Raw genomic sequence first — 69,474 nt, 5'->3', positions numbered from 1 at the left:
CGGAAAGGTTAGTTCGAGGTGAAGCAGGTGGGTTATCTCCTGCGGAGTGTTCGGAAGTTGGTGCGATCTTATGTTGTTTGTTGGAAGATCTCATTTGCAAGTGCAAGATATGTGTTGTAATTTAAATTGGGTCACTTAAGAGAGTGAGTGTAACTGTTGCGAGAGTGAATGCGAGACTTGCAGGAGATTTAAAGTACTAGATGATCTGTGTTTTCACAAGCTTACAGAGGATTTGAGTTTAATCTCACTATGGTATTATAGCGGCAATAGAGTATATGTGTTATGAGTTATGAGTGTGTTTTGATCTTTGGCTTCGAGCCAAGTGGGGGAGTCTGCTTTTGATTAGTTGATTGCATGATTATGTGCTATGTTGGTTCCAATTTGAGACATTCGGGTGAATTGGTTATGGCCTACGGAGGTTGAGACCAATGATGGCTCGAGTAGAGGAGAATTTTGACGAAGGTTATATTATGTTTCATAGGTGTGTGAGAATCACGGGATGTCTTGAATTGTTGTTGGCAAGAATGCTTGGTATATAGAGCACGAAGTTGCTTGGTTGTACTAGAATGAGTGTACAGTTTGCGGTGTGAGAGTGCAAATGAGGCACGGGTTATTTGGTTCGTTTGGTCAAGTTAATTTCAGTTTGCATAGAGTGAATAGCTCTCGAGAATGGTTCTAATGGGTTCAAGATTTTACATGTATCAGTTGGGTATCTTCAAGTGGTATAGGTGGCTAGAAACTGAGTTTTCATTGGAAGATGTCAAGACTTGTGGTATTTTCTATATTAATTATGGGATTCTATGTATCAGTATCAGGAAGGTAAAGGTAACGGATTTAGATTCGCAGGAAGTCTCTTCAGAGTAAAGCGTTTGAATGTGGTGCTCCCGGGAATAATTGGGAAAGTATTTAGCGGCTTATGAGCTTGAGATGATGTGGCTTTACACTTGGGTCCCGTGTGGTAAGTCTGGGTTAAGGAATTGTGATGTTATAGAAAGAATGAGTATCAAGTTGAAGGTAAATTAGAAAGGAATTCGGATATGGGATAGCTTGGTAGTAGGCCGAGTTGGTATGGTAAGGATATGATTAGTTATTTGGATGCTTACGAGATAATGGGTTTCTACAGTTGTTTCGCGGCAATCCTCTAGGGTTTTAGTGACCTGCGCAGCTCGGTCGAGTTAGAAGGATCCAGTCCTGATGATTTAGATTTGTGCAAATGGGATTTGGAGAATTCTAGATGTTTTGCACCACAAATAGAGAGGTATATTTTTCCTATTTGTGTGAGGAGCATGGGAGGTATAGTGGTTTTCTTCTAGATGGGATCAATGGAAGGTTCTTGGTTAGTTGAGTGCATAGTTGATTGGGGCTCAGAAGGGATATGAAGTTCTCGCGGTTATCCTAGAGTGGTACGATTGTTGCGGTATGTTGTGTAGGATTGAGATTGGCATGTGTGAGGTCACGGTTCAGATTTGAATGGAGGGTCATAAATTCTTAGGCAGCACGGGCAGTTTCAGATAATTAGAGAAATGAGCTTTAGATGATTTGAGAAATGATCTTTAGATGATTAAGGAAATGGTAATGCTAATTGAGGTGATTGGACAAGGGTATATGTTTCAGAGAGAGGCAATGTAATTAAGTTGATGGTACTTTGGTAGTATTGCAGCACTTCTTGTCAGATCGGCTACTGATATCGAGTTTGCTTGGCAGCACAGAAGAATCTTAGAGTATCTCTCGTGGAATGATCGAGTACTAGAGGTGAGTTATATATGCGAGTGGCAGAATTGGGATCAAATATGGTAATTCGTGTGTTTTATGGACTTGGAGACTGGAAGTTCTCATATACAGGTTAGCTCGTGGTTGTGGATGGCAAAATGTGGGTAAGTTAGTCAAATGTTATTATGTGCTATGACTTAGTCATTGTGAACCTTCGAAGGATTATTTATCTGTTGTGGGTAACTAGACTTGATGTGTGGTCCATTGGTAGACCTATATGGATATGTGTCCGACATCGAGACGGCTTTGTTGACTTTGAGTTGTTGTAGGCGAGGGATGTGTTGATTCAGTTGTTATTGAGCTTATTAGTAATCTGGGGAGATCTATGAGTTACCTTTCTATGTTGCGAGACGTTATGATCTTTTGGTTATAGGCACCTATGGTGCGGTTCTATCGGAGTTTTATAGTGAAAGTCGAGCGGGAAGAGTAATTGGGTGTTGTTCGGTGAATGGCATATCAGTTATGTCCTATCGGGTTTGCGTGGTGTATGTTATTTGTTTCATCGTGGGTGTAATGATTTGTGTTGGTTCCAGACATCAAATTGTGCGTGGTTGTCAATTTCGAGCATAGTGACTTGAGGAGTGTCATGTGGAGCAGTGTTTGGATAGGATCGCGCGTTGCAGCAAAGCTGTGTGGAGATATGACCTTGCAGGTTAGATTCATGTATTCTATTTCTATGATGTGAGACGGTTTCTCAGCCTTGTGTTGTGATGGCACTGGTGAGCTTGAGGGATAGCTCTTTCGTTAGAGTCATTTTCATGATTTGAGTATGTTCGGACCGTTACTTATTGGTGCGCGTATTATGCAAGTTGTGGCTTAGGCCTGTATTGATGTGTCATGTCACCAGAGTAGTGTGTTGGATCAGAAGAGATCGTTGGGATCATTAATGAATACGAACAGATTCGATTTCAACATGTTGGAAGGATAATATCGAGGGTTGGCTCGGAAATTTGCTATGGTAATTGCTAAGGAAAAGTGACTTCATGAATAGTTGATCTGAGAAATGGTTATGGCTTACTGCGTGTTTTAATTATCATTGGCAGTATATAAAAGTGTTGGAACGAAACTTTAGTTGATAAGAGGCTTTCTACCGATATTCGGGTGTTGTGTGAAGCTGTTGTGAATGGAAGTTATCGCTACATGCGTTTGAGTTATATTGTATATCATATAATTGCACCTGAGGTTGCAGGTATGGGTTATTACAGCTGATTCGGACTTATTCAGAGTATAGATGTGAGATTCTGATATTGTGGATGATTTCAGAAGTGGAAATATGGTTCCAAGGTTAATGGGCTAGGTTGGACTGTGAAATTTCAGTTACATTGTGTCATCGGACTTAACGAGATAGGGTGATGTGGGATCACCCCCGGGTATATGTTCATGGTAAGGTTATTCAGCGATTGGTTGGCTATTTGAAAGGTTTGACCAATAATTGACTTCCTTGTATATGATCTCGGATTGGAATTTTTATGATTTAGTTAGCTCCGTTAGGTGATTTGGGACTTAGGAGCGTCATCGGAATGCATTTTGAAAGTCCGTGGAAGGTTTAGGCTTGAATTGGTGAAATTGAGATTTTGGCGTTTTCCTGGTTAATAGATAAGATTTTGATATAGAGATCGGAATGAAATTCTGGAAGTTGCAGTAGTTCCGTTATGTCATTAGGGGTGTGTGTGTGCGCAAAATTTTAGGCCATTCGTATGTAGTTTGGTTGGGTTTTTGATCAAAAGCGTATTTCGGAAATTTTTAGAAACTTAGGCTTGAATCCGAGGTGTGTTGGTTGATTTGATGTGATTTGAAGTGTTTTGATGATTGGAACAAGTTCGAATAAGGTATTAGGATATGTTTGTGCTTTTGGTTGAGGTCCCGGGGGCCTCGGGGTAATTTCGGATGGTTATCGGAGAGGTTGGAATTTTATTGCAACAGCTGATATTGCTGCTTCTGATATTTTTGCAACTGCGGATTGGATACGCACATGCGGCGCCGCAGATGCGGGTGGTTTATCGCAGAAGCGAAAAAGGTCAGATGTGCGGCGACCTCAGAAGCGGTATGGTGACCGCATCGGCGATGTCGCAGATGCGGAAGTTTTGCCGCAGAAGCGGTGTGAGCTGAGTAAGTGAATTACACAGAAGCTGAGGTTTAGACCGCAAATGCGGTACTCCAGAAGTGGATCTTTGACCGCAGATGCGGAAAGTCCTGGGCAGACCATATATGTTATTTCATTTCGCGAGTTTGAGTTATTCTACCATTGTTGACTTCGACCTTGGAGCTTTTTGGGCGATTTTGAAGAGAGAAATCAAGAGACTTCGTTAAGGTAAGAATTTTTGGACCTAAAAACACATTTCTATGGTAGTATTTCATGGATTAAGACTGAAATTAAAGGAATTAAATGGCTAAAAACAGAGGATTAAGGCTTGAGTTTAAGAGGCCTTAAATTGACAATTTGAGGGGTCATTTGAACTCCGATTTTGGTATTCTTGATATGCATGGACTCGTGGGTAGATGAGGAATCTATTGATGTAAAAGTTTCTGAGTTTCGAGAAGTGGGACCGGGGCCCGAGTTTTGCTAATTTTGGGATTTGTGCCCTTTATTGATCGTTTTTGCTTAGGCTTTGTTTCTTTAGCATATTTTGATGTTCTTGTTCTGATTTGTATAGATTCGATGCGCGTGGAGGCCGATTTGAGGAGCAAAGGAGTCATGGGCCAGAGTTTGAACCGGATCAAGGTAAGTAATGATTGTAAATACTGTCCTGAGGGTTTGAAACTCCGGATTATACATTATTGTGTTATTTTGAGGTGACGCACACGCTAGATGACGAGCGTGGAGTTGTGAACCGTTGGGGATTGTGACTTGGTCCGTCCCATACTATTGTTAAGTCGTGTATTTGATTTGAAACCTTATGATATTCCATGTTCTAGAGATTGATATTATATTTCGGGTTGTATGCCATGTTTAGGGCCTTATGCCGACCTGTTGAGACCCTTAAGGGCATTTTTACTATTTGTTTTCCTCACTCTATTTGTTTTGAAAACATATGCTCAGTCATGTTTTTACCTAATTATTGTTTAAATCTTGTTTTATCACTACATTTCTTAAAAAATGTGAAAACTGTTTGGGCGGGGTTCCCTGTAAAAAAGCAAAGCAAGTTCCAGGGATGCGGGCAGAGGGGGGTTTCTCGATAGTCCAAAACTAGTGATCTAGGCTTCTCCAACAAAGAATCGACGCATGCCGAGTAGACTACAATTTGTGGCACCATATCCTACCTATCCCGAAGGGAAGTCTCCAAAGTGGGATTGTATATTAACTCAGTCTCCGACGAAGAAGGTTCAGGCATGCTTCGACTTAGCCCTATGATCCGCTAATTCATCTCTTTTTCTGGTATTCCGCAAAGGAGGTGGATAGGGTCAGCGAAAGAAGTGGCGAGGGCAGAAGAAAGGGTTTTCAATTCAAGGTTCCCGCTCCTGAAAATGGGTATTAAACAAAGGACATAGTGGGTTAGGTAAAACCTCTTTTGAGAGGAAAGATCTATCAAAGCAGAAAGTCCAAAGCCAAAGGTTTTTTTCAATGCGTATGCTTTTCTTCGGGTAAAGAGGGGCAGCTGTAAGCACGTGATTTTTGCCCTATATGAGAATTACTCCCAAAAAATTCAAAAATAAAATAATTTTTCTTGGTGTGCAATTTTTGTGATATTTTGTGATATTTTGTGTAACTATTTGTATGTTTGTCTATGCATGTTTATTTGTTAAATTAATAAAAAATACAAAATATGTCGCATTTTGCATGTAGGATTTAATTCTACAATTGTTAGTAATTAAATTTGTTTACAAAAATTAAAAATTACAAAAATAGGCATCTTTTGCATTTTTAGCATTTAATGTCCAAATGAACAATTTTATGCTTAATTATTACTTAATTGTGCGTTAATTATTATTGGAAGTTAATTTGCGCTTTTATAACTTAATTTAGTTCTTAATAATAATTTAAGTACTTTTATAATTTAGTTTTAGAAAAATAAAAGAACAAAAAAGAACAAAAATACAAAGAAAAATCGGATTGGGCCACTTCTTCAATTTCAAACCACAGGCCCAAATAATTGCCCAACTTTCCCCATGACCCGGTCCACTTCAAAACGGGTCGACCCGGTCCGCTCCATTAACCCAACACCCCTTCTTCATTTTTGTCCAACACAAAACAAAACCAAAAAAAATAAAAAAAATAAAAGGTGAATTATCACTATTAATAGTTTTATTTTTTGTTTTTTTATATATAAAAAATCCGAAAATATTTTATTTTATTTTTATTTTTATTTTTTGTTTATTTTTTTAAAAAAAAAACAAAAACAAGATATATAATAATTTCGGGAATGATTTAAAAAAAATAAGAAAAGGGAAGTATTGAATAAAAAAAATATAAAAGTAAAAATAGGTGAAATTTTCTTTTTTTTTTTTAAAAAAAAAGTAAAAGAATGTAGAAAAATTTAAAAAATAAAAAGTTTTTGGAAATTTTTAAAAAATTTAAAAGTAAAAGAAGGTTGGAATTAAAAAATAAATATAAAGGTATCTGAAAATTTAAAAAATTTAAAGTAATTGAAAGTAGCATTTTTGAAAGAAAAAGAAAAGATAGTGGTTTGTTTTTTAAAGAAAAGTTAAATAAAGTGAGATTCTCTTTTAAAAAAAATAAAAAGTGGGATTTTAAATAATATAAAGTAATTAAAGTTGTAATTTTAAAAATAAAAGTAAATAAAGGTGGGATTTCTTTTTCTAAAAAAATAAAAGCAATTTGTAAGTGGGATTTCTTTTAATTAAAAAAATAAGTTCGCAACTTGTTCTTGTTGCCTTGCTTTCTTGTCGGCTTGTGTTTCCTCCGGTGCTTTTCTTTCGTGAATTTGGGGATGACACTGGCCCTTTGCTTTTCTGAATACCAGTTTTCATCATTTTGTTCGGTCCGCTGGGGACATGGCTTCCTTCATTAAGCTTTTTGGCGGTTCCTCTGGGGATACGGCTCTCTTCATCAGATCTGTTATGCTGGGCATAATTTAATGTTCACATGCCGCTTCTTTCAAGACGCGTCTTTTCTTCCTTTTGACTCATGCGCTTGAACTTGTGCTGGGACCTCTTGTTGCAACCTTCTGCTTTCCGGTGCTGGGGATTTTTATTGTTTCCTGCTGGGGATTCCTGTTGTAACCTTCTACCTTCCAGTGGGTTACTGATTTCAAGATCTGCAGTATAAGACTCAAAAGTATTCCTCTCGTTATACAGGTGGGTGCCTGAATGCAAAAATATGAAATGTATGCCCGCATTATACTGGTGGGCGACCTAGAACAGAAATGAAAAGACAGAAATGTATTCCCGCATTATACTGGTGGGCGACCTAGAACAGAAATGAAAAGACAGAAAATGTAATTATACTGGTGGGCGACCTAGAACATGAATGTATTCCCGCATTTTACTGGTGGGCGACCTAGAACAGAATGTATTCCCGCATTTTACTGGTGGGCGACCTAGAACAGAAAGTATTCCCGCATTTTACTGGTGGGCGACCTAGAACATAAATGTATTCCCGCATTTTACTGGTGGGCGACCTAGAACAGAAAGTATTCCCGCATTATACTGGTGAGCGACCTAGAACAGAAATGTATTCCCGCGTTATACTGGTGGGCGACCTAGAACATGAAATGTATTCTCGCATTATACTGGTGGGCGACCTAGAACATGAATGTATTCCCGCATTATACTAGTGGGCGACCTAGAACATGAAATGTATTCCCGCATTATACTGGTGGGCGACCTAGAACATGAAATGTATTCCCGCATTATACTGGTGGGCGACCTAGAACAGAAATGTATTCCCGCATTATACTGGTGGGCGACCTAGAACATGAAATGTATTCCCGCATTATACTGGTGGGCGACCTAGAACATGAATGTATTCCCGCATTATACTGGTGGGCGACCTAGAACATGAAATGTATTCCCGCATTATACTGGTGGGCGACCTAGAACAGAAATGTATTCCCGCATTATGCTGGTGGGCGACCTAGAACATGAAATGTATTCCCGCATTATACTGGTGGGCGACCTAGAACATGAAAATATTCCCGCATTTTACTGGTGGGCGACCTAGAACAGAAAGTATTTCCGCATTATACTGGTGGGCGACCTAGAACAGAAAGTATTCCCACATTTTACTGGTGGGCGACCTAGAACAGAAAGTATTCCCGCATTTTACTGGTGGGCGACCTAGAACAGAAAGTATTCCCGCATTTTACTGGTGGGCGACCTAGAACAGAAAGTATTCCCGCATTTTACTGGTGGGCGACCTAGAACAGAAAGTATTCCCGCATTTTACTGGTGGGCGACCTAGAACATGAATGTATTCCCGCATTTTACTGGTGGGCGACCTAGAACAGAAAGTATTCCCGCATTTTACTGGTGGGCGACCTAGAACATAAATGTATTCCCGCATTTTACTGGTGGGCGACCTAGAACAGAAAGTATTCCCGCATTATACTGGTGGGCGACCTAGAACATGAATGTATTCCCGCATTTTACTGGTGGGCGTCCTAGAACAGAAAGTATTCCCGCATTATACTGGTGGGCGACCTAGAACATGAATGTATTCCCGCATTTTACTGGTGGGCGACCTAGAACAGAAATGTAAAGACTGAAAAGTATGCCTCTGTTATATGGGCGGGCTCCCAACTTCAACTCTTGAAATGTAAACGCCATTCCTCTCTTCAGGCGGGCTCCTGATTTCAACAACTTTGAAAATAAATGCCATTCCTTTCTTGGCGAGATTTCAACAACTTTTAAAATAAAATGCCATTCCTTTCTTTAGGTTGGCGAGATTTAAACAACTTTAAAAATAAACGCCATTCCTCTCTTCGGGCGGGATCCTGATTTCAACAACTTTTAAAACAAACGCCATTCCTCTCTTCAGGCGGGCTCCTGATTTCAACAACTTTGAAAATAAAATGTCATTCCTTTCTTTAGGTTGGCGAGATTTCAACAACTTTTAAAACAAACGCCATTCATCTCTTCAGGCGGGCTCCTGATTTCAACAACTTTGAAAATAAAATGTCATTCCTTTCTTTAGGTTGACGAGATTTCAACAATTTTTAAAAATAAAACGCCTTTCTTCTCTTCAGGCGGACTCCTGATTTCAACAACAACTTAGGAGAAAATGTCTCTCCTATGGGTAAAAGTAAACTTAGGAGGAAATGCGTCTCCCATGGGTAAAAGTAAACTTAGGAGGAAATGCATCTCCTATGGGTAAAATGAACTTAGGAAGTGCTTCTCCTATCGGTAAAACTAAACTTAGGAAGTGCGTCTCCTATTAATGAAATCTTTAACTTAGGAAGTGCATCTCCTATGGGTAAAATAAACTTAGGAAATGCGTCTCCTATGGGTAAAACTTAGGAAGTGCGTCTCCTATTGGCAAAACTTAGGAAGTGCGTCTCCTATTGGCAAAACTAGACCTAGGAAGTGCGTCTCCTATTGGTAAAGGAGTGGAATGTATTCCCTTGTTATACAGGTGGGCGCTTAAAATATGAAATGGACAGACAAAAAAGTATTCCTCTCGTTATTCAGGTGGGCGCCTGTTTTCAACCACAACTTTGAGAATAAAATCCTATTTGAGGGCGGATGAACCCAACGTATCCTATTTGAGGGCGGATGAACCCAACGTATCCTATTTGAGGGCGGATGAACCCGAACTATCCTATTCGAGGGAGGATGAACCCGAACTATCCTATTCGAGGGCGGATGAACCCGACATATCCTGTTCGAGGGCGGATGAACCCGACATATCCTGTTCGAGGGCGGATGAACCCGACATATCCTGTTCGAGGGCGGATGAACCCGACATATCCTGTTCGAGGGCGGATGAACCCGACATATCCTGTTCGAGGGCGGATGAACCCGACATATCCTGTTCGAGGGCGGATGAACCCGACATATCCTATTCGAGGGCGGATGAACCCGACATATCCTATTCGGCGGCGGATGAACCCGACATATCCTGTTCGAGGGCGGATGAACCCGACATATCCTGTTCGAGGGCGGATGAACCCGACATATCCTGTTCGAGGGCGGATGAACCCGACATATCCTGTTCGAGGGCGGATGAACCCGACATATCCTGTTCGAGGGCGGATGAACCCGACATATCCTATTCGAGGGCGGATGAACCCGAAATATCCTATTCGAGGGCGGATGAACCCGACATATCCTATTCGAGGGCGGATGAACCCGACATATCCTATTCGAGGGCGGATGAACCAGACATATCCTGTTCGAGGGCGGATGAACCAGACATATCCTGTTCGAGGGCGGATGAACCCGACATATCCTGTTCGAGGGCGGATGAACCCGACATATCCTGTTCGAGGGCGGATGAACCCGACATATCCTGTTTGAGGGCGGATGAACCCGACATATCCTATTCGAGGGCGGATGAACCCGACATATCCTATTCGAGGGCGGATGAACCCGAACATATCCTATTCGAGGGCGGATGAACCCGACATATCCTGTTCGAGGGCGGATGAACCCGACATATCTTGTTCGAGGGCGGATGAACCCGACATATCCTGTTCGAGGGCGGATGAACCCAACATATCCTGTTTGAGGGCGGATGAACCCGACATATCCTGTTCGAGGGCTGATGAACCTGACATATCCTGTTCGAGGGCGGATGAACCCGACATATCCTGTTTAAGGGCGGACGAACCCGACATATCCTGTTCGAGGGCGGATGAACCCGACATATCCTATTCAAGGGCGGATGAACCCGACATATCCTATTCGAGGGCGGATGAACCCGACATATCCTATTCGAGGGCGGATGAACCCGACATATCCTATTCGAGGGCGGATGAACCCGACATATCCTGTTCGAGGGCGGATGAACCCGACATATCCTGTTCGAGGGCGGATGAACCCGACATATCCTGTTCGAGGGCGGATGAACCCGACATATCCTGTTCGAGGGCGGATGAACCCGACATATCCTGTTCGAGGGCGGATGAACCCGACATATCCTGTTCGAGGGCGGATGAACCCGACATATCCTGTTCGAGGGCGGATGAACCCGACATATCCTGTTCGAGGGCGGATGAACCCGACATATCCTGTTCGAGGGCGGATGAACCCGACATATCCTATTCGAGGGCGGATGAACCCGAAATATCCTATTCGAGGGCGGATGAACCCAACATATCCTATTCGAGGGCGGATGAATCCGACATATCCTATACGAGGGAGGATGAACCCGAAATATCCTTAAAACTTGAAAATGTCTTCCCTCGAAAACTTGCTGGGAATTATTTTGCTGGGGATGAATTTTCCCATTCTTCCTTCCCCATTATGGGTTGTCCGACCCCACTCTGGGTTGCCCGAAAATCTGTCGAGGATGCTTCTACATCTCGATGATCCGCTGGGGATAACACTGCTGAAGATAACTCTGCTGAGTAAATATGTTATCTTACTTCTTCTAGAACTACTTCCTTTTGAGTAGGATGTTTCATTCCCCTGCAAACTACTTCCCTTTTTTTTCTTTCTTTCTTTTTTTTTTTTTTAGCTTCTTCCTTCGAAGACTAACTCCCTTAAGACTCGTTTTGCCTTTCCCCGAAAAGAACCGCTGAGGATACCGATTTTCACCAAACTTGTGTTGGACTCCTCGAAACTGCTAGGGATAACAATGTTGGGGAATTATTTACTTACCTGTTGGGGGGATAAAATGTTATCCACTGGGGATAACGCTGTCGAGGATAACACTGCTGGGGGATTCTAATTCCTTCAGAACTAGTGTTTCACTCTTCGGAAGGCTGTTGGGAATGATACTGGCCTTCTGCTTTTTCTGAGCTCAAGTTTCATCCCTTTGTTCTGTCTGCTGGGGAACGACTTCCTCTATTGAAACTTATTATGTTGGGGGCAACATTGGTTCTAAGACCATTTCCCTTGAGATTGGTGTTATCTTTATCCTTCCCCGAATGGGTACCTGACTTCCAGAAAATTTTCTAAATGGAAGGAAAATTTTCTACCCCAGTTTGATAATATCCCTTGTGCATGCATTTCTGGCATCAATGCCATTTCATTTACCTGTTTCAAATCAAACAAAATTTGTTAGTTTAAAACGCGGTGGTTGGTTGTGATACTCCTACTGGGATGGCTTTTCCCTTTCTCCTTCCTTGCTCTGCGTTCAACAACTTGTTGGGGATGATATTATTTGTTGGGGATAATCCCTTCCTGCTGGGGATATCCCTCTTTTTTTGTGGCAAAGCTCGGAAACTGGCATTTCCCCGACCTTTTAGTCTAGTATGAATTTCCCGAATCCTGCTCACTGCTTTCCTTGCTTTGTTCACGGGCCTTTTGCTGGGGATATATATTTTTGACACTGGCCTTGCGCTTGTTCCTTGCTGACTATACCACTTGGATGTACTAGTCAGATCTCATCTTGCATGATTGGAAAGTTGATGGCATATTTTGAAGTCAATTCACACTTGTTCTGACCAAATAGACTCTATTGGGGATTTTTCTATAAAAGGAAAAAGATAAAAGGGAACAGAATAAAAAGACAAAGGAAAAAATGACTCTTTAACAAAAGAAACTATAAATAAAAACCTATCAATTGTAGATACCGACTCTAATGGTCATGACATGCGCATGTGGCCTATCCTCTACCACCAATCATCTTTCAAGATCTTCAATTGGCAATTCCCCATATGATTCTCAATCTTATTCGACTTGTAGTGCCCAAAAGGGTTTTCACTATCAAGTCTCTCTCATTTTGGTTTTTCTCTCAGCTTTCATCGCCTTATGGTGTCCGTGAAGATTTTCACCGATAAGACTCTCTCATTTGTATCACTCTCCAGCTGGGGATTTGGAGTGTTGTCGGTATGACTCTTTCTGTTGGAGATTAGAGTCATTTCTGCTGTGGAACAGAATGTTGTGTTCGTCGGTGAGACTCTTCATTTGTCTGACTTGGCATCTTTTGAAGACTGATCAGAAGGTCTTTCTTTGGACCGTAATGTGGGTTTTGGATAGGGTTAGAAAGAAAGGGTATTAAAGGCTCAAAAATGCATCGATTTTGGGTTATTAATTACAACCTTCGGAACTAGATTTATTTACAACAAACGCAACATCTGCCCCAGTTTCTTGCTTGGGGATATTTTAATTGATTTTTTTTTCATTTTTCAAAACTATGACCGAGCCGTGAAGCGCCTACGTATCCTCTTTGAGGAAATCAGGTCAAACGTAGTTCCCAATTCCTCTTTTTTCTTGTGACTTTCTTTTCACTCATTTCTTATCTTTCTTTTCTTTTTTCTTTTGCTCTTTTTTTTTCTTGCTTTTTTTTTGTTTTTTGTTGTTTTGCTATTCTCTTTTTTTTATCTTCCATGTTCGCATCTTCTAGTCGTTGCTACTGATTCCGAATGAGGGGTATGAAAGAAAATAAACAAGGCTCAAAAGGGGTAACGAAGGATAAAGTGTTTAGGTAGCAGAACAAAATGCCTTCGTCATTCCAGTCTTCAAAACATGCCAAGTGCAAACAACACAATTGAACATAGATTTATAGTCTCTTCCGATGGTGCTGGACTTTGACAATTATGTTAAACATTTTATTTTTCCTTTGTCATTTCTAAAGCACCGTTGGGCGACACTCTCATTATCATGCCAATTTGGCGAATCTTGCTTTTAACGGTTTTCTTTATATTTTACTTGCCCCAATTCCATATGACTCAAGCTCTGAATAATCTCAACCGTCCTTATTTCCTTTAAATGGTCCGATCGTCTTTCCAGGGTTTTATTATTAACTTTTAAGGTTAGGCCCAAACTGTGTGCGCATGTCATGTCACTAGAATCGGCACTGAACAGAAATGATAAAAGGACTAGACAAAGAGATGACTGGAAATAATCAAAGACCGGATTTTGCATTGGACTACCGGTGAAATGGTTAAAAAAATAAACCGGAATAAAATCCTAGACAACCTGGACAAAATTTAAACAAACCGCTATGACAAAACGGAAAGATAAGCAGAAAGATATTGACACAAAACAATATCCGAATTACAATCCTAATAATCCGAACAACAGAAATGACAACAAAATAAACCACCACAAGCTTCTCTCTTTCTAACCAAGGAACGGAGCGTCCTCCCACTTTATCAAAACTAGCATCTTAGCCACCAGCTTCAATATCATCAACCTCCGTCAACAAGTTCCCAATAGGATTCGAGTGCTTCTGTTATCAGGCCTGATCCCCGCAGAGTGTGTATCGTGAGGTGCAAGTAAAGGATTCTGGGTGTCATTGTCCGACTTACCACAAACCAACCACCTTAACTTTATTTGCGAAACAAACAGGTTAGTAAAGAAAAATACTTTTTGGATTATATATATATATATATATATATATATATATATATATATATATATATATATATATATATATTTTGGAACAAATAATAAAACCACGTTCAACGCACGACTCGTTTTATTTTTATTTTTTGGAATTTTTATAAACAAATAAAAATCTATTTTAAAAATAAGACTCTTTTTCATTTTCATTTTCATGACAAACTATTTTTTTTCTATATGTTTTTTTGAAAAACAAACAGAACAACAACTTTTTTTTTCTTCTATTTTTCTTTTGCTTTTAATAAAACAGACTAATAAGACATTTTTCATTTTCTCAAAATTTCGGCAGAGTTTTGACAGTATTTGGGTATTGGGTTTTTTTTCAAAAATAAACAATCAATTCCCTAACCGCTATTTCTTTTTTTTTCCTTTTTTTTTTCAATTTCACAATATTCCTGATATTCAAAAATCGGTCAACACACAAGTCCGAATCGAATAAATGCGCAAGTAGCAGCAAGTAAGATGCATCAGGATAGTCATTTTCATTTTTGGTGCACCTGTCCTAGACAGACCCAACCCCTGTGTTGAGCCTCCAAAGTCAAATGCACGTGATGCAAACAAACGTTCCTACTAGGGATCCGGCATGAAGCTGAGTTATTCTAAGTTCATAACCTGGGTATTTGTTCTAGACTGTGTACCCGAGCGGAAAACTCGAGTCGAGGAGGGGGCTACGTACCGGGGACCCGCGGGGTCGTCCGGCTTTGTAACTTGTCCGGCCTCTTTCTTATTTCAAGGTATGACACTAACAGAATAGGGAGTCTCGACCAGCGAGCTTCTCCCCGGAGGTAAGAAGAGAAGGGTTTCGGCACAGTTTATATACAGTTCAAATAATATCAAAGCGGTAAAAGCATCATTTAGCACATTAGGCATGTATCATGTAACAAAATCAGATAAAACCAAATATAACAATTCATCTAAGCTCGAATTTCTAACCCAGAACCAGTGGTTCTGGGAAAAATTCCCCAGCAGAGTCGCCAGAGCTGTCACACCTCCTTTTTCCGTACCCGCGAGGGTACAAGGGAGTTTTTTCCAATTAAAGGACAATCGAAACGGGATTTGTTTATTTATTTCAGAGTCGTCACTTGGGAGATTTAGGGTGTCCCAAGTCACCAATTTTAATCCCGAATTGAGGAAAAGATCTCCATATTACAGTCTGCGCACCAGAAATTCGGATAAGGAATTCTGTTAACCCGGGAGAAGGTGTTAGGCATTCCCGAGTTCTGTGGTTCTAGCACGGTCGCTCAACTGTCATATTTGGCTTGATTATCTGATTTAATACAAATATGAACTTATGTGCAAATTTTAACTTTTTACCGCTTTCATAATTATTATTATTATTTTTTACAAGGAATTGCAACGTTGTGAAAATGTATCTCGAACCACGTTACAATTAATGTACCCGTGGTCGTCGACACACTTTGACTCCGTTGAGATTTGGATTTGGGTCACATCAATGTGCACCCGAGTTTAAGAAAATTAAATTATTAAAGGCGCGCCTAAAGCGACTAGCGTATCATCTACTTTGGGTAGGGCCGTGGAATTTTGCTAAACGGTCCATCCCGAAGTCTAAGCAATATAAAGCAAATATTTACTGAGGGCCCCGCAATTTTGTATTTTTATTTGGCGAGGCTCATCTCATTCTTATTTTTAAAGATAAACCTATAGTGACTACATTTCTTCTATTAAGTTTGTCTCTAAAAATAAAAGAAAATTTCTCAATTAATTACATGCTGAAAAAAAAATAACTTCTTAGTTATTAGTTTACGGCTAATGTGAATGGAAATGACATTAGCCTGATTAATATTTCATTTCGCTTCAAGCTGAGAGTGTACAAATGTGTACCTGGAAATGACAGTACAAGAAGAAGAAGATCAGCATAGTAGTATGTAACACATCAACATACAGCAGCAGAAAGCCCAACACAGTAGCTTCAACACCTCAGTCCAGAAATCCCAGCAACACGGAGAAAACTAGTAAAAATGGAGAAGACAAATAGTGCGGAAATCTCTCTTTATTTTTTTCTTTCTAGATTTGAACTCTCTATGGTGTTCTTCCGCTCTCAATATTTCAGAAAATTTGTTTCTATCTGTTTTACTCTCTCAAAAATGAATTATGTCCTTGTATATTTTGTGTATCCAGAGTGTATATCGAGTGTATACTGCTCTCTCCGCCCCTCTCTTTTCTTCTTCTCTCTATCTAGTTTTTCCTCTTTTTTCAACTCCCTTATTCATAAATTTTCTCTTCTATTTATAGCAAAATTTTCGAAATTTTCAGATTTGTTTTTTATTATTTTATTATTTTTTTAATTAAAAGAAATCCCACTTACAAATTGCTTTTATTTTTTTAGAAAAAGAAATCCTACCTTTATTTACTTTTATTTTTAAAATTACAACTTTAATTACTTTATCTTATTTAAAATCTCACTTTTTTATTTTTTTTTAAAAGAGAATCTCACTTTATTTAGGTTTTGTTCCTGTTGAATCCCTCCTGTTTAGATTTGTGTTTGAATATAATTTTCCTTTCTTTGTATAAAAATGTAGTCGATTAATTAATGAGTAATGGGCTTGCATATGTATAACTTCTTCATCTAATAATTTTAGTTTAAATTAATCAAATACTAGTTAATTTGTTTTTGATATTATGGTGTGTCAATCTCATGTTCCAGTATTATTGAATAATAGAATATAGAATGAAAGCAATTTTTCTTTGTACAAACTCGATCGTAATTTTCCATTCACATTAGCCGTAAACTAATAACTAAGAAGTTATTTTGTTTTTCAGCATGTAATTAATTGAGAAATTTTTTTTTATTTTTAGAGACAAACTTAATAGAAGAAATGTAGTCACTATAGGTTTATCTTTAAAAAGAAGAATGAGATGAGTCTCGCCAAATAAAAATACAAAATTGCAGGGCCCTCAGTAAATATTTGCTTTATATTGCTTAGACTTCGGGATGGACTGTTTAGCAAAATTCCACGGCCCTACCCAAAGTAGATGATACGCTAGTCGCTTTAGGCGCGCCTTTAATAATTTAATTTTCTTAAACTCAGGTGCACATTGATGTGACCCAAATCCAAATCTCAACGGATTCAAAGTGTGTCGACGACCACGGGTACATTGATTGTAACGCGGTTTGAGATACATTTTCACAACGTTGCAATTCCTTGTAAAAAATAATAATAATAATTATGAAAGCGGTAAAAAGTTAAAATTTGCACATAAGTTCATATTTGTATTAAATCAGATAATCAAGCCAAATATGACAGTTGAGCGACCGTGCTAGAACCACGGAACTCGGGAATGCCTAACACCTTCTCCCGGGTTAACAGAATTCCTTATCCGGATTTCTGGTGCGCAGACTGTAATATGGAGTCATTCTTTTCCTCGATTCGGGATTAAAATTGGTGACTTGTGACACCCTAAATCTCCCAAGTGGCGACTCTAAAATAAATAAACAAATCTCGTTTCGATTGTCCTTTAATTGGAAAAAACTCCCTTGTACCCTCGCGGGTACAGAAAAAGGAGGTGTGACAGTACCTATTGAGCATGAGTGCTGAGTGTAAGTACTGATTGGTAAGAGTTGAGTCACGAGTGACTGAGAGGCTAGCCCGAGGGGCGATAGATATATATACATGCACCTGAGTGATGCTTTGCCTGAGAGGCCTGTTTATGAACTTATTGATTTTTACTCCTCTTTAAATGAGTTTCTATCGAATATGTTGATTTATTGACTGCTTTCACTCATCTTTATACCGAGCCTCTGTCAAAAACGTTGAATAAATATTTTTAAACAACTTTCATTTAAGCTGGGGTTTATGAGATGTTCAGAACTTAATCACTTATTTGGCTTTTTGTTATTTCTACTGAGGTTTTCTTGTTATGAGGTATTTATGACTCCTATTTTGCCCGAGGAGCCGATTATGGTTTTCATCTCCTTTATTAAAAATGGTATTGAACCCCTACCGAAACCGTTGGAAGGTATTTTAAATAATTTTTACCAAAAGTTGGATTTTAAACGAAACGATTGACTCGTACTCTGATTTGAAAGCCTGTTGTACTTATTGAGTTTAACATAAATGTGGATTCATTGTTTCCTATTGGTCAGTCTTTATTTACTCTTATTACTTATTGGGTTGGAGTACTCACATTACTCCCTGCACCTCGTGTGCAGATTCAGGTATTCCGGAATCCGGTAGCGGGTATTGGTTGCTCAGATGCGGAGTCATCAAGGATAGCAAGGTGGTTGCACGACGTTTGCAGCACTGCTTCCTTCCTCTCATTTCATTTCTGTACTTAGTACATTTTGACTATTTTTTTATAGTATTCAGACCTTGGTAGATGCTCATGGCTAGTGACACCCCGATGTCGGGCTTGCATGTTATTTCCGCACTATTCATTCAGACTTATGTTATGAGATATTGTTTAATTAAAGGCTTAAAAATGACTCTTAATGATTAAAGGGTTAATATGGGTGTTGTGTCGGCTGGCCTTGTCTTTACGAGAGGCGCCATCACGACCGGGCCGGTTTGGGGTCGTGACAATTATATATGGTAACTTTCTTGCTTTAATATATATATATATATATATATATATATATATATATATATATATATATATATATATATACTTTTGTTACACATGAAAATTGCTATAGAAACTATCAATTAGAAACCGATGTCCCTCTTGTTGAATGTGTATAGCCAAATTTTGTTATTTGTTTGACGTCCATCTATACAAATTGACTCTTCAAACAAACGTTTTTCAAAAAGGAAAAAATAATTTTTTTGAATATTGACTGATTTTTGAGTGATGCTTCTTTCTCTGGCATGTAGGTTTAGTTCATTATATAAGTAAGAAAACTTTTATTCGATTTCTAAACTCTTTTTTGTTATCTGGATAACCATAGACGTGTACCCTATATGTTACATTTATTTTAAAAGAAATTCGATTCATTCAAATCTAGCTATATTGTTTTAAAGAACTATAATTATAGGGTTTTAAATGTGAAAGAGTTTTATATTTATATGGAATAGTTTATTTTTTCACAGGCGCAGTAGTATTTATCAGAAAAGATAACAAAAATTCCTAGCATGATTGCATATGATCATTAACCGAATTAAGTATGATAACTTGACCAAAAAAAAGATAATTTCTTTTTTATTTTAATTCAAATCTAAAAACTTTATCTATAAATTCAATATATATATATATATATATATATATATATATATATATATATATATATATATATAACAAGGTAAAATAGTATGAAATGTGATAGTATAATTAAAATAAAAGTAATCATTTGTCAGGAAAGGATTAAGGAGTCACTTTAAAGTTTTAAATTGTTTAATATCAACCACCGAAATACTTTTATTCTTTTCCTTTTTAACTCTTAAATTAATTGTATTTGGTGTATTTATATAATAATAGGAATCAATCAAATAAACTTCAAAACTACCCGACTGCCCCACCTTATATATATATATATATATATATAGCAAACCGAGCCAATTTTTTTCCAACATTTTTTACCTTTTAACCATGGCGAAAATCTCCGTCGCCGTACTTTTCCTCTTATTTACGCTTTCCTTTGCTCGTATTCCTGTAAGTCAACCGGAAAATGACGTCATGCACCTCAAACTCCCTTCAGAAAATGACGTCATCCGCCCCGAACATCTTAATACTCTACAGGAATTCGAGGATTCGGCGCCTATTCTTAGCCTTCCTAAAAACGCCGATAACGAAGAGACTCACTCCGTCCATACGTTGCCGTTGACCTTAGTCAAATTCCGGCTCCGATCTAACCTACCGTTCCGCCTATGTCGCCACCATTTCCACCACCGGGATCCGGTATCACGGCGTCAGATCCCTTACGGTAATGACAAAATACTCTCTTCCGGCAAAAACATTGACTTTGATAAGTTTGCATACCGTGTCGGCGTGCGTGAACTTCCATCGGATCGGGTCAATTTTCACCACTACCATCACGATAACGAAGACGATGATCACAAAGAGGAGAAGATCTCGAAGTTTCTCGACAAGCGCGAGAAGCTTGGTAAGATCTCGAAGTTTCTAGACGATGATCGCGTGAAGTTTGGTAAAAAGAAATTGAAACGTCAAAATCAATTCCAGGCTCATCGATTTGATAAAGATGATGATATTGAGGATGACAAAAGATCAAAGCTTGATGCTAAGTATTATGGTGAAGACCAATTTAGCTTTGATAGAATGAAATTGAGGAAGCATTTTCATTATCGCGATGCTGCTGAAGAAGAAGAAGAAGAAAAAGCTAAGTGGCATAAGAGGGGAAAAAAGAAAGGTGGATTCATGAGAAGTATTCGCAAGTTTTTGCATCACTACTTCGATTGAAGGTAGAAAGAAAGGATAGCCGGTTTATAAAGTATCTCGTATTTATGCAGCGTCAAAGAAAATGTCGTATCTCGTATTTATGTAGGGTTAGAGAAAATGCTGCATGATATATACATTACCGCCTAATACAAGTATTAGTAACTACTTTGATTGAAGCCTTTGTAAAATAACTTTGCTTTTATGTTGTATGATAGAATGTTTTTATGAGTTATATATGTATTTCTTGTGTTTTTTGTTTTGTTTTGGATGATGTTGTTCCTTTGTTGTTTGTAAATAACTTTGCATCCATGTGAGATGTAGTAGGAAGTGTTCTAATTATTACTATTATTATATGAATACGTTTTGGAATATGTTGTCATGTGATTGACAGCGAGGTATGTGATTGACAGCAAGGTGCACAAAGTATTCTGTATTCATACATGGTCTGGGGAAGTATCGTACTTCTTGGGGTGTAATGTAGACAGCTTATTCTAATACAAACGTTAGTGGTTGTTACCTATAAATAAGACAACTTTACCATTGCTCTAAAACTCCTTTCAATATGTTGTCATGTGATTGTAGTACATAATTGAGGTCTTGGCATACAGAGAATAATTTTGTTAAGCATACTAGAATAAGATTCCTAATTTTGTTGTTAATAAAGGTAATCATAAGCTTGAGTCGACCTTCAAATAGAATATCCGTTGTCTCTTTACTAGCTATTTGTTGTTGTCTCTTTACTAGCTATCGTACCTCTAGGGGTGTAACGTAGATAGCTTACCCTAATGCAAGCATTAGTGGTTCCTTCCGTAGCTTGAACTTGTAACCTATAGATTACACGGAGACAATTTTATCGGTGCTCCAAGACTCCCCTTCAATATGTTGGCATGTGATTGTAATACAGGTCTTGGCTTATACAGAACAATTTTGTTTAATATACTTGAATAAGATTCCGAATTTTGTTGTTAATAAATGTAATCATAAGCTTGAGTCGGCATTCAAATAGAATAACGGTTGTTGTCTCTTTACTAGCTATCTGTTGCTGTCTCTTTACTAGCTATCCTCTGCTACATAATTCGGTGTCAGTTGAATAGTTGTTGTGATGCTCTGTAGGAAGGTAATGACATTGTTGATGCATCGAACGCCATGTCCTGGTTGGCTCTTTGGGAAGGAAAGGGAGTGATTGGTATGAAGTAGAGCAAAAGAGGGGATTCAGGTTCTATCGCAGGGTTTTGATCTAGTGGTAAGAGCGCAACTTTTGATCTATGGATTAGGCGCACGTCACATGTTTGAACCATGTTACCAAAGCAAAACATGTCATGTACAAAAGCATGATATGTAAGTTGAGAAGGGTAGAGGGGCGGCCACCAAGGCTTATTATCCACCGAATTTGGCACTTTGTATGAGGAGATTTAGGTTCTATTAAAAGGATTAGATTTGCTTCTTGTTTTCGCTCCTTTGTTCTATATGAGCTTTTTGCAAACAAAACCACTAGAAGGTTGACGAATTCATTGAATCCTGAATCGGATGGTTATGCCATGGCTAGGGCCACCACAAGTAATGGCATATTCATCCCACCACTCTGAGTACGCCTTATCCTCCCCAGACCCCACTTGGTGGGATTTTACCGGGAGAAATTTAAAAATAGCCAGATTTATAACTGGTCGTTCAAAAATAGCCCGATTTCAAAATAATCGAAATTTAGCCACTTTTCATGTAAAGATAAATCTGAGCGAAAACATTGTTCAAAACCCAGAAAATACGCCAGTATATTATGCTGGAGTTCCAGCATAAGTATACTTGAACTCCAGCATATTATACTGGAGTTCCAGGATAAGTATGTTGGAACTCCAGCATAATATGATGGAGTTCCAGCATAAGTACACTAGAACTCCAGCATAATATATTGGAGTTCCAGCAAGTATACCGGTCCAGCATAATATATTGGAGTTTGGAGCACCCGGTGCTCCAGTCTCCAGTATATTATACTGGAGCCATCAAAGTACACCGGTCCAGCATATACACAGGTGCACCGAACTCCAGTATATTATGTTGGACCGGTCTCTGTTGCAGCAAAATAGTGGCTATTTTTCATTGATTTGGTAAATGCTGACTATTTTTGAATGACTAGTTCGAAAACTGGCTATAGCGTGCTATTTTTACGATTTTACCGGATTGTTGTTGATAAAGTCCATTACAAGGTCCAACAGACCGGCCCAGAAAAGGTTAGATAATTAACTGTCCAATCCATTAACTCCTTTTTCTAGCAGTCTTGAAATGTCTTTGAGAGCAAACTGCATTTGTGTCAAAATTTGTTCTTGAATGAGGAGAGATTTGAGAGATACAGAAAATGATGCCTTATGAGTATATATACAAGCTTATCTTCAATTATTTACTCTAATCATTTTCATTTCACCAAGTTTTTAGTGAAGTAAAGGTGATACTTTTGCACTGAATTGTTAATTGCTCAATTCCGGTAAAAATTGTAGTTTTGAACTTTTCTGTACACATTTCTTTTTTATTTTATAGCTCAATCAAACAAATTCTAGAATATGTATACGATTAGCTATTTATTACTTTTAGATACAAGTTTATGATAACTTATACAGGCTACACGTGCAACCCATGTACCTACTGGTGAGTGTGTGCGTGCATATATATCGTGGATAGTCCTCTACCAAAATGAGTTAATTAACCATTTATTAAATTCAGAAACAAGTTAGTGATAACTTATACGGGGTATACGTGTAATGCACATATCTAGTGATCAGTGTGTTCTTGCATATATATCGTGGATCGACCTCCACCAAAAAGAGCTAATTAATTATTCATTGCATTTATATACAAGTTTGTGCTAACTTGCACGGTTTACACATGCAACGCACATACCTAGTAACATACCTAGTAACTAGTGTGTTAGCGCATATATATCGTGGATCACCCTCTACCAAAAAAGAACTAATTAACTATTTATTACATTTATATACAAGTTTGTGATAATTTACACGGGCTACATGTGCAACACATGTACCTAGTAACTAGTGTGTGAGCGCATATATATCATGGATCGCCCTCTACCCAAAAAAACTAATTAACTATTTATTACATTTATATACAAGTTTGTGATAATTTACACGGGCTACATGTGCAACACATGTACCTAGTAACTAGTGTGTGAGCGCATATATATCATGGATCATATATATCATGGATCGCCCTCTACCCAAAAAAACTAATTAACTATTTATTACATTTATATACAAGTTTGTGATAATTTACACGGGCTACACGTGCAACACACGTACCTAGTAACTAGTGTGTGAGCGCATATATATCATGGATCATATATATCATGGATCGCCCTCTACCCAAAAAAACTAATTAACTATTTATTACATTTATATACAAGTTTGTGATAATTTACACGGGCTACACGTGCAACACACGTACCTAGTAACTAGTGTGTGAGCGCATATATATCATGGATCATATATATCATGGATCGCCCTCTACCCAAAAAAACTAATTAACTATTTATTACATTTATATACAAGTTTGTGATAATTTACACGAGCTACATGTGCAACACATATACCTAGTGACTAGTGTGTCAGCGCACATATATCGTGGATCTTCCTCTACCAAAAAAAAAAAAGCAAGATAAGCTAATAGGTTTTGTGCACTTTAGGGAAGATGATGAATAGCTAGACAAATAATTGAAGTAACATTATCAAACAGTGACAAGTCTAAGAAATGAGGGATGCCCCAAAAATTCTTTAAGCTGCTGTTATATTATAAGTCAGACAAGCTATACTGTGGCATCACCATCACCTATTTTGCAATTGGTGGATAACATTTATTCACAACAAAACTTGGGACCATTTCTTCTTCTTCTTCTTCTTTTTTCTTTGGATTTATTAGACTACTATTCAGAGATATATACATCAACAAAAGGAAAAGGAGAACAAAATATATGTATGTTAGAAGATAATTCTTATATCTCAATGATAAAAATATAACATATTCATTATCATTTACTACTCATGATTAATAGATATTATTATAATATTATAACTGATCTTTTATTAACATTCATACAAAACAATCTTTGATTAGCTATTAATGGCTTTTGAATTCTTTTGTTCAAATTATTATTATCTGTTAGTAATAGCCTTGAATGGCTTTGGAAGTTATAAAATGTTAAGATTTGTTTTGTAACATCTTTTCTTATTAATTCTTTAGTTTTTAATGCCATATATGTTGGAGCATTTTAGCTAGCCATATGATGAGATGGTTGTTCTTATCTATAAATTCTCAAGTTCTTTTTACTTTCAAGAGTGTGAAAAAGTAATCTGTTAATTTTCTTCTTTGTGCTGGGTTTTATTTTATTCAATCTTTGTTGTTTCTGCTCCTAGTTTATACTAGAAGAGCTTGTTGAATCCTGGAGGATACGCCTAATTTTATTTATCACGATGTAGGCGAAATATCCTTAAGGACAGTGTCTTTGACACGCCTCAAGCTAAACTTTTATTCTCCATAATCATCTAATATTTTCCAGCAATGTATAAGTGCGGCTTATCGATCAATAAAATGAGTGAAAATCATGGAAATGAAGGCTCAATCCCACATTGGAAAGATGTGGCGTTGTTCTTCTTTACACTTACTTTCAAAAAACAATTCGTCCTTCCGTAAAATAATTTTCTTCTAATATCACACGTAATAAGTGAAATTAGTAATCTGAACAATAAGACAAATATCCTTTTATAGATTAAATTGTGCTTATGGTGTAACAACTATATTGCATCGCCAGTAGATATAAGTTAAATCCACATTGGATTTGTTAAGACATGTGAGTCGTATAGAAGACACAAATAATGTGTATAGTCGACCTTAACTAATTTGGGACTAAAGAATTATTGATTGATTGAATGATAAAAAAGGAATGTGAACTTTCTCTTTATGAAAGATCATTCCTTTCCAAACTAAGAAGTAGGGTAATATACACTAGGGTTTAAAAAATTCAAACTTTATTAGAATAAGCAAATTCCCAAATAATTTGATACATTAAAACTGGTAATGAACAGCTAATAATATTCTTTGTTCATCCCATAGAGAAACAAAAGTCAGACCAAGAGAGACTGGTAGTGTTCAACTTGAACAAAGATAGGGCATCCCGGTGCACTAAGCTCCCGCTATGCGGAGGGGAGGTCCGGGGAAGGGTCGAACCACAAGAGTCTATTGTGTGCAACTTTACCCTATATTTTTGCAAAAGACTGTTTCCATGGCTCGAATATATGACGTCCTGATCACATGGCAATAACTTTACCAGTTACGCCAAAACTTCCATTCAACTTTGACAAAAGATACCAAAACTAAATAACTACACATTCTTCAAAATTAACCATTTACATTGCAAACAACATAAAATGGTCTCCACTAGATCTCAAGATGAGATTCTAAATAAGTCGAAGGTTCAAGTCACGTGAAGAGCAAGTCGATATAACTTCTAATTAGCCAAAATCGACCATATCAACTCAGGATCAAAAGATGGCACTCTTGCAAGAGAACAATCTTCAAACTCCAATTCCATCATTGGCTTTTCGAACTGATGTGTGATGCTAGTGATATGATCGTCGTTCTTGGGCCCCACGTAGGGGTCATCAAGAACAGAACAAGGCGAATTCTCACTTTTCCACAATCCATCTTCAGTACTACTTTGTGAAATCACATCACTATTACTCCAACTTTCATTACAAACAATTGAAGAAGAACAAGATGATGAATCCAAATCCACATTTTTTTCAACTTTTTTATCACTTTCAACTATTTTCTTGGCACCCTTTTTAGCTCTTTCCCTTTTAACCTTCTGGCAAATAGCTTGAATTTTAGCATCCACAGAACTCTTCACAGCATTCATCGTTGTACTATCTCCAAATCCTAACTTGCTCGTATCATCGCGAATATTTGGAAAATTTAATCGTGCATATTCGCCTCGAAGTTTATATGCAGCTCTATCATAAGCATATGCTGCAGCCTCAGCAGTTTCATAAGTTCCAAGCCAAACTCTCATTCTATTTTGAGGTAGTCTTATTTCAGCCACCCATTTTCCCCAATGCCTTTGTCTCACTCCTCTATATAACTTTTTTTTACTTGGACAAACATAATTCTTTGAATATAAAGAAGTATTTTGATGTGGGGTTTGAGTTGAAGTTGTTGGAATTGTAACATTTGTTCTATTTTCTTCCCAAAATTTTTGTAACAAATCTTTTTGTCTAAGGTAGACCGAAGAACCTAAATTGTCTGGAACTAAGGCGTAGTTGTTATTGTTGTAGACGGAAGAACCTAGAGGCTCGAAAACATTTTTAGTAGCCATTTGATTATTTGATTCTTGGCAATCAGAAAAAATTGTTTGGGACTGAGACGTAATAGTTGTTGTTTGTTGTTGTTGGCAATGAGAAAAGATTGAGTCTAATGTATTGGTACTACTTGTTAATAGAATTTGAGATAGAGAAGATCTAATTTGAGCAGCCTCATCATATGTGTAAGACATGGTTTCTTGAATTTTTCTCATGGTTTCTTGAACTCTATAAAAAAAATTCAAGAAATTAAGTTCCTATGAGAGACAAGTAAGGTATGAGAAAATAGAAACAAAATGGGAAAAAGGGGTACTATAAAAATTGCCCCTTTTCTTGAAAATTAACAAAAAATAAGGTTGAAGAAACTAAAAGAGAGAAAATATGAAGATAAGTTAAAAGTTGGGACTTGAGTATGAAGATTTTTTGAGTTTGATATTTGTGGTGTTGTGGCTAAGTTTGGTCTCTTCTTTGGTCTATTTATAGCTGCAGAGTAAAGGATCTTTTTCCAAAAGGCCCTTAACTTTTTTTTTTTCAAAAGTTCATATTTATGATTTACCTTTTCACTTTATCTTTTTTAACAATCTCTATATTGCCCATCAAGGCAGTCCGGTGCACATTCATATAGGGTTCGGGAAAGGCCTGCATCCAAGATGTGTCATGTAGACACTCTAACCTAATGCAAGCATTAGTGGCTGCTTTTACAGCTCGAACCTATGACTTATAGGTCACACGAGACAACTATATCGTTGCTCCAAGGTTACCTTCTATCTCTATATTGCCCATGCAATAACTAAAAAGTGGATCCATGTTTTACTCAAAGAATGGTTCAAAATTACTTCTTTTTTCGTCTCAATTGATGTCGGTACTCGCATTGGGCCCAACTATTTCGGATTCGCGTCTTGTAAGGCTTACTAAAGGAGTAAGTGTTTCCTATCAGAATTTTGTTATTTCGATGGCTCAAAAGAAATCTAGATCATTCTCGATTTTTTCCATGCAACGCGAATCCGGATCACAACCCTAATATTGATATCGGACATTTGATGGGAACCAAAAAAAAAAATTCTCGGACAACAAACGATAATAATGAAGACAATGTTGAAAAAAAGCAGACAGGCGCATAAAGCATTCCATGTTCAAACATGGTTTGGGGGAAGGGTTGCATCTCAAGGGATGTAATATAGACAGTCTACTATAATACAAGTATTAATAGTTGATTCCACGACTTAAAGTCGTGACCTATACTCGTGACCTATAGGTCACATGGAGACAATTTTATAGCTGTTGTAGGCTCAATGAAGACAATGTTGAACAAGAAAGAAAAATATCTCAACCAGAAGTTTGTACAATCCCTCATAAACAGGCTGTAAATGAGTGCAGAGTTTGAAAAGAAACTTTAGAAGTTAGAAGAAATCACATTCATAATTCACAAATCATAGCTGGTGGTTTGACTATTTGACTCTGCCAAATGGTTAGTATTCTCCGTGTGGACCCCAAATAGAGTGGACCCCAATTTATTGATGAGATACAAAACGCTACTTTATGTATTTACTATTGTAGCAGTAATGAGTAATGACTCTACCCAAAAGATGTGATGCACTGGATGAGACTGCTCATTCCTTAATTATAGGTCTCGGGTTCGAGCCCTGAGTATGGAAAAATCCTTGGTAGGAAGCGTTTTCCCCGAATGAGACCCTATGCGGTGCGAATCTGAATATAGTCGGGCTCAAATGCGGATACCGAACACCGAGTGAAAAACCAAAAAAATTAGTAATGACTCATAAAAGGACTTTTGCACAGTTGAGCTTCTCTTCTTTACATCTCCTGCTTTGTGGCAGGAGAAATCTGCTTTCATTTTTTTTTAAATAATTATTTGATATTTGAAACTCACTTAATTAACGCCACATAAGATCTATATAAGGAAAAGCGCTCTTTTTTAAATTTTCATGGTTTAAATTCGAGATCTCTAGATGAGAATGAAAGAATTCCATATGACGATATGCTTCCACTTCTTTGAGGTCTTTCTTTATTTCTTCCTTTTCTACAATTTAACTTTATATTTTTCAGCTTCTTTGCATGGCTGGGAGATGAACTTGGGAGTCTAATTCAATAGATGGAAAGTATCACTATATATTCCTTTTAAAATCATCTGATATTCGAAATTTACTAGTCCGACTAATCAAAATTTGAATTGTAAATGGCCCACTAAAAGATGGTGCCCTGCTAAGGATGTTTTTACTTTTAAAACTCGAACTCAAAACTTCTGATTAAGATCTCACCCACCACATTATACCACGACAGTAAAAAATAATCACTATGTGTTCTACTTTGAAATATACACATGTAATTTGAGCCATTTCACCTAGGAATTATGTAGAAAAAGGTTCTCTTTGCTTCTTCTTTTTTTTATAGTGTGGGAGGATTCACATCATAGGTCAGGGGTTCAAGCAGTAGAATCAGTCATTGATGTTTACATCACGGTAAGTTGACTACATCATACTCTTTAGGTGCGGTCTTTTCTCATACCCTATGTTAACGTAGAATGTTTTGTGCATTGGATTGTCTTTTTAGTGAGGGAGGATTAAAACAAGGCCAAATACACAGATAGACCATTAAATTTGGCCCAATTTTTTATTTTGGCCCTCCAATCCTATTTCTTTTGTTCCACTTTAACACAATTTTTTTTATCCCAGGTAAAAATGCAGCGCGTGCAAATACCCAGCTGCTACCCCACCCCCACCCCACTGCCCCCCCCCCTCCGGAATTCTTTTACTTTTTTTCTAATTTCAATTTTCTGCCCCCCTCCCGGGGAAAAAATATTTTTTATATATATTTTCAGTAATAACTACGGGTTCAACTGAACCCATAACTTTTGATGCGGAGTAAAAATTTGTATGTAAAAATTCATTAAAATTGCAAAAATAATAGATATGAACCCATAACTTTAAAAATATAATGGGTTCAATGTTAAAAACATTAAAATTGAATCCATAGGATTTAAATCCTGGATTCGCCTCTGCGTTGGGAGTATGAAATTTGGCTTAAAAAATGACTCTCACGCGCCTACAAGGGTGAGACAAATCACACATGGAATCTAGTCAGCTTTTGTGTTGAAGTGGAACAAAAGAAATGGACTGGAATGCCAAAATAGAACAAGACTGAGTTAAAGTGCTAAAATGAAAAATCGGGCCAAGTTTAATGGCTTGTCTATATATTTGGCCTTAAAACAAAGTTTTTAAATGGAGAACCTTTAAATTATACTCTATCAAGAAGATAAAAATTCACAAGTGTAATGAAAATGTGGAAAATGAGCACAATGATAATAAGCAAAATAAAGTAATAAAGACAAGCCATATGCTAAACTCCCTATATTTCAAAATTCCACCAAATTTGGATATTGTCTCAGTGCATGCACATATACAGCAAGTAAAATTGCATATTACTCAATAATATGAAAAAAGTCAAAAGTAGCAACATCCCATTTTCATGAATAATAATAATAGCTAGACTAGGTTTTCTACAAAATAACATATCATTCATTGGAAATTTGAACCCACACATTCTCTTTTGCACGAAATTAAACACATATCTAAGAAAACATAACATCCAAGATCTTTTCAATACTTTTTAATCGGTGAGAACAATCAATAACGGAGCCAGAAATTTGAGTAGGGGAATTCGGAAAAAAAAGTTATAAATTCACACCTAAAAATGAACTCATGTCAAAGAAATTTATTACGTAGTTTATATATATCAAAAAGTTCATTTTTATCCCTTTTGCATTGTGTTCTAGCGAAGAAAATTCAACTGAACCTCTCTCACCAACCTTTATGAGTTCGTGCCGAACCTGGTCTCCATCTTCGAACTTCTCGTTCGATGAGACCGCAGGTCTCGCTGTTTTCGTTTTCTAGGTCACGTCTTAACACGATGTCGTGGTTCAAATCCTATAGAGCGTGATTTTCTTCTTTTTAGATCGAATTTACTATATAACATTACTTACAATTACCTTATAATTAGTTATAAATACTTTCTTAAATACATAACTCATACCGAAACATAAAATGAAAAGAAAATAAACAAGTTGTTGAAGACCAATTCTTCTAGTATGGATTAGGGGTGTTTATCGGGTGGATTAGGCGGATATTTACGTTGAATGGTTTGGCTTATCAGTTATCGGTTTATAAATTTAGTAATCCGCTAACCAGCCAATAAGACATCGGGCAGATTAGTATGATTATCGATTATCGGACGGTTATCGAGCGATTTATCAGCTAAATCAAATAGATAATAAAAAAGAAGTAGAGAATTAGAGATAACAGAAAATTTGGAGCAAAGCATCACATCTGCTCGGTGCTCGCCTCTCTCTAGTCGAACATTTATATAATCCAGACATAAATACATATTAAAAAAATATTTTTTCAACTATTATTTTGAGATCAGATATACAGTGTCATTTTCCCAAGACTGTTATCAATGTTGGGGCCCAAATATTCATTAAAGACGTAAAGTTAGCATTGAAAATGAAATGAATGGCTATCTGTAGACAGGGCTCGTGTAGCTATGGGCCCACATATCTTACATTTATGGCCCAAAAAGCTTTTCTCTGTATTTGCATGTGATCCAGACCTAACTCCTCTCTTCCAATTTACAAAAGTCAAAATCCAAATTTGTACCCTTTGCATCTTTTGGCTATCATTGTAACCCCTTCCCCCTCCACCAAACCCCCCCCCCCCCCCCCCATTTTCGAAAAACCCACTCTACACACAAAAAAGAAAAATTAAAATGAACTTAAGAGTGTCGATGTGTCTCTACTTCTATAAGGTAGGGGTAAAATCTACGTACACACTACCTTTTCCAAACCTCACCATGTGAAATTATACTGGGTATGTTGTTGTTATTGTTGTTGTTGTTAAGAGTATCGATGTGACTGTATTTTTTCTAAGTCGAGGATCTATTGGAAACATCATATTTACCCTTACAACGTGAGGGTAAAGTCTGTATACATACTATCCTCCACAGACGTTATTTTTGATAATTCACTGAGTTTGTTATCGTTATTGTTGAACTTGAGAGTACCTAGTCACTACAATAGATGATACTACAACTTTATTTTTGACATGTCAAGGGAATTGTGCAAGGTGGGGGAGGAGGTGTTTGAGGGTGAGGTTATTAAATGGACTTAAGTTTATCTTACTCTCATCCCGTCTCAATTTGTGTGACACTCTTTCTTTTTTAATTAATTTTAAAAAAAATTACATATTTTTATTTATAGTAACAATTTAATTTTAAAATATTTATTTTATATTTAATGATATGATTTATAGCCACAAATATTTTTTATTTTAGATTATAAATTTTGAATTTTTTTTATTCTTTTCTTAAACTCTGTATTGGCCAACGGCGAGGAATTCTTAAATAACTTACTCCCTCAGTTCCAGTTTATGTGAACCTATTTCCTTTTTGGTCTGTTCCAAAAAGAATGACTCTTTTCTAAATTTGGTAACAATTTAGCTTAAACTTACAATTCTACCCTTAATGAGAAGCATTTATAATCATACAAATACTCTAAGCCCCTTTTTGACTTGTTTAGGACCACAAATTCCAAAAATCTTCATTTTTTTCTTAAACTTCGTGCCTAGTCAAATAGGTTCACATAAATTAGAACGGATGGAGTATAAAAGACTCGCCTAGCAAAAAGGTGAAGTTTGGCAGTATTAGAGGGGTTGGGTCATATTTGTAGTTAGGGGTGTTCATAAAAATCCGAAAAACCGAACCAAATCGATCAAAAAAATCGATACTTTTTGGTTTGGTTTGGTTTTGGTTTTGAATTTTAAAAACCGATCAAATTTGGTTTGGTTGGCTTTAATCATAAATAAACCGAACCAAACCGACTATAGGAGTAGCTATTTCAAATTTATTATTACACCTATATATATGTATATTATTATACAAAGTTTCAAAAAAATTAAGGTAAATGTTAATAGGATGCACTTTTAATATAGTTCTTTACCTTTGCATTCTAGTAAAATTGGTAGTTTTCTTTTGTTTAGTGTAAGAATCCATTTCGTGTTAAAAATAACATATTTTTAATTGAGTCCTTAAATTATTCATCACTATTTGATTCAATTATCATCAATATATTTTGGTAAATAATAGATTTCTCAAAGGGCAATTAATTTGATAGTGTTACATTGAAAATGTGGTCGCAGGAATATGTGTTTGGTAGTATATGTCTTATATTTAAGAAAAAACCGACAAATAACCGAAATAACCGAAAAAACAGAAAAACCGACATAAACCGAATCGAGAAAAAACCAACTTAATTTGTTTGGTTTGATTCTAATATTTGAAAAACCAACTTACTTGATTTGATTTCTTTTTATGAAAAAATTGATCCAAACCGAACAATGAACGCCTCTATTAGTAGCAACTCAGCAGCGAGCAGACGCCGACTAAAAAGACTGGTTGGTCCAAAACTTTTCTCATATCCACCTGGATTATCGACACGTCACTACTCCACTTTTATCTAAAACACCAAAAAAAAAATTGTTCAAAAAAGAAATAATAATATCTTAGTATTATATGATGCTATGATGATGTAATTATAACGTCATTATTAGTACACACGAAAGATTCTTAAGTATTTATCAAAAAGTGATTTTTGGAAAACTTTTCAAGATAGAGGAGTAATGTTTCTACTTAATTACATGAACTATAGTATCACTAATTTAATTTCTTGTTAATAACATATATCATAAGACGAACAATGTTATATAGGAATGAATGTTGAACTTATAATGCCCAACACGTTTACAAGATAAGTGGTTAAAATAGCACGGTCTAGCCAGTTTTCGGATTGGTTATTCAAAAATAGCCAGTGTTTACCAAGTCAATAAAAAATAGCCACTATTTTACTGCAATAGAGACCGGTCCAGCATAATATACTGGAGTTCGGTGCACCTGTGTATGAACTTCCAACATATTATGCTGGACCGGTATACTTTACTGGCTCCAGTATAATATACTGGAGACTGAAGCACCGGTGCTCCAAACTCCAGTATATTATGTTGGACCGGTATATTATACTGAAACTCTAGTATATTATGCTGGAGTATTTTTCCGAATTTTGAACAGTGTTTTCGTTCAGATTTATCTTTACATGAAAAATGGCTAAATTTCGATTACCTTTGAAATTGTGACTATTTCTGAATGACCACTTGTAAATCTAGCTATTTTTGAATATCTCCTAGATAAGTATTGCTTCTTGCAAGGACATAAATGGTGAAATGAATTAAAAACTGAACTGATCAAAGATTCTCATTTGTAATCACGGGCGGAGCTAGCCTATTAAATAAGGATTCATCCGAACTCATTATCTTTGTTTAAAATTTTATATTTGTATTAAAAAATCTAGTAAATATAATCGGTCTTTTAAATTTGATGATCTGTAAGTCCTGTGGCAAATTCAAAATCCACAAATTTTAAAATTCCTATGTCCTATGTTTGTAATCGAGTTTCTTGGAATAAAAAGATGCTAACAAGTAGGGGCGGGGCTAGAGTTTCGACACCGGATTCGGCCGAACTCAATAACTTTAGTCCAAATTATAGTCTTAAAAAATTCATTGAATATTACAAATTCTTATTTTAGAACCGACTAACATAAAAAGATAAAAATCCTAAATCCTGTAACTTCAAATTCTGGCTCCGCTTCTGCAAACAACGGTGTCACTATTGAGTAGCTATCCCAAATTAACTCTTATATATGTTACTTTCGGATAGGCATATTACAAATTTGTAGTCCTTCTCAATATTCAAACCTTTTCAAATGTCCGTTCCGTATTGGAAAGGACAAATTTTCCAAAATTAAACTTTTCTTCTAGCAAATATTGCCTAAAATAAATAATTGCATGCAATTAGCATCTATACTTTTGATATATTCAAAACGTGATTTGAAATTGTTTATACCACATTACTATATCTTGTTTCGATTTTTTAGTATGTAAAATAAAATTGTTCCAAACGTGGTACTCTGAAGCAATTTTTTAATAAATTAGTTTCATTATTACGAGTTCTAATAAAGCAAAAAAAAAAATGCATAAATATATAAACTTCTTCATTTATCAATATATGGTCCCGCTTATCAATATATGGTCCCGATAAGAGGGGTTGCTCTAATGGTAAGCAACCCCCACTTCCAACCGAGAGGTTGTGAGTTCGAGTCTTCCCAAGAGCAAGGTGGGAAGTTTTTGGAGGGAAGGATGCCGGGGGTCTATTTGGAAACAATATTCATGTTGTTTTCTTATTTATGGTCTTGTCTCCCTTAAACATCCATAGGTGTACTTTTATAACAATAACAACAAAAATTTCATTCTAATTTTGCAAATGGGATATGGGAAGGCGCAAAGATATGTGTGGCCAAAGGTGGTCAGCCGAAAATCATTCGAGGAAAAAATTATATTGCGTATAAGATAAAATATTAATTATTATTACTAAAAAAAATAGAATTTGAACACCCTTGCATAGCCCACTGGCAAAGGGTGTTCAAAATTTGAACCCTTATTGATTTTTCCGGCTTCGTCACTGGGTATGGGGAATGTATTGTATACACAACCTTATCCTTACCTTGAGAAGGTAGAGAGGTTGTTCCGATAGATTCGGATCAAGTAAAGAAGAAAAGAAGTAATAAACAACAAGCAGTAACAACAGTAAAATACCAAAGTGAAAGAAACAATAAGTAATAATAGAAATATAAGAATAAGAAAATACAAGACTAACGCTAATATTACCGCTGGTATTTTTATTAAATTGATATTATCATGAAGAAATAGAAAGAAAGAAACTAAGACATCAAATCTTATAAGATCACATTGCTTTTGGCAGATTGCCATCAACTCCATCAAAGGTCCCCTTACAAACTCCACCACAAGATCATACATTTTTTTGTTTTTGGTCTTTTATTTTGTTTTTAATTTTCTGCAATATGTTATGTATGAAAATGTACTTTTTCAGATATATTTTGCTCTCCCAAACTGAATTCAGGACCTTGAAATCATTTCCAAAAAACAGAAGCGGAGTTAGAATTTGAAATTATCTTAACCTAAATAAACGTACTTTTCGCACTTAAGTATTCCTTACAAATTAGAGATTTAGGTAAAAACTGCATGCTTAATACATACATGAAACAGAAAATTATATTATGTATATATACAATAGCCGGACATAACATAAAATAAATTTCAATTAAAAATATAATTAGTAAGTAAAGTCTATTCTCATATATTCATGATCTTAGATTTTTATTATTACCTAGTATTTTTCTTACTTCGATTTTATTATTATGTTGTTGTTATTATCGCTTCTTTTCTCGTGGCTTCTTTACTATTGTATTTTCTTTTCATTATTGCTGAGTTTATGCGTTCTTGAACCGAGGGTCTACGGAAACAGTTTCTCCACCTACACAAAATAGGGCCGTAGGGATAAGATTTGCGTATGCATTACCCTTACAAATTATACTTATGGGATTATACTGAATTTTTGTTCACGGCGCGTATCAAAATTAGAACAAAAACAACATGAAGTTAAAAAATGTAGCCCTTGGACCAAAATAGAAGAAGGGATGACTAAATTGTTCAATCAAAGATCGATTCAAGGGGTCACTATTTTTCTAATCTTTTTTTATGTAGATGAGTTGTCAATTCTTCTTGGAATATTTTTGAAAAAGGTATATTTTGGACCCAAGCCACTATGGTCGGTTTGAAATATTTATCATTTTCTAAACTTTGAAACCGACCATTTTTGTCTTGTCATTTACAGACCTTTTTGCCACTCTAAATTGTTTGTCATTACTAAACCCGGGTCGCTCGGATTTCACGAGTGAATCGAAAGTTAAATCTACGTGGGATTTCACCAGAATCGCTTTAGCTATCCTCTTTGTCTGGTTTTAAATTTCAGTTCGACTAGGAAGAGTGCGCCACGTTAATGTATTTTCAATATCAATACTCAAAATTGAGTGTCGATGGGCGATGAGCACATTGAACTATCCATATGGCTAACCAGTTCTAGTGGCTACTCACTTTTTCTTACAATATTAATAATTGATTTGATTAGTACTTAACTTGTTGCAGCAAATTAGATTAGATTGAAGTCATTAATATTCATTAAAAACTATTACACCGACTTAGAAAATAAGTTAAATGAATACAAGTTATATACATATTATGCTTAACCAAATAGTTAAATGATACTATGTATTTTCACTTTGAATTTTACGATTTAATAAGAGTTAAATTACTTCGTTTAGTGTAAATACCGAGTACAACTGAACTTTTAACTAAACAGTAAGTGTTTATAGAATGATGAGGCAAAAAAGGTAGAATGTGGACACCGATATATACAACTTTTCAAACATTATTCCCTTAAGGGTTAATTGGCAATTAGTGTAGAAATTAGAAGATCAGATAGCCAACTAATGACAAATTGTTTCCACCCGATGTTCGGTATCCATTTTGGAGTCCGACTAAACTGAAATCATACTGAAAATTCTACTTTAAATGGTAAAGTGTTGCCTACCCGGGGCGGCTCGATATTCAGGTCTCGAATTTGAGACTTCTGATTAAAAAATATGGAAGAGTACTTACTGTTCCACCATAACTTTTAGTGACAACTAACCACAAATTGCATTGTCATTAATTTTTGGTCTTAAACTCTAAAATAATACTACTACTTTTATTTTTTCACTTGATAATTTGATGAGCTTGAAATACCAGTAAATAAAAAGGATGAAAAGAAAAATAAATAAAAGAAGAGCTCAGAAGCACAGATTTTCATCCCATATCAGAAAGTTGTGAAGACCCAAGTATCACAGTATGTTCAATAATATCACAGCTCAGAGTGCACCAGCCGGGAATCGAACCCGGGTCTGTACCGTGGCAGGGTACTATTCTACCACTAGACCACTGGTGCTTTGTTGTCCTATGATAACATTAAACTCATTTAGTTAGTTATTTCTTTTGAACTTGAAGACATAAATACTATAAACTCCGAAGCAAGCGGGCTTCGCCAGGAGTAGCCTCCTGAGTTAGCCGGCTAGCTTCTTTCTGGCTAAGGTCAAACAATTTTTTGACCCGTCCAATATAATCCACAGAAATGGCTTACACAAATGACTAATGAATGGATCCCTTCAAGCACATCGGTACATATCTATCTGTATCGGGTGTTTATACCAAACCAATAAATATATGATACATATCTTCACAAATATAAGTATCACTAAATCATAATTAATTAATACATATACTCACTTAATTTATTATTTAACCATAGTAAGTTAGTAGATATTGATATAAATATCTTGTGCATATAAGTTTTTACCAAAGACATCCAATAGAATAATGAAATAATCAGTAGGAGTACCAGATTTTAAAAAAATCCCTGAAATTGCATTTTCAGCTTTAAACTAAAGCAATCCAATAAAAAAATATCTTCCCTTGCATTACAGGATAATCCAGTTTGCTAAAACAATATCTCATCCTCTTTGAGTGATATGTACAGTACAAAAACAAAACCAAAAAAAAGTGGAGTTAAAAAGAAAAGCTGCTAGTTTCAGCCTTGCAAGTTCATTTAGCATCCTTGTACATGGTTTCAATCACATCCTGCACAAAGTAAAAAATGAAATCAGACAATAACATATAAACAAACAACAGAATTATCACAGGATTTAACTTATATATACAATTGCAGGAAGGGATCCTTGGAGTAACGGTAAGTTGTCTTCATGTGACCATAGGTCACGGGTTCGAGCCATAGAAATAGCTATTAATTACTTAATGCTTGCATTTGGGTAGGTTGTCTACATCATATCCCTGGGTGTACGGTCCTTCTACAGACCCTGAGTGAATGCGCGATTCTTTGTGCATTGGACTACCACATTTTTATAATTGCACTATCCAGTGGCGGAGCCACCCTTATCCAAGGGGTGGCCGCCAGAGAATTACACATATGTAGCTAGGTAAATCTTTATTTTTTTTGTGTATATATACTATATGGCGAATTCCCCTTACTTCTTCATGTGTTTACTTTTTTGTATTTTGATTTCCTTTAGTGAAAAATCCTTGACTCCGACACCTGCACTATCATTGTAATTTAACATGTTGTAGTAGATTGCCTGCTTTTTCTTCGAGTTAACTAATATCACAATATGGGGCAGCTAACATTAATTATCTTTTAGCCAATCTGATGGTGTTCAAATTCTTTTACATAGTCAAATTATAGAAGTTGAGCTCATTATCAAATTTGCAGAGTGCCAACAGTAGGTGCAAATGAAGCTCCATTGAGCAAAATGCATAAACACATTGCACATAAAAGGACTCAAAGTTGACAGATTGTAACATGGAAAATGCTAAGAACAGTCTTTGGTTGTTCCATGTCAACTACAGGTTAAAGTTACTGAAGTTTCTTTCCTTTTTAAAACCTGAGCCGAAGAACACAAAATATATCCTTGTTCATATGTCTACTCCTTTTCCTAATTCCATTAAGATTATATTATTAGCTACGCGGAGGAGCATGCAACGGTATACAAAGGCCCTATGAAGACCTGGATGTTGAAAAGAGTAATCATTCTTCTTGGACGCGACAGAACAAATAAAATCACAGCAAAACAAAGAGGAAATGGAAATATTTGCACATGGACCAATCTTCACATTAACATTTACCAGGAGATTAAAGAGAATTTACCTTGTAGTATTTGAGTAACTGTGGTCTTTTCTTCTTAAATGTTGGAGTCAGAAGGTCGCGTTCCATGTCAAATGGCACCGGATCAAGGTGTAGAGCTTTTATGAACTCAAAGCCCTTCAGCTGCAAAGAAAAAAAAAAGGCATATTCACATATCCTTTTCTGCAAAGGCAACCCGAGCACCTTTCACTATGCAACGCCCTGTGATGAGAACTAACCTTCTTCTCTTTTGCAGCTTTTGTGAGCTCCCCTAGTATGTGTTCTTTCACCTTTGGATTTTCACATAGGGAATTAAAATCCCCAGAGAGGCCATTCTGTTTAGCCCATTTTTCAACCTCTTGTTTGTTTGGGTTAACAACAGCAACAAGGAAAGACTCATAGCTGCTTCCATATATCCATATCTAGAGCCAATCAAGAAAAAAGAAAAATCAGCATCGTAAAGTCTAAAATGGTTAGCTGTGTTACTAGTAGGCAGAAGATGCAGCACGGGCTGATGAGGCTCATCGAACTCGACTTATTAGAGATAATGATGGCTTTAATCTCTAAAGAGCATAAATAAAAACTAGATTTACCAATATACTCTATTCTATATGAATATTCATTACATTATGCAGAATACATTTTATCAACACTGTGTGGTGGCTTAACACTTATACAATATGCTCTATTCTATATTAATAGTCATTTCATTATGCCCAACCGGAATACTAACTCTTAGAATATCATGTTGCCAAGATTGGCAAAGCTAAGAGAATTTTACAGAAAGCAGTGGCATTAAGTTTGACTCAGGAGACAATTTATCAGCTTTTAGGATTAAATATTGCTGCCTATACGAATAATGCTTCTTTCTTTTAACAGTCCACACAGATATATCATAGGCAGTGAACATAGCAGATGAAAATGTTCTACCTTATTTGTTCAAAATAAATTGCACATATGAAATCACCAAATTGCTATTATTTGTTCAGAAAATAAATTGCACATATGAAATCACCAAATTGCTATAGTTAAGAGGTCAATGTATCTAAGGGGATCACTTACCGAGTCAATAACAGGATTATTGCCATATATATTCTCCAAATTTTCGACTGCAACATATTCACCTTGTGATAGCTTGAAAATGTTCTTCTTGCGATCAATTATCTTCAAGCTACCATTTGGTTGCCACTCACCAATATCCCCTGAAAAAGGTTTTTTGGAGATGAATCCAATTAAAGCTTTTTAACGAGTGGGACATTTATCAGCACAAGTGAAAAAAAGAAAGCAGAAAAACCTGTGTGAAACCACCCATCAATCATGACTTCTTTCGTGAGGTCCTCACGCTTGTAATAACCAGAAAACACAGTGTCACCCCTCACGCATATTTCTCCACGTGGCGTGCTTGAAAGAGCGTCATATTCCATTTCAGGAACGGACTCCAAACACACATCCACATTGGGCACAGGAGGACCAACCGTACCAAGCATATCAAATTGGTTGGGTAGTGATACAAATGTACCAGCACAAGTTTCAGTCAGACCTAAAAGTAAATCCTGAATCATCAGCTTTGGCAAGAATACACAGTAGCAAATCATCAGGAAGGCCGATTCAATTACTTAAGCAATAAAAAGAAACCTATTTCAGCTGAAACCTAAACTACCAAGCCAGATCAGTTTCTGTAAAACTATAAATAGAAGTTCTCTGCCAAATAGTTCAAAAGATTTACCTATTTCAGCAATAGTCAACACTCAAACATAACAACTAAAATGATGTCGCTGACTAGTTCATAAACCATGAGATTTATCTTATCTTTTTTACAAACAATAAAATAAAAACAGATTAAGGCCATTGAGATTTTTCGGGGTGGAGCAAGACAATAAGCTTAACACCATCGATGGAATTAACATGAGAATTGAGATAAAATACCATATCCTTGAAGAACATGAGCACATGCTACAACTCGCAGAAAAGCTTCCACATGAGATGAGAGGGGTGCTGCTCCAGATAATATAAGACGCACTTTGCCTCCTAACCCATCTTTTACCTAAGTAATCAGCAAAAGCAATTAAAGTTACATATTTACTGGTACAAAGCAAAAAGAGAAGATATAGTAGCTTCTACTGGAGTATTTCCACCACCTTACTGAAAACAACTTTGTCGGAAATTGGAGATGCTTCGTGATATTTACACCCACTCTTCAAATATTGAAGTTTGCTGCAGAATTTCAAAAAAATGTAGGTATGATTATATAAGCTCCAACAGAAAATATCTCAAATAAGATCCAATATTCATTCTTAACCAAAAACTGAAACTAAATTTCTTCTCAACTATACAGAATCCAACAAATTGCAATTCTATGGAAAATCGAATACAAATGAAAAAGCTCGTGTTGACTTGCAGTAAGAATCTCAAAGTCTGGAAGTAGAAGAGAAGTGCTAGAATTGTACAAAAGTACAGGTGTAAATCCCAGAATGTGAAACACCCATATATTTTGGCCAGGTAAGTAAACATGGAATGGTCAAATATCAAAAGGCACTATCATCAGATGCATCTTTTTCCAACCACAGATACAGTACCTTTCTTGGCAGCAGATGGGATGATTAAATTTTTTCCATTCATTCCCATCCAATCAAAAAAGACGTTTTTTGAACATTTTTGCTTTTTTCGATCATCATAAAAACAATTGAAGCACCTTAGAAAGGCCAGAAGTCATAGCTTAAGACATTGATGTTTGCATCAACAAAAAGTTGTTATCTCCTAAATACTCTAACTGAAATGAGAAACATGGAACAGAACTTACCGAGCATATGCAATATTGAACAGTGTGCTCCTTAGCCGACCCCCTGAAGAAATTTTCTGTTGCAAACCTGAGAATGTTCATTGCAACTAGTCAAACGCACCGAGAATTTTAAGGCAGAAATGTACCAAGTCAAAAGTACACCAATAGAGAGAAGATAATTCCACAGTATTTATTTATTTAATGTCTACACACTTTCTGCAGTAAGTCACATCTAAACTGCAATGATACAGTAAGTCACATCTAAACTGCAATGATACTCCAGTTTCATGAGAAAGGGAGGTATATATTAGTGATTGGGAGAAAGAGTTTGATACTTTAGATGAATTAATATTAGGGAGCAGTAAGATATTACCTGAATATATTCTGTCTAATACCCGAGGTACTGCGCAGAAGACAGTTGGTTTCAGCTCTCCAATGTCTTCAGTTAGTAACTTGACATCCTGCAAACATGATAAGAAATGCATAAGATAAGCTCTGTCACCATTTTCATAGAAGATGTGGAGATCTTACCCCTCGCCAAAATCCAATTGAGGCGCCATGACTAATGAAACATTCTTCAATCACCCGATCAAAGATATGTGCCAAGGGAAGATATGAGAGATATACATCATTCACGTTCAACTGCAATACGAAAACGTTAGATCAAAGAAACACATTTTCAAAATGGAGACTACAACTCTGGCTATCCTTTACTTTGAAACACATGAAAATAAAAGACATATATCTCACCGCCTCATGTACACTCTCAAGAAAACACTTCACTCCAGCTATAAGAGTAACAATGCTATTATTCGAAATCATCACACCCTTGGGTTCTCCAGTTGTTCCACTAGTATACATTATTGTGCAAATATCAGTCTTCTTTTTCACTGGAAGATCATACTGATTTTTGCTTCCCTGCACATATTGAGAAGTGTGATGTTTAAAAATGAATATCGAAGTCATATAAGTGTGATGTCCAAAAAAGATAGGGAAGGGAAGGGGTGCATCAATCATTATATTCCAAAGAGAATATACTTGTCCTTTGAAAAGAGAAGTCTTACTAATTGTAGAAACTCATCCCAGGAAAAGAGAGCCGCTCCAAACTTTTCAACCTCTTCCTTTTGTTGAGGAGTGACTTCCCCGAAACTCACAACCGCTGGTGATTAAGAATAGGCCACAATTTCCCATTTAAGATGACATATTTCACACTTCTGAAAAATGAAACTAAATAACAATTGACTTACTCTTCAAGTACTTCGCTGCATTTGGAAATGTTTTCAAAAGCTGAAGAGGAATAAAAACACATTTTAGTAAGAACCACATCCCTGAATGTTCAAAAGCATAGCTCCAAATTCAAAATAAAAAGCTTCTGAGACAACAATCTTTCTTGAAACATTCTAGTCATTGTCCTGTTTATTTGAACACTTTATTTCTGAAAGCTATACTAATCCAAAGATCTACGAAAAATGATGTCCAAGTCTGAAATATTTATATCTTTTTAAAACAGCATAGAAGTTCAAGCAGATCATTCTTTGTCCTGCACAGGCGAGTTAATCTCACTTCCCAGTAGAAAGTCATGTATATGTAGCTTGGGGATCAACATGCTTATGGAATCCAAGACTTGATGTTTGAATAGTTAATATTAGACTATCTATTTAAAGTTGACCTCCTAGGATACTATGTCTATACCTCGGGAACCTTTTTCTCCTCAACAAAAGCAATTGAAACCTCAGCATGGGAAATGATAAATTCCACTGCACCAGCACCTGAAGACATAAAAAAGATTATCATTATATACTAGTTATTACATCAGCATGACAGAAAATAAAAAATAAATAGGCATATGACTGGTAAATGTGATAGCCTCTTGGTAGTCAAACTGCACATTCACGCATCTCATTTGAACGAGCCCAGAACATTTCTATTATTCATAAGAGTAACACCAAGGATGATTAAGTCTATTCACAAGGAAGAGCACAGAGACACTATTGTCACATAAGAAGAATGCATACCTAAAGTGTCGTACAGAGGGACACAGTAGAGTCCATGAGCATTGCATGCCTGCATGAATAAGTCAGAGTCAATAAGAATTACAGACAAGGTTTAATTTCTAACACCTATCCGAGCAAACAATAGATGTTATAACCAACAATAGCAGAAATAGTGAGCAGCGAAGATAGGAACCCAGAAAGATTGAAAGTGGACTTGGAAATAAGAACAGTAAGAGAAGCATCCTGTAATCAAAGGCAAGTGTTCATTCAAAAGAGCTTAGGATTTAAAGCAAAAAGGAAAAAAGAATGACTTTGACATTCAGATGCCAAATATTTTCACGAGCATCTTCAGAATCGAAAAGATAGCCAGCTGAACACTGGTTAATAAATGTACAATCCAAAGGTTGTCATGCTATATGGGGAGTGTTGGCCAATTAAGAATTCACATGTGCAGAAGATGAAAGTAGCAGAAATGAGGATGTTGAGATGGATGAGTGGGTATACCAGGAGAGATAAGATTAGGAATGAAGCTATTCAGGACAAAGTGGGAGTGACCTCCGTGGAGGACAAGATGCGGGAGTCGAGGCTGAGATGGTTCGGGCACGTAAAGAGGAGAAGCATTGATGCTTTGAGATGTGAGAGGCTGGACATGGCGTGTTTGAGAAGAGGCCGAGGTAGACCAAGGAAGTATTGGGGAGAGGTGATTAGGTATGATATTATGCGGCTTCAGCTTACTGAGGATATGACCCTTGATAGAAAGGTATGGAGGTCGAGGATTAGGGTAAAAGGTTAGTAGGTAGTTGTAAGTTTCTCCTTTTCTTACCAGTTACTTTAGTAGCACTCGGGTTCCTGCATATTCTTAAGTAGATCGTTACTTTGTCATGTGATTTAGTTCGCTTTTGTTATCGTATTTCCTATTGTTAGAGTTTAGTACTACTAATTCTCCCCCCCCCCCCTTCCCTTTTCTCTCTCTTCTTCTTCTTCCCCCTTTTCTTCTTCCTCTTCGTCTCACTCTTTCTAAGCCGAAGTCTATTGGAAACAGCCTTTCTACCTTTACTAGATAGGGATAAGGTCTGCGTACGCACTGCCTTCCCCAGACCCCACTTGTGGGAATACACTAGGTTTGTTGTTGTTGTTATAATATAGATAGATGTCCATGTGTAAGCATTAATTTATAAAAACAACAGTTTTACCAATAAAACATGACCAAGAAGAACACTAATAGAAGTTTTCTCTCACAGATGTACATTCTCAATGTAGACAACTAGGAAAAAAGAAAAAATCAAAAAGAAGAAGAAGAACATGAATCGCTTCATACACAAAATAAACAACAGAAAGGGTCAATACCTCCATGCTTATAATCCACTCAGGGCAGTTGGCACCATAAATACCACATTTTCCTCCCTAAATCAGAAGTCAAATTGACAGGAGATAAGGGAACTGATTGAAAGTATGAACAATCAAGGGATGAACAAAACTAAACAGGCTACAGAAATCGATAAGTGGAACTATCAAAAATAAACAGAGGATAAAGAGAGTTGGAAACTTACTTGTTCCACACCACAGTTCCGGATGGCATTTCCTACTTTTATGACAATGTCATATACTTCTTTGTAAGTCATCCACACATACTTTCCAGGCTGAAAATACGAGCAACAATTACAAGAATCAGCTAACATGAATTCAGAAAACTAAATTCTTTTGAAAGTAGGAGTTAAAACTAATGTGTAGTAAAACATACCTTTCCATCCACAAACTTACGACGGCCAAGCATTCGGTTGTTGGGATATTTCTCCACTGACATACTGTGATATAGACAAGAAAACATCTATAAATTCCAACATTACACAGTAAACTTTTACAAGCATCATCAATCTGGAAACTACTCATTCCTCACCAAACATAAAATAAACACTTCCTCTGGCTCAGTTTATATGACACTCTTTCTACTCACGGATGTATGTTCCAAAGTGTTTGACGTCCTTCCATTTTATAGAACTTTCACAATTTCAAGAATTGAAATCATTATACTAATCGAATTCTCATTTTTTTCTTGTGATATTTTCTCTATCAAATAACTAGTCAACTACTACTATTTTAATACTCCTATTTACTTTCACTATACGAATATAATATATACGTCAAAGTGACATCTCAAATTCCACATCCACTTAGTATATAAAATAAAATGGTGATTACATAATTAAGTACAAAAAAACTCAAAAATCAATCTGGGAACTACACTAATCAAATGTATAAAACTAAAAGACTACACCTTTTGTTGCGAACTGATAAAATAATTTCAAACGTAGATATTAAAATTTAGTCAATCAAATCATAACATGAAATCCACAGCAGTTTAATCAAAATTTTGCAGAAAATTATCATTTTTGGAAAAATACGGTTTTGTTACCGGAAAATATCCCAACAGCTATCTAAGCCTTCGACCGGAGGTGGAAACCCGTCCTTAGCGAATAAACTCCGATAAACCGGTCCGACTGACGGTTTTCCATCTTTGGCTGGCTTCGCCGGTTCAACCTCAATTATAAACCTCTCCCCCATCTCCGATCCCTCAATAATTCTCACAAACTGTCAAATATATATAGCTTTTCACATGCAATTCCTCCAATAAATAGAAGAAGATTGCAAAATGTAGGTGCACGGATTAATTAAAACATATACAAATTTTAATAAATTTGTGTCAAATTTGTGAGGATTTTGGCGAAATGAGATTGTTTTTTACGTGAAAATGTAGCTGTTTCAATGGAGAAAGGGAAGTTTCGAGCCGGAAAAAGGATTCTGTTATCAGAATTACGGGTCTCACGGAAAGTTTTTCAGTATTTTGTGCGATATATATAACTGTATGTACAGTATATATTCCTCCCATGCAGTTTTAAATTTAATATTTGACGTACCAAATTATTAAAGTTACCTAAGTTTTTAAGTAATATATGCCCAGTGACACTTATTATAACTTGGGGAGTCAAAGAGGTTTTTTTATTAATTAATACCATTTTTTAAAATTTTTGTCTAAATGTTTTGAATTGATAATTATATATCGCGATGTATGATTCTTCTCAATTATAGCCGTTTCAAATTTGTACTACCTCCCAACATATTTCATCCACGTCAAAGTGCGCACTTGAAATTCTTGCTATAGCAAATTACAACAACAACAACAACCCAGTATAATCCCACTTAGTGGGGTCTGGGAAGGGTAGTGTGTACGCAGACCTTACCCCTACCCTAGGGTAGAGAGACTGTTTCCAAATAGACCCTCGGCATCCTTCCCTCCAAGAACATCCCACCTTGCTCTTGGGGAGACTCGAACTCACAACCTCTCGGTTGGAAGTGGGGGTTGCTTGCCTATAACGGAGCTATAATATAGCTAGTGGGTGCTCAAGCACCCATTATATCTTACCTAAATGCTATATTTTTATAATGTAATAGTAGGGCAGTCCGGTACATTAAGTTTTCGCTATGCGCAGGGTACAAAGAAAGGCCGGACCGTAAAGGTTTATTGTACACAGGAAGCTACTAATAATATACAAAAGATATATTAGCCGAGCACCCAATTCCAACATAGCATTTTGAGATTTAAGACAGTTGAGCACTCATGACTTAAAAATTCTAGATCCGCCACTACATTCATAGCTCCGGTGAGAGGCAATTTTGATCATTAGGCTCAAGAGGAACAGCCAAATTTACCAGTTGGGATAGACTCCCAATAGTAGCATTCATCAACATAAATGAAAAGAAAGACTAAAGGAGAAAAATAATTACAGAAAACAAAGAATTGACACAACATATGGGGGTGATCATACTCCAAGTTATCCCTTAATGAGCATAATTAACTTTGAGTATTAGTGATTTAACAAAACCAATCGTTGTTTTAGCCTTAATGGGTCTTTATAGGTCTGTATAATTAAAATTTATAACAAAGACTTAATTTCATTAAGATGCTTTCATATTCATTATTAACTGCCGCCACCACCTACCATTATCAACTACCACTACCACCACCCCTACTACCACCACGCCACCATCATCCTCAATCATAACAGCCGCCATGATCGGCCATCACCACCATCATTCACACGCACAATCAACACTCATCCACCTCAACTACCACAACTAATCAGCTCATCACCATCAACAACCACAGACGGCACTGCTCATAATTATAACCTACCACCACCTTCCTCTGTCACACTACTACCACCACCCGTCATTATTAACTATCACCACTCACCATCATCATCCTCAATCATAATCGCCACCACTACCAATCACTACTAGCTACTAGCATGAACCACCATCATCAACCAAAACTACCACCAACTACCGCCTCTAGTCGGCATTCACTCGTTCGCCATCACCACTAACAACTATCATATTTTAAAAAATTATATATTTTAATGATAGAATATTACATTAGTTGGTATTTCATTTGAATTTTATGTTTATTAATTTTCAAATGAAGATAAATTTTATACATTCAGATGTTAAAAATCAAACAGTCTTAATTATTTAGTATTCAGATCTTAATACACATCTTAAGATATTCAGATGTGTATTCAAATTCAGATGTCTTAATCTTAATACACTTCTTGATATTCAGATTCAGACGTCTTAATCTTTAGAAAAACAAATGTATTGAATGTTGATATACTAGTGATAGTTAAAACCATTATCATCCTTGCTTTTGTCAATAAAGGAAATGTACCATATGATGACTTCTATTACTGCTAGAAAGTGCAATTTATCACCAAGAAGCAAACTCAATAGCATAAACAAGTTTCAATAGACTAGTGAAAAATAATTATAACTTGTGGTTGCAAGTCATAATTGATTTGCTTATTACAGCAAACTACTGACATCTAGTGCTGCAGTATTCTGGTCATCGTTACAAAATTTCTCGACTATAATCTTTTCTCGAATGCCTATATTCGTATGAAAAATGAGAAGAAAAAAACAAAATAAGAAAAAATCCACTTAGTATCTCTATGACGTACTTTGAAATAAATTACATACTCTGCTCCCTCCCCTACCCTATAATTCTCAAGAATCATAAACTAAGTGAAAAATAAGCTTATGTTCCAATTATTTCAATGGTGTATAAGCGCGACTAATAACCTATAACTAGCCATCTGCTACATCAAATTTTGTCCTTCAATCAACGACGTTCATCGTCTCTTCTTGTTCTTTCTTCTTTTTACTTGTTTCTCTAAACGTTCGATCCTTTGACCAAGAACAGAAGACGACGATGATGATGATGATGATAGACTTTGACTTGTGGGTTTTGATGCCTCGGGAAGTGATGATTGAGCGTGCTTTTGTGCTACTAAGTGCTCTTGTGCTGCAGCAAATTTCTTGAGAGTATCGAAAAACGAGAGTCCCGGTTTTTGTTCAGATGGAGGACTTACAGGTACTATAGGAACGCGCAGTAACTTCTTAACTGCAGGATTTTTAATCACTGGCACACAAAGAAGACACAAGATGAAAAGTGGAAACATGTTAACGCATGAATGCTTGTGCAGGAAATGAACCACAATACTAACCTAATCCGTAGGAGAGTGAAAAAAGATTTGAGGTCATCCAATAACAGAATACTGCCTGCGAAGGAAAAAAAAACAACCACCAGTGATCGACATAGCACTACAACAAATGAAAGAATAACCAACCAAGAACTCAAATCAACTCCAAGCAAAAGCACATACCACGAGCGCATAGCATTTACAAGGATTACAAAGCACATAAAGGCTAACTATAGGTTCACAGAGGCGCGGAGCCAGAAGCTCGGCTACGTGTTCAATCGAACCTAGTAGCTTTTGCTTAAACAGTGCATTTGTATTAAGAAATTCATTAAATATGTACAAATTTTAAATTTAGAACCCAGTTATTAGCACTTGAAGTTGTCGTTCCAAAATTCAGAATCCATAAAGTTGAAATTCTAGCTCCGCCTCTGGGTTCACATGGTCCAACACGAACAACAATTGTGTTAAACATGATAGACACCCAAAATAAATTAGCCGTGTCTCGATTGTGACTTTTGACATGCAAAACGCTTATGATACGATCATTTAACACCTTCTAGAAGAGAGAGCCAGCTGATAAAGGAAGAACCTTTGGGTGCACCAATCCCATATTCTAATACCTTGTGTAAGGTAAATATAGTGAAGTTATCTTTGAGCAATTGAGAAGTTAAGAATGCTTATAACTTGACCTATAAAAAAGGGCAGCCCGGTGCACTAAACTCTCCCTATACGCGGGGTTTAGCGAAGGGTCGGACCACGAGGGTCAATTGTAGGCAGTCTTACCTTGCATTTCTGCCAGAGGTTGTTTCCACGGCTCGAACCCGTGACCTCCTGATTAAAGAGAACTAAATGCCGCCATGCTTCTCTTAAGCACGAAAGTTATGAAAGAAATGTTTAAGGATATCTTCAATCAAAAACCAAAAAGATAATGCATGTATTCAATCAGGAAACCCAGAAAAAAGAAGATGATAACAGTTAGACACAAGGCCAATTTGAAGTGAAAGCACATCATGTACTTTGATGTAGAAAAGTTCTACCTCAGATTCTTCACAACGTAAATAGAAAAGGATAGATACATGCTAAATCATTATGCAAGAGTTGGTTTGGATTATGTACCTTAGGAAAACCAGCAGTAAATGGGATAGTTAACGCAGCAAAGGCTCGTGAGACATTTTTTATAGTTTTAGCATGAGCATTTCCTTCCATTCCTTCTTGAGCATTGCACTGAGAAAGAACAAACTCCGGTTAACAAAAATTGTCAGAAATTACATTGGTGTGAAGATATCTAGATAGAGACAGCAGGATTTGTTGGAGAATATTAAAAGGTATAGTAGATGAAGGCACCATACACCGAAATGAACAAAAGGACAACTCACCTCCACCGTTATCCAGAATGTTAATGCAGTCAAAACAGGGAAGATGTACATACTATCTGGAGTAGTTAGATCAGTAAACCAAAGCACTCCTCCCTGTTTGAAAGAAGGGACTTTTTCCACCATGTTTGAAATCTGCATTTTAGGCGATAAATTTTACTTTTTAGCAATGAATATGGTACGGGGAGGGGGGAAAAGGACATTATAGATAGCAGAAAGAGGATAAACTTACAGCCATAAAGAAACTGACAAAGATTGGCCCCTGTATTAGAATTCCTTTTAAGGGAGTGAAGGGTGAAACTCCATATCTGCAAGAATGTCATAGAGTGAAAAGACATCCATCATATCGAAACATTTCAGTAAATTATGAGTCCAATTATATGTTGAGCATACATAAGATAATTAAGGACTCCAATGAAACGGTGGATTTGCATTTTAGCTCTTCCCCAAACAAGTCATACATATGATTTAATGAGAAGTTGCTTACTCCTTCATTGCTGCTTTCATTTTTTCTTGACCTTCAGCGACAGCTGCCGGAGCCATACCCTAGTAAAAAGGTAAGAAGTTTAACCAGGTAATTCTTGCACACTAGCTTAATTAGAAGAAAAAATATCATGAGCGTTTTATATAGTTTGTCACACACAGTGGAACTTGTCACAACAGTGGCGGAGCCACGTTTAACTAAGGGGTGCAACTGACACCCCTTAGCCGGAAAATTGCACTGTATTGCTAGGTAAAAGATATTGTTTTTATGCATGTATATACTATATGTTGAATCACCTTGGCTTTTCCGTGTGTTTAATTCTTTATTTTTTAACACCCCTCAGTGAAAATTCTGGCTCCACCGTTGGTCACAAAGAGTGCTGAGATAGAGAACTAAACTAGTATGGACGCGTTGATATATTGCCTAAATTTGATAGATATACAATCTATTTGGAATTAGTAACTAGAGATGATAATACAGAGGGTTAGAGTATAAGAATCTTGTACTAAAGCAGAATGGCAATGTGTAATAATAAGTAAATTTTAAAGCACTACTTAACATCCTCCAACAGGATGACATAAAACTAATAGATGTTTCATAGCTAAAAGTTATTACAACAAGGCCAAATAATGTATGTCAATGGCGAATGGAAGAGAATCATATCAAACTTACCCTATCTTGCATCTCTTGGTTAATCGCATCCAACTTTGGCTTCACAAGCTGCAAAAGACATGCATGTTAATAAATGGATGATTTATGAAATTTCATCAGAAAAGAAAAAGGATGAATTGCGAAGAAAAACCAAAATTAGCAAAGACGGACTTTAACTTAACGGGAAACAACTATAAATCTCTCTCCTTATTCTTTTTCTTTTTTTGCATTGGGCTTGTGTAAGGGATGCAGAACGAGAGATTAGATTCTGACAAATCGTTTGGTTACTTCAACATTTTCGAAAAGTATATAAAAGTTTATAAAAAGCGCCGTGTCCGCCTAAGTGAACTTCGCATATCGGGTGCCACATCAAATTAAGGATAAGGGTTGTGGTAGGTAGACAACCAATGTAAAAATAGTCAAACCTCAATAAGAATTGAATGAAACGCCTGAACAGTGTAGAATTAATATAGAGGATTCAGCCAACCAACCCAACTAATTTCAGGTTGAGGCGTAGTTAATTGATTGATAGGAAATTTATAGGAGCTTGCATTCTAAAGGTAAACATGTCTTAGATGATATTCAACAACTTTAGCAAGATACAATAAATGAATTTATAAAGAGGTAACTAGCAATCCCCATGGGGGGGGGGGGGGGGGAGTCATCAGAATCCTATGAAAGAAAACGCTCATCAAGATAAAATCATCTACAAACAACATTATGAAACAAACGTCCACTTTGAAATAGATGTTGCAACATCCCGTTATTACTTCCTCAAGTTTCAGAAGAAATAATGTTTGGCAATGAAGTGCTTAGCCTAAAGGGGAGTCTTGGAGCAACGTTAAAGCTATCTCCTTGTGACCTATAGGCCACGGTTTCGAGCCCTGAAATCAGTCAGTGAAGCTTGGGTAGGCTGCCTGCATCACACCTTCTTGCCTTCTCGGCTCTTGGGGTGCGGCCTTCCCGTTCCTTGCGTACATGGAATGCTCCGCGCACCAAACTGCCCTTTTTTTCTTATAAACTAGTATTAGTGTACGTGCGTTGCACGTGTGCATCACATTAATCAATATAAAATGTATACAAATTATCAAAAAATAGCAATGGAGTTAAAACTAAACGCAATATATGTTTAAATGATGAAAAAGATAATATTACATTGATATAATATATAACTGAATTCAACATTTTCCGAGTGAAGTTAGTGTAATGAATTCTATAGTATTTATAGCTATAAATATTTTATTATATTAGATACAAATATGCTATGTTGTTATATCTCATCCAACATCTCTTTGTAAACTTTACGTTCATAATGTCGTTATACAAAAAAATAGTTCTTCATTCAATGTTAATCAAAATTATAGCCAAATGAACCTCTTCTTGTGTAAAAAAAGTTGCCTGAATTCTTATTGATTTAAGTCTAAATTTACTTCATGCAATAGTCAATACCATCCTAAACTCACTCCGGATGTACTCTGCTAATAACAATTTTGAAATTTCAAGAGTTCACAATGTTGAGGTCAATTTCTTAAAATTATCAGAGGGTGAGGGGGTGGGGGATGACAAATTTATAGTTATTTCAAGGGTTCCAAATACATTAATTTAACTTAGGTTTAAAATATTAACTATAGTTGCACATTCACATAGTATGGTGGTAGCTTAATTTATTTCTAAATTAACACCATATTAGTTCAGACTTCTAGAAATTTAAAGTTAAGATTAAATCAAAACTCTTAAAAATTTAACAGGAAAAAGCGAATATACATTGCTGATGGATGTTCCATATTTTAGGCAACCAATTATTGGCAATTTGGAGGAAAAAAATACTATTATATACCTTAGAGGCTAAGAATTAAAAAAACTTTAATGGTCACGTACTAAACTCCAAAAGGATATTTATAAAAACTGGTCAAATAAGGAAAAATAATAATAAAGTAAATTTGAATAAACTGGTCAAAAACTTGAATTTGAAGACCTAATATTAGGATCTTCTTAAATAAAATTTTAGTTGATTTTGAAGTCCTAAATATTCGAAAAATAATTAAATGACTATTTTGTTTGGTGTGAAATTAATTTTTAAAGGATAAAAAAAGGCGAACGATATTTCGATAGGGACTTTATAGTATAAATATAGATGAATTTAGGCTTGTATAATTTTTTTATTCTTAAATATGATATTGAATAATTATTTTGGGTGCTTAATTGAACATGAATTAATTACTTTATATGATTAAATAAGAATACTTAAAATACATATTTAATTATTCACATTGAAATAAATTTACTTAGAAGTTACTGTATTAAATAATTTTAATTTAATGTATGTGATTTTATGTCTCCATTTTTTAATTTTTAATTAGTAATCAATTGAAGTCGCCATCGTTCTCATCTTGATTTTATACGTATTGCACAAAGGATGTATTGTCTATTAGTACAATTTACATAAGGTAAAATATTTATTGATTTTAAATTCCTAAATATTAGTACTTCCTACCTATTTTAACTGGGAAAGATTTAATATCAAAAATTTTAGTTGATTTCAAAATCCTAAACATTAGGAAACAAACCAAAGTTACAAATTTGTCCATTGTAAAAGTTATTTTTAAGGTAAAAGATGAACGACATTTACTATTTTCTGGCCGTGCAATATAATAGAAATAAATTTTATATATATTTTATCTAAGAGAAATAATTTGGTACATGGTTTTTTTTCTTTTTCCGATTCACACCCTCGTCCTCCCTTTCTTTTAGCCAAACGTATATTAAAAAAAACTCCTAAGTAAAAGGATTGAATGTAATGGATTACAGTCAAACCTCTCCATAATAGCCTCATTTGTTCCGAAATTTTTTGGCTGATATAGTGAAGTGTCGTTATAGAGGACATATATTATAACATAATATAATATTCGGTTCTGAGAATAACGCAGCTTTTATAGTGAATGACTATTATATAAGGATGTTGTTAGAGAAAGGTTTGATTGTATAACCTAATATATATGAATACTTAACGAAACTTTTGCCTAAAATATTTATAGAAAATTTAATTGGTTAATGTTTAAAAAAAAGACTCCTATTGCTAAAAGGATTCCAAAGTGCTCATGCTTTTCCTAATATAACTTTAGGAATTGAAAGTGTTCCATCAAAGGTTTTTACATGCAGACGAAGCGTACAAAACATTGTGCTTTTCCGAAGCTATTTTATTTTTATTTTTTTACATATATGTTATATTATATAGCTCAAATAAGGAAGGATTTGGTACACAATCTTTAATTGATTTTTTTTTACATATATGTTATATTATATAGCTCAAATAAGGAAGGATTTGGTACACAATCTTTAATTGATTTTGGAGTCCTAAATATTAGGGAATGAATTAAAACTATTCCTAAATATTAAAAAATAATTAAATTACTATTTTATCCAGTGTAAAATTAAATTTTTAAGGGTAAAAAAGGCGAACGACATTTCGCTAAGGGATTTCGTGCTTTTAATATAGTATAGATAAAATGCTTAGCCTGAGCTTGACTTAACTTGAGTCAAACTTTCTAGTTGGCATATTTTTTGATAAAGTAATAATATTATTTGATTAGGGACAATTACAATATACAAGCAATATAATAAAAAGTAGAGAACCTACATCAAGCTGTGTAGTTTATAATCGACTTAATCTTGGGGCAACCAATTTGAGCTTCACCTATATCATGATTGCTCAGTACATTTTCAATACAATTTCTAAAATTATTGTACATCATATTAAGATATCAAGCACATCCATTACAATTCTGGAAAATGTCAATGCACGTTAACAAAGACCAAAGACATTCTCCCCGGTGGCCCTCTGCTGTGGTGTTTGGGAGCAAGCCAAATCATACTTTAAGTTTGAAAATTGGTGGCTGAATTCTGAAGGTTTTGATGACAGAATAAAGAACTGGTGGACAACTTTTGAATTCTCAGGAAGACCAGACTACATTTTAGCTTGCAAACCAAAAGCCCTCAAAGGCAAGCTAAAAGAATGGAGCAGAAGTTGTAAGCGAAATCTGGGAATGCAAAAATCTAAACTGATGAGCCAATTGGCAGAATTTGATACAATACAGCAAGCAAGAGCTTTGACAGAGGGGGAGTCAGTGAGGAAGGCAGCTGCCCTCATGGATTTTGAGGAGCATCTCAAGAATGAAGAAAGTGCATGGAGACAGAAATCTAGGTCCCTGTGGCTCAAAGAAGGGGATAGAAATACAAAATTTTTTCATCGCACTGCCAATGCACACAAAAGGTACAATAATATTGATCAATTGGTGATCCAAGATGAAACAGTGGAGGAGCCAAGCAGAATAAAGAATGAGATCATTGAATTCCATAAGAAGTTAAACACAGAACCTGAAGAGTGGAGACCTGCCGCCAATTTTGACAACTGCCCCACTATCTCAGATTTGGAGAAGGAATTTCTACAAAGCAAATTTGAGGAGCAAGAAGTTCTGAGCTGTCTGAAGAAGTGTGCTAGTGACAAGGCCCCAGGCCCTGATGGTTACACAATGGGTTTTTACATTAAGTGTTGGGATATTGTGAAGCAGGACATCATGAAGGCTTTCAACAATTTTCATTCTCAAGAGATGTTTGAGAAGAGCTTCAATGCAACATACGTAGCACTGATTCCAAAGAAGACAGGTGTTAAAGAACTGAGAGAATATCTGGCCAATCAGCCTGATAGGGAGTTTCTACAAGCTGCTCTCAAAAGTTTTGACCAAAAGACTGAAGAGGTTGGTAGACAAACTAGTAGATGCTCAACCGATGGCTTTTATCAAAGGAAGACAAATAATGGATGCAGTGTTGATAGCCAATGAAGCAGTGGACTCAAGAATTAAAAAGAAAAAATCAGGAATTCTATGCAAACTAGATATAGAGAAGGCCTATGATCATGTCAACTGGAGTTTTTTGTTGAAAATGCTAGAACAGATGGGTTTTGGACAGAAATGGATCAATTGGATGAAATTATGTATCTCTACTGTCAGATTTTCCATCCTCATAAATGGATCTTCTGAAGGTTTCTTCCCTGCCAATAGAGGTCTAAGACAAGGTGACCCCTTATCTCCCTTCCTATTCATCATTGCCATGGAAGGTCTAAACAACATGGTTAAGACAGCAAATATCAATAGATGAGTCAAAGGCTTTGAGGTTGATAGGAATGGTGCTAATAGTCTAGAGATCACACATCTCCAATATGCCGATGATACTCTAGTCTTCTGTGACGCTGAAGAGGAGCAGCTTAGATATTTGAGGATCATCTTGGTTTTGTTTGAAGGAATTTCAGGACTTCACATCAACTGGAGAAAGAGCCATATTTACCCCATCAATGAAGTCCACAATATGGAGCAACTGTCACTGGTATTGGGAGGAGAAGTAGGGTCTCTACCTTCCATCTATCTGGGGATGCCTCTGGGTGCAAGATCTAAATCCAAAGAGATTTAGAATTCAGTTATTGAAAAATGTGAGAAGAAGTTGTCAAGATGAAAGCTCAATATTTATCAATGGGGGGAAGGCTAGTCTTAATCAACTCAGTTTTAGATTCACTTCCCACTTACATGATGTCCTTGTTCCCAATTCCAGCTGGAATTATACATAGATTGGACAAACTCAGAAGATCCTTCCTTTGGCAAGGGAATAAGGAGAAAAAGGCCTTCCATTTGGTCAAATGACCAAATGGAAATCCATCACAGTGATGAAAAGGCAAGGTGGTCTGGGAATCAGAAACTTGAAGAATCAAAGCAAGGCGCTCAAAATGAAATGGCTATGGAGGTATTCTCAAGAACCCCAAACCTTATGGAGCAAAGTGATCAAACCAAAGTATGGGGAGGAAAATAACTGGGTGTCAAAGGAAGTGCATCATATGGAGTTAGTGTGTGGGAACTGTGGCCTACAATGAAGAATCACACTTTCATAAGAGTGAACAATGGAAGGAAAGCTTCATTCTGGAATGATAACTGGTTGGGGCATGGATGCCTAAAGGAACTCTACCATGATATGTTTGGTTTGGCACAAAACCAACAGAAGACAGTAGCTGAGATGTGGAGTTCTCAAGGATGGGAACTAATTCTTAGAAGGCAGTTGAATGACTGGGAGATAGCAAGATTAACTGACCTTTATAACAAGCTGGAGACATTTAAAGGAATACAGGAAGGGGTGGACTTACTTTGGTGGCAGAGGCATGACAGAGGGGTCTATCAGGTGAAGGCAGCATATAAGATTTTGAATCAAAATAACCCACAGATAAGAGATTGGCCATGGAAGCATATATGGAAAACTAAGATTCCCTCTAAGGTAGCTTATTTCACTTGGCTACTAGCAAAGGAGGCTGTATTAACTCAAGATAATCTCATAAAGAGAGGAATCTCTTTGTGCTCAAGATGTCTTCTATGTGGGGAAAGTGTTGAGACAGTTAGCCATCTATTTCTACACTGCAAGATAACAAACCAACTATGAAAATTTTTTATTAATCTTAGGGGTATTTCATGTACAATGCCCCATAGGATCAATGAAGTTCTTTTTAGTTGGGAAGAAGCTGGAGCTGAAGCAACCAACAGATATAGATGGAGGATTGTCCCAGCATGCATCTGGTGAACAGTTTGGAAGGAAAGGAATGCTAGATGTTTTGAAGACAGAAGTAACTCAGTACAGAAGATCAAACTCAATTGTATTCTTCTTTTTTGTTTTTGGTGTAAACAAATTTACACAGAAGATACATTGTCAATCATAGACATATTAGGATCTTGCTAGGATTGCACACTAGCAAATCTAGTTAGCTTTTACCTGTAAATATGGTTTCCAGTTGTACTGATTTTATAATATATTCAAATGTTATCATTTCAAAAAAGAACCAAAGACATTCAAAGATTAAGAATTTATGTAGCAACTCTGCATGCTAAAATATTACTGTTTTTTTTTTCTTCTTTTTTTAAGCTGGAGAAGAAGTTAACATAGTTAGGGCTACGAGAAGAGAAATCAGCTGTCTCTGCCTGCTTTAGACAACAAAGCAGCATAACCACCTTACTCCGTAGATTTTGCGAAGACAAAATTTTCATTTCGCACAGCATATGTATGTCGAATTGAACCTGTTTAACACAAATTTTGTACTTTCTAGCCAACTTGAACAAGTAACAAGCAAAAGATAATAGTGATCAAGTCGAGCCTGAGCGTTGTTATAGTGTTATCATGAGTTGGTTAAGCTATGCTAAATCCAAGTCAAGCTCGAGCAAGTAGGTTTATGAAACAACTCAAGTTCACGCACACCTGTGGTATCTGTCTGATAAAGACCAGTACATTTTATATGACCATGACAGTAAGGTTAAGATCCATTAGAGAAAAACTTACCGCCAATTTTGAAGTGGCTTTGAGCTGATTAATCATTAATGGAAGGGTTATACATCGAATAAGAATAGTTGTAGCGATTATTGATGCCCACCTGAAATATATTTCCAAAATGAAGTCGTCGGTCATTTCGTGACAATATAAAGCACAAGTTGATTTTAACTCGTGAATGTTACATTAAAACGGCACAACCAAAACAGAGAAACAAACTATGAACTTTAAGGTTTCCTAAGTATTTCAGATGAAACATTTCCTATGTCTGTCAAAATTCCGAAATTAAAAATACATCAAAAGTTACAAAAAGAAAAGAAAAAACTTCAATATATGCAAGGGTTCTCAAGTGTTTAGAATTAAACAGTTCTACAGTAAGAGTTCCAGCAAACATCTGTCCATCTCCCGATTAATAAATGTCCAAAAACTAAATCAATCTAAGTGACATACTATAAATTCAAATATCATCTCAAATTAAACCTCAACGTTTTATTACCCTATCAAGTTCTGGAAACACACATGCACACATTTTTATATAAGAAATACAAGTAAATAGATTCATAAACCATATTATCCCTCTCTTTCTCACCTAAAAATTCAGAGACATATCAAGGATTTGAACATTATGGTTTCGAGTTTGGGATTCAATACCAGAACTTATTTGATTTATTGGGTTTGAAATCAATTATTTCTACTTCTTTAATAAATTTATATAAGATTGAGCCAAAGCTACCCATAACTTACACTCTAGACTGGGAGATTGAAAGCTTGATGGAAATGATAGCCAAAGTGGAGGCTTACAATATTGATGGGAATGCTTCGGACATGATGAGATGGGGCAGTAAGGGTAGTTTCATTGTCAAAGAATGTTATAGGCAACTCATTTCTCGGAATCAAGTTCTTGATGCATGGCCTTGGAAGCTGATATGGAGGACCAAATTACCAGTGAAGGTCATTGGTTTCAACTGGACAGCCCTACATGAAGCTTGCCTAACTCAAGATAATCTCAACAGAAGAGGGTTTCAACTGGTTAATAGATGTTATCTATGCAGGAGGAACCAGGAATCTATCAATCACCTCTTCCTGCACTGTCCAGTAGCCATTGATATATGGAACATGTTCTATAGTATTTTTGGGATAAGTTGGGTCATGCCATAAAATCTGAGAGATGCGTACTTGAGTTGGAGTCTTTGGCCAGTTGATAATTCCATCAAAAAGATCTGGATTATGATACCTGCAGTTATTTTTTGGTGTTTATGGAATGAGAGAAACAAAAGATGTTTTGATGGCATCTCAACTCCAAACCACTCTATTAAAGCCAAATGTTTAACCAATCTTTTTTGCTGAACAAAGCTGTCCTCAATAGTTAGTACCGAACACTTTTTGGAGTTTATTAGCTCTCTTGTCCTAGATTGAGACATTGTATAGGGGCTAGCAACTCACTTTTGTTTTTTGTATATCTACTTCTTGTAAGTAGCTTCTTGTACTCTTGCATCTTCTTGATGCCTTTTAATACAACAGTTTATTTCATCAAAAAAAACTTACACTCTACATCTGCCTCTGCCTAAATTTTATCAAAAGAGGAATAACTATACCACACTCTTTCCTTTTTACTACTACATCAATAGAAACAACAAGCAATATACCATGCTATTCTTAACAATCACCAACAACTACAACTACTACTACTACGCCTCAGTCCAAACAAGTTATGTCAGCTATATAAATCCTCATTGACCACGTTACTCCATTCAAACTCATCACATGCCAATATTATGCAAAATAGAAATAAAAAATTAATCTTACCAATCAAATCCAGTAAAAAAATGAACATAATCAATCAAGTACTGCAACGCCTGCACGGGCAAATACGACTCAGCAGCAGCAACTGCCACCTCATTCACTGCTGGAACTTGAGAAGTTACAACCTCGACAGCCTTATCTGCCAGCTCAGCAACTTCACTTATGTACTCTATCTTTTCTGCTCCACCACCACTAACACTACTAGACATATTCCTAGTGAACACTGAACCCAAATTCATACAAATCATGTGTGGGGAAGGGCGAAATCTTCGATGTTGAAATGGGCTTTTGGGCCCATTGAAACTGTTAATTCCTCTTCTCACATAATGGGGCTGTAAAAAAGTGGAAAATCTTGGATTTTTACACATGGGTTCTTGACTTTGTTTATCATCATCATGTGAATAATGAAATGCTGGTGTAACAACTCTTTGTTGCTGATAAAGAAACTTAGCTCTTGTTGTTAAGTTCCTCCTATAAGCCATTTGAATTTGCTTCCTTCAAAAAAAAAAAAAATGAAATTTTTAGCTGCACAAATTAGTACATCAAACACCAAAGATTAAACCTTTATAATTCTTCCCAAATGGGTGTTAGAGTTACTCGATATATGTCCTAGCTCGGACACCACAGTCACAAAAAGTAAGGAAAAAAATTGAATCTTTATAATGATTCAACTATAAAGGGCAGCATGATACACTAAGCTCCCGCTATGCACGAGGTCGGTGAAAGGGCCGGACCACAAGGGTCTATTATGCATTTCTGCAAGAGCTTGTTTGCCAACTTTACCCGGCTCCCCTTCAATCATTCAGCAACTATGATGCAAAGAAAATATCTACAAAGACATAGGAGGATCCAGCATATATGTATAGTTATATATTGTCTTTTAAAAAAATAATTTTTAGCTGAACAAGTTAGTAAATCAAACACCAAAAAAGATTAAACTTTATTATCATTCAGTAACTATGATACAGAGAAAATACCTAAAATTGAAGAATATGAAAGCAATATTCAAAACTAAAATTTCAGATCCCAATTATTTCTATTGACAATTCAAAACATAAAGAAAGACAGCTTACAGTTAATTACAGGAACTGCTAAAATGGGCAGGGTTTTTCGGTTTTTTGGGGGTTTTAGGAGCAAGATGGTGTCAGCCAGTAGAAGTGATAATACAAAAATAGCCCTGGCGCAGACTACCTCTTTATAAGAATTACACTAAACACCCCTGTAATATAACTCAATTATACTCACCCCCTGCATTACAAAATCAAACACTTTAAATTATTTAGTGTAATTAACCTTATCTTCTCTAAATTAAAGTTAAGCTGTAACCAGTTACAATTTGAATATGTAAACAAAATTGGCTAATTTGAATGTGTAACCTATTTTGTGATAAGAGAAAAATATCATGCATAAGTTGAGCTGGAATTTAATTTTTAGTATTAAGAAAAAGGAACAATGAGAAGAAAAAGTTCACTTTTCAAGTTTGCAAAAAAAAAACTATAATGCTGAAAAATTAAAAGTAAAGTGGTTTATGCAACTTTACAAATGATGAAAGTAGTTGTGCACGTAAAAAAAACCAAGACAAACAAATGAAGAAAGAAAAGGGACAACCATAGCTGAAAAGAGGAAACCAAGAAGGAATAAAATCATTAGTAGCAAGTGGACATGTGCTACTTTTGAAAGAAAACTTTGTCACCAAAACCAATTTCAAGACACAAAGTTTAATTTGCCAAGTAGATCCAAGTTGTCGTGAAATCAATTTGGCATTTGTTAGTTGACAACTTGGGTCAACTTAAATGAAAAGCTGACAAAGTTTTATTTAATTGAAAAGAAGTCCAAAAATAACGGGAATTGTTGGGGAGAACTTGCTATAAATAGCTGCATCTTGAGTTGTTTGAAGGAAGAGAGCAGAAAGCAGAAGCCTTATTCTTGATCAACTCATTTCTTTCAATTTTCTAAGTTCTTATTTTGTGAATATTTTCTTTCTTCTTTTAGCCACTATACTGGCTTCATTTCTAGTTCCGAATAAATTGTAATATTGAAAATTACTCTAGCACCTGTTTTTAATTAAATAGGGGGAATTATTCTCTTGAATATTTCTTTATATTTTCTTATTTAATAGGCAAGAATATTTCCGTTGTCATTACTAACTCCATTATTGAGTAATTTTTCTTGTGTTGGGAGAGTGATGGATCTTAATATTTCTATATAATAGTAGATATTATCCCTCAATTTCACATGTTTGAGCTGAAGTTTTTCATTTAAAATTTATCTGCGTTATAGTTAGGTGTTATTTAATTTGTTAACATCTATCTATTTCATACTAAGCATTAACTCTTACTAATTCTGTAATCGAAAGAGGCGGAAGAGTAAATAGTTAATTTTTGGTATTGATAAATGTTAACTTTTATGTAGTGACATTTAACTCTTATATGTTAAAATTGCTTCTACACTTATTTGTAATCGAAAGAAGCGAATATTGTAGTAATCAGTTATAACAAGTAGGGTAACCGAAAGGGACTTACTAAAAAGAGCAAGTTTTAGTTTAAGCATATATTTCTGGCTCTTTAATATTACTATTCTGACGATTAATTTGTATAACCGAGAGGAACGCAATTAATTGTTCAACTTAAGTAATGATATATATAAATGTAATCGTGAGAGGCATTTATACATTTGTGAGAAATAGAAATTGAAGGATAATTTTACCTATTATATAATAGAAATATTAAGTGAAGTTATGATCCCAACACCTTTTTATTATATTTGTGAAAACAAAATATTTTCTATTGCTCTATTCATGCATTTTTAGTTAGTTAATTCACAACTCAACTCTTCCTAGTTTTCTTAAATAGTAATTAAAACAAGAAATGTTTGTAGAATAGATAAACCAATCTCTGTGGGTTCGACATCTTTCTATACTATAATTTGACAGAGTACGAGTTTAAATTTTATACACGCCAGACTCTCGTCATTTTGTTACATATAACTGGTTATTCGTCTATTACTATTTGTTACATATAATTGGTTATTCGCCTATTAATATTTTTTACATATAACCGGTTATAATTTATTGCTTATAATTTTAAAATGACCTGTCCAATTGAAGGGAAAAAAAAAGAACTTCACTATTCGTTACATGTAAATTTTTCCTCAAAATTTTAGTTCTTCATTTATACTTCTTGAATAGAGAATGACTTTTTAAAAACAGAAATTTTTCTCATACATAGTATTGAGTTATCAATATAGCATAATTTATTAAAGCCCTAGAAAAATTCAATTGATAAAACATATTAAGCACACTTGAAGTTCTGTATTTATCAAATAGCAAACAATAATTTTGTACATTTATCTAGAAAATTGAGCAATTATTAGTTATATAAGGAGTTACAATCAAAAGAGATATTTTTTGTTAAGTTATTTTCGATCGGAGAATTTATATGTAGCTAATAAAGTGAAATACTAAATTTGTACATTTATTAAAGAAATTGATAATCATTGATTATATAAGGAGTTATCATCCGAGGAGAACTTTTTTTTAAAATTATTTTCTATCGAAGAACTTATATGTAGCTTATACGAAAGTCTAAAACGGTGGAAAGAAAATGTAGAGAACAAGTAAATCGCATTTGGGACTTATAAATCGCAATTAAGGATATATATGATACAGCAAAATCTCGGGTTTAGGGCTGTAGGAGGTGACTCGGGATACTTTCCGGTCGTGATGGGTTTGCACCATCGTTCAGCTCTTACCCATTCTTGTTCGTTTTGGCGATGGATGTATTGACGTGGCACATCCGCGGGAGGTGCCATGGTGCATGTTATTTGCTGATAACATAGTGCTGATTGACGAGAGGGGAGGCGAAGTTAATACTAGGTTGGAGGTTTGGAAACAAACCCTCAAGGGCGTATACACCTTGTCCTATACAGTGTCACGGGACACTGCTTCATCGATTTTTTTTACTAGTTATATATAAGAGAAATAAAAAAAACAACTATAATAAGTTATTTATTTGTACATCTCTTCAAATTGTGACATTGTTTATGAAAAATTCTGCGTATGCCACTGCAAATCCTAGAAGCTAAAAATTTCAGGTTAAGCAGGACTAAAACCGAATACATGGAGTGCAAGTTCAATGGTATTACTCATGAGGACGTAGTGTAAGTAAGTCTTGATTCACAAGTTATCCCCTAGATGGGTAGATTCAACTATCTTGGATCAGTAACCAAAGTAACCAGAGAATTGATGCACACTATATTGGAGCAGTTTGGATGAAATGTAGGCTTGCTTCTGATGTCTTGTGTGATAAGAAGGTACCACCAAGACTTAAAGGCAAGTTCTACAGAGTGGTGGTTAGACCAACCTTGTTATATGGGGTGGAGTGGGTCAGTTAAGAACGTGCATGTCCAAATGATGAAAGTAGTGGAAATAAGAATGCTGAGATGGATGTGTGGGCATACTTTGAGAGATAGGATCAGCAATGAAGATATTAAGGACAAGGTGGGGGTGGCCCCCCATGGAAGAGAAGATACAGTAAGTGCGCTGAGATGGTACGAGCATGTGAAGAGGAGAAGCTCAGATGCCATAGTAAGGATGGGTAAGAGATTGGACATGTTGGGTTTCGAGAGGGGTAGAGGAAGACTTAGAAATATTAGGGAGAGGTAATTAGGCATGACACGACGCATCTTCAGCTTACTAAGGACATGATATTAGATAGGAGGTTGTGGAGGTCGAAGATAGCTTAATTGTAGGAATTCTCTGAAGAACTCGAGGATCAAACAGCTGACTCAAGAACTTAACGGAGAAGTTCGAGAATTTCAGCAATGGCGACGAGAAGAGCTGTGGAGTTGAGAGAATTATGAGAGAAGAGAGTATTTAGGAAAATTGTAATAGAATTCTTATTCATTTCTGCGTCTTACACTGTACTTATATGAAATGGAATGAATACAACTTGTTTAACAGAATTTGTTCTCCTAACAACTCGCACAACTAACTCCAACTAACTTTTGTTGATGTGGCATCTAACTAACTAACTAATTTTCGAAACTTTTCCTCCTAACTGTCATTTTGCTAATTCTACTAACTTTGAGATGGATGAGATGGAATTTCTGTATCAAGATTTTCTCATTTTGATCCTTGTGGTAAGTGGTAACCATGCCTATTTCACCAGTTCTTGTCCTACAGCTTTGTTTCCTTTCTTTACCATCCTTCTTTGTAGTATAGTCTCTGGGTTTGGGCGATGTGGGATGGTAGTGTCTGTGGTGGGAGGGTAGGTCATTTGAGTGAGTAGTTGGTGGCATTTCTTTAATAGTGATACATGAATGGTTTGGTGTATTCTGACAAATGGTGGAAACAATATGGTATATGCAATTGGTCATACTTTTTTGGAGATTTGAAAAGGTCCATAATACTTTGCAGCTAACTTGTAGAATGGATGTGCTGACACAGTATCTTGTATATATGGTTGAATCTTCAAATAAACCCAATTTCCAACTGCAAATTGTCTGCCACTCCTATGAGCATTATCTTATTGTTTCATCCTCAGTTGAACTAGGAGTGATTTTAATAGCTGAATGATAGGATATATTGTACCGGTATTCAGCCATAAGTAACCAAGAATACTATTTGGAGTTGTACTCATTGCAGAAACATCTAAGATATGTTTTTAAGTATTTGTTTAGAATTTCAGCTTTCCTATAAGATTGAGGATGATAGGCCGATGAAGTGTTCAATTGCACCAATTGTATTGAGAACAACTCTTGCCAGAATGAACTAAAAAACACTACATCTCTCTCACTAACAATCGAGTTTGGAAGACCATGCAATTTAACTATGTTATCCAACAATACTTTGGCTACTGATTTGGCAGTGTAAGGATGCCTCAAGGGAATGAGATGACAATACTTACTTAGTCTGTCCACAACCACAAAAATGACTTCATAACCATGGGACTTGGGGAAACCATCTATAGAGTCCATACTAATTTGTGACCATACCACATATGGAATAGGTCGTGGTTGTAGAAGGTCAGGGTAGGCTGCTAGATCAGATTTGCTTCTTTGATATGTGTCATATCCCTGCACAAATAACTGGACATTCTTCCTGATTCCTTTCCAGTAAAATAGTGTCATGAGCTTTTTAATGTTGCTTCAATGCCTGGATGACCTCTTTGTGGTGTAGAATGTCATAGCCCAATGATGTGTGCTTTCAACTGCTGAATGTTGCCTACTACCAGTTTCTCTTTCCTACTTAACTGGTTGTGCTTCCAGGTGTACTATGGGTGAGTTGAAGGATTAGCCATTAGTTGCTCAATCAATGCTTTGAGCGCAGAGTCTGTCTCCTAGCTATCAGTTATAGCTTGCATCAGATCAGAACTGGTAGCAGATAGTACAAGGGAGAATAGTTCAGTTCCAAGCATCTTGAAAAGGCAGCTGCCACCTTATTTGTGACTCCACGTTTATACTCAATGATATAGTCAAAAGGCTTAAGCTTGGTCAGCCACATAAGTTGAGAGTTGGTAAGAAGCTTTTGTTCCATTAAGAACTTCAAAGCTCTTTGGTCAATTCTGATGATGAACCTTTGGCCAAGCAAATACTGAGACCATTTAGTGACTTCATGAACATAGCCAATAACTCCTTGTCATACACTAAGAGTGCCATATGCCTGGTAGATAATGGCTTACTAATAAATGATATGGGGTGTTCTTGTTGCATGGGAAAATACCTATCCCACTGGCATCAGTTTCAGCAATAAAAGTTTTGCTGATATTAGTGAATGCTAATATAGAGCGCTTTTGTCAAAGTTTCCTTCAATTCTTCAAAGCAACATTAGCTTTGGGTGATCATTTGAAGTTATATTTCTTCAAAATGTATGTTAATGGTTTGCAAATGATCCCAAAAAATTGTATGAATCTTCTATAGTAGCCAGTTAAGCCAAGAAATCCTCTTAGTTGTTTAATGTTGGTTGGTATGAGCCTGTTTTTGACAGCTTATATTTTCTGAGGATCTGTTGATACTTTTTCTTCAGTAATGCAATGGCCTAGATACTCAATCCTTTTAACTCCAAAGAAACACTTACTCTCTTTAGCAAACATATAGTTTTTTTTTTTCATTTCAAGGAATACAGATCTGAGATGCCCCAAGTGATCATTCATGCTCTTGTTATAGATGAGTATATCATCAAAGAAAACTAGTACATACTTTCTTAGTAAAAGCCTGAAAGACAGAGTTCATCAAATCTTGAAATATTGCTGGTGCATTTGACAGACCAAACGACATCACTAAATACTCATAATGCCCTAAGTGAGTCCTAATGCAGTCGTAAGCACATCCTCATTTGTCATTCTCAATTGGTGATATCCATATCTTAGATCTATTTTTAAGAAGATCTTAAAACCTCTCAATTCATCTAACATATCTTCCACCATAAGTATAGGAAACTTATTCTTTATAGTATGTTTGTTTAGGTCCCTATAGTCAACACATAATCTCGAGGACCCATCCTTCTTCCCAACTAAGACAACAGGTGCAACAAAAGGACTGTTGCTAGGTTATATAATCCCCTGATCTAACATTTGTTATACCAGTGATTCTATTCCTTTTTCACTAAGGGATGCCTGTAGGGTCTCTTGTTTATTGGTTCAGTTCCTGATTGCAATACAATTATGTGGTCAAGCACTCCCCTAGAAGGTGGTAATTGTGTAGGTTCCATAAACAATTCCTTGAACTCTGACAATAAAAGTATGTATTACTTGAATCATACAAAGCTCATAATGATTACCTGTAGCTCTAGTTAATCTCCCAACTCCAGTAGCTATGACATATTTGTCTGCTCCTCTCAGAACTTGCTTTCTTTTGGTAGTAGAACTCCATAGTAAGAGTTCTGAAATTCATCTTGATATCCCCTATAGTTA

General features: G+C 36.0%; 4 protein-coding genes and 2 non-coding genes across 8 annotated transcripts; 1 reads left to right on the top strand and 5 right to left on the bottom strand.

Annotated features, from left to right (window-relative positions):
* Nucleotides 1-18,869: 18,869 nt before the first annotated feature.
* On the top strand, nucleotides 18,870-20,794 carry LOC107793162 (uncharacterized). The gene has a single exon (XM_016615446.2). The coding sequence runs from the start codon at nucleotides 19,726-19,728 to the stop codon at nucleotides 20,551-20,553; it is 828 nt and encodes a 275-aa protein (XP_016470932.1). The 5' UTR covers nucleotides 18,870-19,725; the 3' UTR covers nucleotides 20,554-20,794.
* A 4,748-nt stretch (nucleotides 20,795-25,542) lies between these two features.
* Nucleotides 25,543-27,348, bottom strand: LOC107793161 (ethylene-responsive transcription factor ERF061-like). The gene has a single exon (XM_016615445.2). The coding sequence runs from the start codon at nucleotides 27,101-27,103 to the stop codon at nucleotides 26,039-26,041; it is 1,065 nt and encodes a 354-aa protein (XP_016470931.1). The 5' UTR covers nucleotides 27,104-27,348; the 3' UTR covers nucleotides 25,543-26,038.
* Nucleotides 27,349-37,688: 10,340 nt separating this feature from the next.
* LOC142181383 (small nucleolar RNA snoR114) lies at nucleotides 37,689-37,772 on the bottom strand. Its single transcript, XR_012710050.1, has one exon. It is a non-coding gene; the product is annotated as a small nucleolar RNA snoR114 (small nucleolar RNA).
* Nucleotides 37,773-37,776: 4 nt separating this feature from the next.
* TRNAG-GCC (transfer RNA glycine (anticodon GCC)) lies at nucleotides 37,777-37,847 on the bottom strand. The gene has a single exon. It is a non-coding gene; the product is annotated as a tRNA-Gly (tRNA).
* Nucleotides 37,848-38,304: 457 nt separating this feature from the next.
* LOC107793159 (long chain acyl-CoA synthetase 4-like) lies at nucleotides 38,305-47,194 on the bottom strand. Its single transcript, XM_016615442.2, has 19 exons — nucleotides 46,780-47,194; nucleotides 46,108-46,171; nucleotides 45,917-46,006; nucleotides 45,714-45,770; nucleotides 44,388-44,436; nucleotides 44,065-44,141; nucleotides 43,620-43,659; nucleotides 43,437-43,531; nucleotides 43,123-43,290; nucleotides 42,904-43,014; nucleotides 42,746-42,833; nucleotides 42,394-42,460; nucleotides 41,732-41,807; nucleotides 41,520-41,637; nucleotides 40,888-41,133; nucleotides 40,656-40,795; nucleotides 39,833-40,015; nucleotides 39,618-39,737; nucleotides 38,305-38,536 (listed from the first exon to the last, which is right to left on the bottom strand). Exons 1-19 carry the CDS (start codon nucleotides 46,926-46,928, stop codon nucleotides 38,501-38,503), a joined length of 1,974 nt encoding a protein of 657 aa, XP_016470928.1. The 5' UTR covers nucleotides 46,929-47,194; the 3' UTR covers nucleotides 38,305-38,500.
* A 1,984-nt stretch (nucleotides 47,195-49,178) lies between these two features.
* On the bottom strand, nucleotides 49,179-62,769 carry LOC107793160 (mitochondrial inner membrane protein OXA1). Of its 3 annotated transcripts, none has more exons than XM_016615443.2 (10): nucleotides 62,638-62,769; nucleotides 61,568-62,059; nucleotides 59,774-59,864; nucleotides 52,433-52,480; nucleotides 51,764-51,822; nucleotides 51,509-51,584; nucleotides 51,280-51,411; nucleotides 51,020-51,127; nucleotides 49,928-49,982; nucleotides 49,179-49,842 (listed from the first exon to the last, which is right to left on the bottom strand). In XM_016615443.2, the coding sequence occupies exons 2-10, from the start codon at nucleotides 62,044-62,046 to the stop codon at nucleotides 49,553-49,555; spliced, it is 1,338 nt and encodes a 445-aa protein (XP_016470929.1). In that variant the 5' UTR covers nucleotides 62,047-62,059; nucleotides 62,638-62,769; the 3' UTR covers nucleotides 49,179-49,552. The 3 variants fall into 3 exon arrangements, with proteins under 3 accessions (XP_016470929.1, XP_016470930.1, XP_075109342.1); XM_016615444.2 differs by lacking the exon at nucleotides 62,638-62,769 and adding an exon at nucleotides 62,542-62,635; XM_075253241.1 differs by lacking the exon at nucleotides 62,638-62,769 and adding an exon at nucleotides 62,257-62,500.
* Nucleotides 62,770-69,474: the final 6,705 nt, after the last annotated feature.

The sequence above is a fragment of the Nicotiana tabacum genome, chromosome 5 (assembly GCF_000715075.1).
Source record: "Nicotiana tabacum cultivar K326 chromosome 5, ASM71507v2, whole genome shotgun sequence".
Lineage (NCBI taxonomy): Eukaryota > Viridiplantae > Streptophyta > Magnoliopsida > Solanales > Solanaceae > Nicotiana > Nicotiana tabacum.
The sequence above is the reverse complement of the archived record's forward strand: the minus strand, read 5'-3'. Positions and strand labels throughout refer to the sequence as shown.

What these genes read in the sequence shown, in the direction of transcription:
- LOC107793162 (XM_016615446.2), top strand. Translation starts at nt 19,726, where the DNA reads ATGGCGAAAATCTCCGTCGCCGTACTTTTCCTCTTATTTACGCTTTCC.
- LOC107793161 (XM_016615445.2), bottom strand. Translation starts at nt 27,103, where the DNA reads ATGAGAAAAATTCAAGAAACCATGTCTTACACATATGATGAGGCTGCT.
- LOC107793159 (XM_016615442.2), bottom strand. Translation starts at nt 46,928, where the DNA reads ATGGGGGAGAGGTTTATAATTGAGGTTGAACCGGCGAAGCCAGCCAAA. An exon ending in AGGAGAAAAAGGTTCCCGAG is followed by an intron (nt 43,660 to 44,064) that starts GTATAGACATAG and finishes ATTCCTCTTCAG; the next exon opens with CTTTTGAAAACATTTCCAAA. An exon ending in GGGATGAGTTTCTACAATTA is followed by an intron (nt 43,291 to 43,436) that starts GTAAGACTTCTC and finishes CAATATGTGCAG; the next exon opens with GGAAGCAAAAATCAGTATGA.
- LOC107793160 (XM_075253241.1), bottom strand. Translation starts at nt 62,366, where the DNA reads ATGATTGAAGGGGAGCCGGGTAAAGTTGGCAAACAAGCTCTTGCAGAA. An exon ending in TTGTCAGTTTCTTTATGGCT is followed by an intron (nt 51,412 to 51,508) that starts GTAAGTTTATCC and finishes CCTAAAATGCAG; the next exon opens with ATTTCAAACATGGTGGAAAA. An exon ending in TTACTGCTGGTTTTCCTAAG is followed by an intron (nt 49,983 to 51,019) that starts GTACATAATCCA and finishes TTTCCTTCGCAG; the next exon opens with GCAGTATTCTGTTATTGGAT.